This window comes from Mya arenaria, chromosome 5 (assembly GCF_026914265.1).
Source record: "Mya arenaria isolate MELC-2E11 chromosome 5, ASM2691426v1".
Taxonomy (NCBI): Eukaryota; Metazoa; Mollusca; class Bivalvia; order Myida; family Myidae; genus Mya; species Mya arenaria.
In genome coordinates, this window is record NC_069126.1 from 60,981,266 (window position 1) to 61,053,354 (window position 72,089).

The window sequence follows — 72,089 nt, forward strand, 5'->3', positions numbered from 1 at the left end:
TGTATGAGTGGGGCATCCTCAAAAAAAATAGTACGTTAAATTTTTCGATTAATTATCCTTAGTCGTTATGAGACAGTTACTTGAAACAAATAGTCAATCTGAAATATTTTTAAAACTAGGCTTTTTTTATTTTTCAAACTAGTATCTTCGATTTATGAGTTTTCCCTTTGTATTGAAATATGGAGGTTAAAGTATTCTCCTCTACAAAAAAAAAAAATCCAAATTGAATAAAAAGGTTTCTGCAGAAACATAATGTGGTCGTTTACCTCTTTTTCTTCATTATACAAACAAACTTAAAACAATATGGATGTAATGTTGTTGTTTTATTGACAATGTCAAATCACCTCTTAACTAAGTATCATTATGATTTGAGGGCTGCTCAAGAAGTCCGTAGACTTCGTATTTTCAGTATACAATTCTTGCTTGTCTTTTTGCACTCTTATGTGCAAGACTTGTTTTGTAAATTTATGCAATTGTTTTTTTTACATGCAGAATATTGTTATTGTTCAAGCTGCTAGGGTATGTATCATACACTGGATGGGTTATTTCAGGGCAAAAGGTCGACTAGGACTTTTTTTCTAATATAACTGTGTGAATTTGAAGATGACAAACTGCGGTTGTGTCAGCTTACAGTTTGTCATCGTTAAATTTACAACTCCATGTTGTGTAAGCTTATTTTTACTCGCACTCGGGCCTTGCCCATTCGGCGAGTGCTCCCTTAAGAGTGTTAGTCATTTTACGTATGAGGTCATCCGTGGTCTAGTGGTAACACACCTGACTGTCAATACAGGGGTCGCAGGTTCGATTCCCCACCACACCACTTAGAAGAATGCTAATCGTCTTCTGGAGGGACGTTAAATGGGGGTCCCTGTTTACACTTGTGCACGTTAAATAACCAGGATAGCTCTAATTTTAAATGACAATCAATCTTATCGGAGCACTCGATGAAAGGGCCTTGTCCACACCCAACGCTTGATGCAAATGGAAAAGGAACCAAATGCTGGAAACAACGAGTTTATCTGTCATTATTCCATATGCCAAGAAACAGAACTTTCCAGAACCACAACATATTGAAGCACTAATATCTGTTTCAAAGAAGATTAAAGCTGCACTCTCACAGATTGGCCATTTTAACAACTTTTTTATTTTTTGTCTTGGAAAGAGCAAATTTTTGCGTAAATATCTGCAAACCAATGATATAAGATTGCTGACAAAAAATCAGATCGTAGATTTTAATATTTCCGTTCGAAAATTAATGTTTTATAGCTTAAACCGTTACTAACGGTTTAAGAAAAATGCATAAAACATCAATTTTTGAACTTAAATATAAAAATATGCGATCTGATTTTTTGTCAGCAGTCTAATATAACTGGTTTACATGCTTTTTCACAAAAATTGGCTCGTTCCAAGACAAAAAATAAAAAAAAGTTGTCAAAACGTTCAATCTGTGAGAGTGCAGCTTTAAGAGAGGAGCAAAATGTTTTAAAAAATAAAAATAAATATTGCAGACTTCATTTCAATTGTATTAAAGCGGGACAATATAGAGATACACTTGGTGTAAAAAATAATCGCATTGATTTAATGCATTATCATGTTTAAGTCATTTGACTTTCACGATAAAAATGTGTGTACAGATAAAAAAGATATAAGCCTTTATACATGGGGTTTTCAATTGATATAGCTATGAGTCCTATAGGTTTTTTGATATCCTATAATGATGATCAAGATACAGCCCGGACAAATTTAGTCCGGACGAACGGACGCACTTACGCATACACACACGCACGCGTGCATTCACGCACATACACAGAACCGCCATTGTGATAACTATGTCTCACTCACCGGATAGCAGGCTCAACAATACATTTCCTACTGAATCACATGTAAAATACAAGGCATATGTGATTAGTTTACCTTAAACTATCCACTGGTGGTTTTGCATACGGCACTCCCAAAAAAGCGTTGACGTCATCTGAAACCGTTCCTCTCACGCGCCCATTTGTCGTCTGCACAACTACATATTCATCTGCCGTTGTGGTTCGCAAAACAAAACTCACACAACAACAAAACAAAAACCTCATTATTGTCGTTTAGTGGCTATTCTATTGTTGATTGTTGATTTGCATTCACATAAGTATGTATGGTCTACATGTTGATATACTATCTGTTTACATTGACAGATAAACAGATATCGAGTAGATATGATACAATTTGATTTGTATGTCATAAGATAACCCTGAGTTTATTTTGATTTTACATTTGACCTATTATGAGCACATGAGGTAAAATCGTCTTCTAGTTTTTATACCAATTAAAAGAAGCAATAACAACAATACCTGCAGACTTTTCTGTTAACCTTCTATTAGTTTTATCGCACACTTTACCAACTATGCGTTAATCTGTTGACCATATCCTGCCATTTAAATCATCAGTTACTGTATCAAAAGAAGCATTATTAATTGGGATGTTTACGAGTTTTACAACGACGAAAATTTCTAGTAGCTTCTGTCTAGTATGTTACCGTTTTTTTATACGAATTTATTTTGTAACGGTGAACTCACAGGCCGATTGATACAATGCAGCACACCAACTATTCTATTTCAAAGATTTCCCTATATACATCTGTAGGAATCTTGTGTACCCCAGGTCGTGGGCAGTTTTGTCCCCAGGGGCATAATTTACACAAACTTGGTGGGGGACCACTGTATGATGCCACATACAAAATTTCAAGGGTATAGGCCTAGCGGTTTCAGACAAGGAGATTTTCAAAGTGTGTTCTTCAATTAGTCAATAGGAAACTTGAGACTCCCAGGCAGGGCCAGTTTTGACCTCAAAGGCACGACTTGAACAAACTCGTTAGTGGACCACTTTATGATGATACATACGAACCATCAAGGGTCTGTGCCTAGAAGTTTTATACAAATATTTAATTAATGTCCTATATAAGTCTATAAGAAACTTGTGAACACTAGAGCGTGGCCAGTTTTGACCCCAGTGGCATAATTTGAACAAACTGGGTTGAAGACCACTGTATGGTAACATACTATCAAGGGGGTAGGCTTAATGGTTTCAGACAAGATTTTCTTATTTACGCCTGTAGGAAACTTGTGGTCCCAGACAGGGCCAGTTTTGACCCCAGGGGCATTTTAACATACAGTGATAGTTGGTCAAGGTCTACTATTAATCATAATGCTACATACAAAATATCAAGGGTCTGGGCCTAGCAGTTTCATAAAGGAATATTCCTCTATATAAGTATGTAAGAAACTTGTAACCCACAGTCTTAAACCCAAAGGCATACTTTGAACAAGCTTGGTAGAGGACCACTAGACAATGAAACACACCAAATAAACTGTCTCATGTTTTTGTGAAAAAGATTTGTTGATTTTCTTTCTGTTGCAACTTGAAAGGGCAGCCAGTTATCAGCATGTAATTCATTAATTTGAACAGTTGTCAAAAGGGCTCCAACCAAGGAACATCCCAATGAAGTTTCATCTAAATTGGCCAGGCTATATGAGGGGAGATTTCGTTCGAAGCAATTGTTGACAGACTCCGGACACTGGCTGGTGTGATGGGAAAAGCTCACACTGAACACTACATTGCTGTATTTTCAATATTGGGTAAACTAATTAATTATTAACTGCCTCTTAAATTGAATGGCTATGTGATCCATATACACTGAGAGGAACTATTTCATAACATGAGTACAGCTTTTACCCTCGAGCGTGACGAAATTAGCATATATAAATGAAATACTCCCAACTTTCTTATTTGTGGCAGATCCGTGGTCTAGTGGTAACACACTTGACTATCAATCCAGGGGTTTCAGGTTTCAATATTCCTCTTCACATCACAAAAAAAACTAATTGTCTTCCGGGAGAGACGTTAAATGGGGGTACCGTGTGACAGTGCTTTACACTGTGTATTAAAGAACCTGGGTAGCTCTAACCAGGGTAACATTCTGCATTTACGCTATGCTCCAAAAAAAACTAAAATGACTAACAATATATGAAGCACTCACCGAATGGGTAAGGCCCGAGTGCGAGTATAAATAAGCTTACACACCACCACCACTTTGGTGCTTAATCGGTCAATATTTGATGTTATTGTGTACAGCATTTAAGGTAGAATGTCATGAACAATGAAGAACAAAGTGCGTTTTTTATCAAATGAGTTTATGAATAAAACAGGGGTGGTAGATAAAAAATAACTATACATATACAAACATAACAAAAACAGATTCAGGCTTTGAAAAACAGTTGTGCCTGTCATTTTTATATTGGATCACAATCTGCACAATCTATCATCTATGTGTCTTAAAGGTATCAGAAACATGATTAATTTAGTAATCTCACCAATCATTGTATATCATCGTCGGATACCCCCGATACACAGTATGCTATGCTTCGTTGTTTACCGTGGGCAATTTGGCTAGGAAAGTCTCATAATCATTAATAATTAATGAGGCAGTTTCATTGGTTCCTCAAAGTACCAGGCCCCAATTTCTCGAAACTTCTTAAGCTCAACAGGCTTAAGTCGCTTATTTCAATTAGCCAAAATGCATTCTGAAAATGGGTTTTGATCAATGAAAAATGGTTTATTCTGATAATCATACAGATTATTCCTACATAATTTCTAAAAATTCTTGAAGAAGTTAATATAACACATTTTAAAGAACAACAAAAATGGTGAGATTAGCTTAATCCTGTTATTAGGGACTTAAGAAGTTTCGAGAAATTGGGGCCAGATGCTTTAAGGTTGAAGAATATTCTGCCGATTGACGGAGATGAACCGGGTCCGCCTTCTCAGTACAATAATATTAGGCAGTAGTCAAGACCACACAGCCACGGAGGACACTGTAAAGCTATTGAACAATATTTGAGTGTTACATGCGTATTCATTGGAAGAAGAGTTTTCTCTCCTGCCTCATGTATATTCATTAAAACGAGATTTCGTCAGTCAATTGTCCCAAGGTATGTATGGAGTGTAACGGAAGAAAGTATCGTGGTTGCCGACGATGATTGGATCTATGACTGGTGGCTCATATAACATTGGTATCATGAAGTTTGATATCATTAAGTGTGGTATCATTTGGTCTGGTAACATAATAACTTTGGTTCCATCTAGCTGGTTATTAATATGTAATATAAGACTAAAATAAAATTGAAATAAGGTCATCACAGTTTATATTTTTGTTCTTTATTTACACTTTAACCGAACATAAAATGGCCTATTATGCAATCTTTCAAGGCCAAATAAGCTTATTTGTAAAAAAAATATTCAATTGTATTATGCCATTTGTTTGCCATAAAACTCTTTCAAATGATAACAAAGTCTTATGTGGCCACCAGGCATACAAATTCACATGTCTGTGTATACATCTGATACCTGACAAAAACATAATTATAAATAGAAATATTAATTGTACAACAGTTTTAAAGTTAATGTTCATCGAAAAAATCTCTTTTGTAGAGGTGTTTTTAGCAATATGTGGTATTTTAATTATGTTATAAAAATTAATATACATTATTTTTTCGGAATATCAATACTATCGAACTAATAGACTAAGTGATGATTCGGTTGTTAACTTTGCCCCATAATTTTTTGACACATGTACAATTAATTTACCACTTAAAAGGACTAGACACCATTATGGTCCAAAACTCTGCAAATACAGTATTTCCTCAAAACAAGCCTGGATATGTCAATGCGAGCTATTACGAGACTGATAATACATCATTTTACATAATTAAAAAAATAAACACTGTCTCAGCTGAGTTTTCGCATTTTAAAATAGCGCACAATGGTTTCCCAGTTTATAAAGTGCAGAATGTTTTTCCCAAACACCTTGCAAATCATATGATCGATTCATACACTAAACAGTCAATAAGAGTCTTAGCTACCTGCTGTCATTTTCAACAAGTTGAACCTCTTTCAAAAGTTTCAATTGAACAATTTCATCTACGCTGTTGATCTGCCGTGCTCTGTGTCTTCCTTATTTCGCAGCAGTATTTTGCTTCCGTGCAAAGTTTGTTCTTACGGGAAGCCATAAGTATGTATATTTAGCATGTGAAAGTCTATTGATGAGTACAGATAAATATACCAACGCTATTGTTAAACACTGGGATTTAGGTGGTAGACAAACCCAGTAAAATTTGCATTGGACAAAAAGCACAAAAACTGCAAAAGACGTATGTGTTGTACGTGATGTGATACATCAATATGTAAGATTCAAAGCTTTAAACACAATATCAATTTCATGTAAATTTCTGACAATTTTCTTTCTTTCTTGAAATTGAACCATCTGGCGTCTAGTTCCTTTAAGGACCTAGAGTGCTTAAATAAAAATGCTGTGAAAAATAGATTTTTAAACTATAAATTCACTACACAATTTCTTAGACTTATATAAGGATAAAAGTACCCATAAGCCTTGAAAATTAATAACTGGTGTAAAATCAATCAAAAAACACATTGCAACAAAAATGTAATATAAAACAAAATAAACAAGCACGAACAAAACATCATAATAAACAAACAATACAAAAGTACACATTGTTGAAACAAAAACAAACAATAAAATAATCTACCTGAAATAGAATGCCATAAAAATGACAATATATTCAAAAAGAAGATATATTTATTCATATTTGCACAGAAAATCAAATGCACCAAACTCTTAGCACTTAAGCAATATAATTCAAGAAATATAAAAAAAACACCAACCAATGTGTTCATAATGGTGATGCTGTTTAATTTTTTTTCAAATTTTGAATATGCATAACACATCCGACATAAAAAAGACACACACAGATATATTTCGTTCTACTACTTTTGTATGTAAATTATTGTGATTTTTTTTTTAAATCTATACTATATAACACATTACTGGTACACATAATCAAAAACACATTTCCTACTGTTGTATGTTTTCTGCAAAAGCTTCTTAACCAAACCATCTATTGAGAATGCTGGTCCTTATCAATTTTCATGAAAACCATTTAGTATTTACTATATACACTCTTACGTTTCCACACAATGGGATCCCCAGATGGTCTGTGATTTAATAGTTTAAAAAGTCTCTTACAAAAACCATCCATAGGCATTAAGAATTAAGATATGTTATAACTGACTCAGATAATACTTCAGCAGACCGGGAAACCAAGTATGATGGGGTACCAAAGTCTGCTAAGAGGTGAAAAAGAAATTGTTAATGATTCTGCACAGTTCTTATTGAAGGCTGATTTTATCAGCAGAAATGTTTGGTTTATAATCTAAGAATCAATGTATTTGTAGTTGCCTTAAAAATAGCAAAGCTAATACTACACAGTTTCAACTATGGCATTAATATTACATCACATTTGTTACAAGAGTGCCATGGTCAAAGTCTGTCTGTCATTTTCAGTCAAACAAGGGGCATAACTCAACAATTTATTAAAACCAGAAAAATAGTTATGCAGAGTTGAGTGCCTTGCTAGACTAATATTGTTTTGGGCAATATGGGAACAAAGTTTCATTTTCAGTCTTCGAATTCCGACAATAATGCTGAAAATGATACAGAGGGAATCATTATACCTCAACTATGTTTCTTTGAAACCCATACATGCTTATAAAACACCCAATGTTAAAAAATGAACCTCTAAATTTCAGTGGATTAAGCCACATATATTAGTTTAATGTTTCAGAAAAATGGTCTGATCAATACTGAATGTCTATAATTAATCATGGACTATTCTGATAATGAAATAAACCATAAACTTATAATTTACATATCTGTTCAAACCATATAAAATTTTCTAGTGCACATAAACTACACAAAAAGACATTACCAGTAATTCCCATTTAAAGACATGTAAAATCATAAATAGTTACTACATGTATAATAGTATATAATAGTTATAAATTTATAATATGCACAAAGTAATACAGAGATTCTTAATAGAACATACAAAAAAAACAACGAAAAAGTAAGTTATTCGGCCATAAATAGGGAATATCTATGCAAATTTATTATTATTTGAATTAAAAATCCAACCATGGAATAGGTACTATATAAAAATATTCTACGAGCAGAGAAAATATATGTAAAACTTAAGACCAAAATATTTTTACAAATATGGCTTTTTTTAAATCTGGATTTTTTGATGGGTTTTGCCATTGTGATCTCTCTCGTTAATCGAGGCAGCATGAAAAGACGAGAGAGAGTTAAGTCCTTTAATACATTAAAGCATTGTCTACAACATATTTTGGTCATTGAATTCACACATTCTCAACCAGTAAACAGAACCAACAAAACGATACCACCATATTAAAATGATAAACATGTACATAAAAGTTAAAAAAAATGTAAAATTTCAAAATTTACAAATCTGGCTTCTTTTTTAAGCATTGTTTAATGCGATAACAATTATTTTAACTCTTAAAGCCCTTTGATGACTATCAGTATTATTTTTATCTTCTTAAGAAAAAAACATCAACAAAAAATTAACAAAACCATGAAATTACTTTAACATGTCTAAGAAGACGTACAAATTATTAAGATGTTATGTTGTACCATGCAATACATTTTCCTTGCTTCTATGTACAAAAAAAGGTCAATATTATGATATTCAGTTTTACATCCATAATCAAATAATTATCTTATCTAGTATATGTAGATATTGTATTATATCTATAACCTTCAAAACTTGTGGAAGTTCGATATTATAATAACATGTACTTTCCAAAAAATCTTAAATTCTAAGAACATAATTAATAAGAAACATAAGAAACATACCCGGAACTTAATAAATGCGACAATCTTTGTTGGGGAAAATTCCTTAGTCAAAATGTCTTGTCAAAAATCCAAAACAAAACACTTTGAATTTTTCAACAAATGGCACAAAACACAAACACTACATGACAAACAAACAATAATCCTCTAGGGTAGTCCTCTATAAATGTTCGGGATGGTGTCGTAGACAGTTAATGAAATCCTTGGGATCCATTTCTCGTACACAGATTCTGTAAATTGCCGTAAACAATGGGAACCTGAAATAAAAAATAACAAGAGATGTTTGTCAAACATTATGCCCCCTGAGCGCCAAGTTGCCAGAAATATTTGGACAATTGAATGAAATATGCATGGACTGAAATGACAGCTGATTTGTCATTGGATGCATATGAGGCAGGTCATCTACTGGTCATACCTAATCTTCATGTCAAGTTTGATGACCATAGGTCCGGGAATTGTTGAGTTATCACTCGGACAAGCTTTGGTCTTCCAACAGACCGACCGACATGTGCAAAGCAATTATATAACCCCTCTGCTTCGAAGGGGGGCATAATTAAACTAGATGTTCACTGAAAACTGATACTTAAACTCATGCATTTAGTGACATATAAATTTCTACTGTCTACTATATAAGAAAATAAAATATGGACAATCAGAAAACCTTTTTTCAGCTTACAGTCACACTGACCTTGACCTTTGACCCACTGACCTCAAAATCAATAGGGTTCATCTGCTGGTCATGACCATGTTATTGATCGGAAACCGTTTTTCATGTTAAGGTCACACTGACCTTGACCTTTGACCTCAAAATCAATAGGGTTCATCTGCTGGTCATGACCAATACACCTACCAAGTATGAGGTTCCTGGGTCAAAGCGTTCTCAAGTTATTGATCGGAAACCGTTTTTCATGTAAAGGTCACACTGACCTTGACCTTTGACCCACTGACCTCAAAATCAATAGGGTTCATCTGCTGGTCATGACCAATAAGCCTACCTAGTATGAGGTCCCTGGGTCAAAGCGTTCTCAAGTTATTGATCGGAAACCGTTTTTCATGTTAAGGTCACACTGACCTTGACCTTTGACCCACTGACCTCAAAATCAATAGGGTTCATCTGCTGGTCATGACCAATACACCTACCAAGTATGAGGTTCCTGGGTCAAAGCGTTCTCAAGTTATTGATCGGAAACCGTTTTTCATGTAAAGGTCACACTGACCTTGACCTTTGACCCACTGACCTCAAAATCAATAGGGTTCATCTGCTGGTGATGACCAATACACATACCAAGTATGAGGTCCCTCGGTCAAAGCGTTCTCAAGTTATTGATCGGAAACCATTTGGTATTCCGACCGACCGACCGACAGACAGACAGACCGACCGACCGACCGACCGACCGACATGTGCAAAACAATATACCCCACTTTTTTCAAAAGAGGGCATAAAAATATTTGTTAAAAATTCAGATATTTGGAGATGTCGAGGCTTGCTACACGAATGTATACTTTTCATCTTTTTTTAATGCATTAACGTAGTACATGCTGTTGTAATAAAGAGTATAAACATAGCTATGGTTCTGCTAGAAATCGCGTGATGATCCTATATAACAGAAAAATTAGCAATGGGCACCCAACATAAGCAATAATCGATTCATCAATTTTAATTGACTTTCACCAAACCTTCTCGAATACTCTTTTAAACCCTTTATCTGTGGGCTATTATAAATTCAACAACAATAAACTAGTTTTCATAGCAGAACTTTTTCAATTGATTGTTTTATTATATTTTCAGAATTTCTGATTGAGAAATTTTATTCAACAATTGGGGAAAAAACATTCCTTTTGGCTTGTGGACGTTATTAGTTACGGGATTAGTAGCTGACAAGATATGAGATATACGGGGCAAAGGAAACCATATCGGGTGAGAGTGCAGTTTGAACCCGAATATGGTTTCCTACATCCCGTATTTCCCATATTGGGTCACCTACTAACCCTGTAACGTATTTTTATCATATCGACAAACTGTTTACATGTTTAAATGTTTGATTTATACATCAGAATATTCATTGAAATCAGGAAATAGAAGTGATTTTGGTACGATATAAATTTGGTGACCCAATATGAAAAAATTTGGGGTCACCGCGAGACCAGTTCTGAACCAATGGCGTTGCATCATTTATGTTGGAGGCGTGATATAGCCGAATATCTGCCATCAAAATGGCTAAAAAACCCATGCACCTTATTAATTAAAGAAAGATAACATTGTTCTAACCTTTCTAGCATGTTTTTCTGGCTAAGCACTTTAAATATGTCCTTGGCAACGAGGGGCCCCTGGAAACTCTGACCCCGCAATATCTCCTTCTCTAGCTGTCGTATAGTCTGAAAAGATAAAATAATTGCTTGTAATTTGCAGCCATTTTTATCACATACTGTATACCCTGGTAATGTGTTTTGATCTTTTCCACTTAATTATTGACTAGCCATGATGACATAGCGTGTATAAATTGCTATTCAGTATGTTTTTCACATATTATTTTGACAGTTTTGTGCTTTTCATTTGAGGGAATTGGAGTATTGCTGGAAGTGATGGATGCTCCCCAAACGCACATTTTGGCAGAAATGGCAGAAATTGTAATACAATGTGAAAGTATAAGGTGAATGGTTGTAGCATTTTTATGAAGATGTCAATATCATAACGTATAACAATATGGGCAGGTTTGAGAATTAAATTTTAAGCAATGAAATTAAAAAAGCACAACTGAGTAAGAAGTAAGCTAAGTTAGTAGCACTTAAAGCTTATAGTACTGTAAATGTACTTACTTTGCAAGAATATATCAAAGGAAATCTATTTTCGCCATATACATTATGAATATACATCTATTCATTTAAATAATGGTACAGATAAAACAGTAGATGATAAAGTATGCTATAACAGTATGTCATTTATATACCTCTGGCCCAATTTCTCGAAACATCTTGCCCCAATTTCTCGAAATACTTATTAAGCTTATAAGGCTTAAGTAGCTTATTTCAATGAGTAAAAATACCTTATTAGATTCTGATAAATTAAAAGTTAATTGTGATTATCATAAAGATAAATTAAATCCTATTTAAAATGTAAAAACTTTTAAAGAAGTAAATATTAAGCAAATTATAGAAAAGTAAAAATAGTGAGCTTAGCTTAATCCTGTTTTAAGGGACTTTAGAAGTTTCGAGATTTTGGGGCCTTAAGTCCCTTATAACAGGATTAAGCTAAGCTCACTATTTCTGTTTTGGTATAATTTGTGCAATGTTTACATTCTTTAAGTTAACGGTTCTTGAACTTCAATCTTTATGCTAAGCAACATAAGCTATGTTTTATTTAGTAAAAACCTGATTAAGTAAGAAAATTGGCTTAATAAAATAAGCTACTTTAAAAGCTTGTTACTCTTAAGTAGTTTCGAGAAATTGGGGCCTGGAGATCATTTCAATAATGATCTTAGACGATCTTATACTCTAGTCATAAATATAAACATTGTCATATTTTCATTACTTTGCCATAGATTTGTGTGAACTGAACTTAATTAAGACAGCATTAAAGATAAACACAAAGAAGAGAATTGAAACAAATCATATCTCGGCCGTTCCTACAGATGTAAGATTTTTGAAATTACGATTACAATCCTTTACCAAAATAGGCTCCTGGGCTTATCATAAGACTTGACCTCTATGATGAGGAATAACATTGCCTTTCTGTTACTTTGAGTTGGAAAAAATTATCATACAGAAACTCTATAAATTAAAGCTCAACATTTCAATGAATCAAAATGAACAGAAAACTATTTTATTTCAGTTGGCAGTTTTTGACATCCAAATATGTTGAATACTCTACAAAACTTCCAATTATTGATGTTACATTTGAAATGTTCATGCAAGTGGCAGATCTAACGAATTAAAAGATTTAAAGACACCACTTAAAATCAGGAGTTCGTTAAGTGACATCACTTAAAATCATGAATCAGGAGTATGACATCACTGAAAATCATGAGTTAGATATGTGACATTACTTAAAATTATGAGTTAGATATGTGACATCACTTAAAATCATGAGTTAGATATGTGACATCACTTAAAATCATGAGTTAGATATGTGACATTACTTAAAATCATGAGTTAGATATGTGACATTACTTAAAATCATGAGTTAGATATGTGACATTACTTAAAATCATGAGTTAGCTATGTGACATCACTTAAAATCATGAGTTAGAACTGTGAAATCACTTAAAATCATAGTTAGTTATGTGACATTACTTAAAATCATGAGTTAGTTATGTTACATCACTTAAAATCATGAGTTAGTTATGTGACATCACTCAAAATCATGAGTTAGTTATGTGACATCACTTAAAATCATGAGTTAGTTATGTGACATCACTTAAAATCATGAGTTAGTTCTGTGACATCACTTAAAATCATGAGTTAGTTATGCGACATCATTTAAAATCATAACTTTACTCACAGTCAATGAAAGTTCATTGTAATATGTATCAACATATACCAAGTGAAAATTGTGTGTTTAGTGCACCTGAATGTCAAATCTATCATGGCAGTAGCAAATCATAACAAGAGGCCCAAAAGGGCCTATGCTCTACTGGCATGGCTTTTGTGGTCATATCAATCCAGAGCATGTATGTATGGGTAAAAGGCAACAGACATATAGTTTATGTTTTGTGTTTGGGTTACCTGAAAACGTAGCACGTTCAACATCTGAGCCCAGAAAGTATTGTAAGCAGATTAGATGCATGAACTATTTTAATATGTGCCAAGTAAAAGTCATCTGACAAAAAAAAAGCTTTCAGAACTGTACTCATAGTAAAAATTTCTGTAGTTTTAAAAGTTAAAAAAAGTTGGTCAAAAGGTCAAAGTCAGGGGCATCCTAGGACAACATTGATCAATTTGAACAAACATTCACAATCAATTGTGCTGAGATGGATGCACAAACACACAAAAAGATCTTCAAACCTTTCCAGATTTATGTTTACCAAACCTGTGAACCCTGGGTGTGGCCAGTTATGACACCAGGTGCATAACTTAAACATTCACAACCAGAAACTCTATAAATTAAAGCTCAACATTTCAATGAATCAAAATGAACAGAAAACTATTTTATTTCAATTGGTAGTTTTTGACATCCAAATATGTTGAATACTCTACAAAACTTCCAATTATTGATGTTACATTTGAAATGTTCATGCAAGTGGCAGATCTAACGAATTAAAAGATTTAAAGACACCACTTAAAATCAGGAGTTAGTTAAGTGACATCACTTAAAATCATGAATCAGGAGTATGACATCACTGAAAATCATGAGTTAGATATGTGACATTACTTAAAATCATGAGTTAGATATGTGACATCACTTAAAATCATGAGTTAGATATGTGACATCACTTAAAATCATGAGTTAGATATGTGACATTACTTAAAATCATGAGTTAGAACTGTGAAATCACTTAAAATCATGAGTTAGCTATGTGACATCACTTAAAATCATGAGTTAGTTATGTGACATCACTTAAAATCATGAGTTAGCTATGTGACATCACTTAAAATCATGAGTTAGATATGTGACATTACTTAAAATCATGAGTTAGAACTGTGAAATCACTTAAAATCATGAGTTAGCTATGTGAAATCACTTAAAATCATGAGTTAGAACTGTGAAATCACTTAAAATCATAGTTAGTTATGTGACATCACTTAAAATCATGAGTTAGTTATGTGACATCACTTAAAATCATGAGTTAGTTATGTGACATCACTTAAAATCATGAGTTAGTTATGTGACATCACTTAAAATCATGAGTTAGTTCTGTGACATTACTTAAAATCATGAGTTAGTTATGCGACATCATTTAAAATCATAACTTTACTCACAGTCAATGAAAGTTCATTGTAATATGTATCAACATATACCAAGTGAAAATTGTGTGTTTAGTGCACCTGAATGTCAAATCTATCATGGCAGTAGCAAATCATAACAAGAGGCCCAAAAGGGCCTATGCTCTACTGGCATGGCTTTTGTGGTCATATCAATCCAGAGCATGTATGTATGGGTAAAAGGCAACAGACATATAGTTTATGTTTTGTGTTTGGGTTACCTGAAAACGTAGCACGTTCAACATCTGAGCCCAGAAAGTATTGTAAGCAGATTAGATGCATGAACTATTTTAATATGTGCCAAGTAAAAGTCATCTGACAAAAAAAAAAAGCTTTCAGAACTGTACTCATAGTAAAAATTTCTGTAGTTTTAAAAGTTAAAAAAAGTTGGTCAAAAGGTCAAAGTCAGGGGCATCCTAGGACAACATTGATCAATTTGAACAAACATTCACAATCAATTGTGCTGAGATGGATGCACAAACACACAAAAAGATCTTCAAACCTTTCCAGATTTATGTTTACCAAACCTGTGAACCCTGGGTGTGGCCAGTTATGACACCAGGTGCATAACTTAAACATTCACAACCAATTTTGTTAAGATGAATGCTCAAACTACAGAACTTAAAGCTAAACAAGAGGCACATCAGTGCCTGTGCTCCACTGGCCAAAAGGTTCAAGCAAAGACCACCTAACGAACATTTTCGTCAAGTTTCATAGAAATACAATCATCAATTTTTGAGGAGAAGTTATTTAAAAAAAAATTTTACTTTAATAGCTCTGGCTGCCATGTTGTGCAGTGGATCGAAATGATTTGGGCAATTTGAGTAAAGGAGTAAGGTTTTTAAATTGATCTTTTTGTGAGAACTTTATGCTTATATGTTTACTCATAAATTATTATTGTTTAAAAATTATTTTATTATTGTTTAAAAATTATTTAAAGATGCTATACGTGAAAAATTAAGACATTTTTTTTTTCTATTAAAGGGAGGTAATTCAGTAGTAAAATGTAATCAAAGCTATTAAAGCATGGCATTTCTTTTCTAACCATGTTGATATTATTACAGTCTATTCAAGCAAGATGCCTTTTGTTTTTACATAGTACCCATAGGTTCTGAAAAACAAGGAGCACTATTCCCAACAGAAGGATGTCACTCCCTATCACTGCATGAGCATCATAATAAAGAAATGTTTACTCAAACTGCAAGCTGCTCAATTGAAATAGGTATTTACCTCAAGCATACAGTTTTATAATGTGGCAAAATAGTCGGACTACTAGATTGTCATTCGGACTAGTAAAATATGCCATTATGCTAGTCCAACTGGCTAGTAGGTTAAAATGTTTTTCGTGAAGACTGCGGACGAGAAGTCCTTAAAGGTTTTTCTACTTTTAACTCTCGCAGCCATATTGTGCAGCGGACCGGAACCATTTGGGCAATTTTGGTTAAAGGGCATCCCAATGAACATTTATGTAAAGTTTCATCAAAATCTGATAATCGGTTTCTGAGAAGATGTAGTTTAACGTTTTTTTCTATTCTTAGCTCTGGTGCCCATGTTGTGCAGCAGACCAGAACTGTTTGGGCTATTTTGGTTAAGGACTACCCAAGTAACATTTCTGTCAAGTTTCATTGCAATACGATCATCGGTTTCTGAGGAGAAGTCGTTTAAAGGTTTTTCTATTTTTACCTCTGGGGGCCATCTTGTGCAGTGGACCGAAACCATTGAAGCAAATTTGATAAAGGACCATCCAAGGAACATTTCTGTTAAGTTTCATCAAAATCTGATCATCGGTTTCTGAGAAGATGTTCTTTAAAGGTTTTTCTATTTTTTTGCCCTGGCAGCCATGTTGTGCAGCGGACCAGAACCATTTGAGCAATTTTGGTTAAGGACCACCCAAGGAACAATTCTGTCAAGTTTCATCAAAATCTGCCTATCCGTTTCAGAGGAGATGTCGTTTAAAGATTTTGCTATTTTTAGCTGTAGCGGCCATATTGTGCAATGGACCAGAACCATTTGAGCAATTTTAATAAAGGACCACCCAAGGAACATTACTGTCAAGTTTCATCAAAATCTGCCGAACCGTTTCAGAGGAGATGTCGTTTAAAGATTTTGCTCTTTTTAGCTCTGGCGGCCATATTGTGCAATGGACCGGAACCATTTGAGCAATTTTGGTAAAGGACCACCAAAGGAACATTCCTGTGAAGTTTTGTCAAAATCCGCTTATCAGTTTCAGAGGAGATGTCGTTTAAAGTAAAAGTTTACGCACGCACGCACGCACGCACGCACTCACGACGGACAATCTGTGACATCATAAGCTCCATGGCCTTCGGCCAGTGGAGCTAAAAATGGCCTTTGGGCTTTCAACAAGAACAAGGCAGAGTAATTCACAAAATCAACTGCAGAAGCAAAAAGCAACAAGAGCTGTCACAGTATGTGACGAATACCCCCGAATGTGACATTGACCTACGAACAAGGTCAGTACATGAAAAGTTTATCTTGCCTTTACGTGTCAAATACATATGGCAAGTTATTTTAAATTGCCTCTGAACATAAAAAAATACCACCCATACTTGACAACCTACACTGTTATGTCCTTATATTCAGAATTCCCTTGTGAATAAACACTTAGTGTATCTTTCACCTTAGAGGTAGGGACATGGGTCTTGCACACGACACGTCGTCTTCGTATGTGGAAAACATGTAGCAAGTGATTTTAAAATCTGTCCATACAAGGGAAAGTAACAGCCCTGACACGACAACCTATACTCTATGTCCTTATATGCAGCACTCCATTGTGAATAAACACTAAGTGTGACCTTGACCTTTGAGGTAGGGACACGGGTCTTGCACGCGACACGTCGTCTTGGTATGTTGAACACATGTGGCAAGTTATTTTAAAATCTGTCCATACAAGGGAAAGTTACAGCCCAGACACGACAACCTATACTCTATGTCCTTATATGCAGCACTCCATTGTGAATAAACACTAAGTGTGACCTTGACCTTTGAGGTAGGGACACGCGTCTTGCAGGCGACACGTCATCTTGGTATGTGGAACACATGTGGCAAGTTATTTTAAAATCTGTCCATACAAGGGAAAGTTACAGCCCAGACACGACAACCTATACTCTATGTCCTTATATGCAGCACTCCATTGTAAATAAACACTAAGTGTGACCTTGACCTTTGAGGTAGGGACACGGGTCTTGCACGTGACATGTCGTCTTAGTATGTGGAACACATGTGGCAAGTTATTTTAAAATCTGTCCATACAAGAGAAACTTACAGCTCGGACACGACAACCTATACTCTATGTCCTTATATGCAGCACTCCATTGTGAATAAACACTAAGTGTGACCTTGACCTGTGAGGTAGGGACACGGGTCTTGCACGCGACACGTCGTCTTGGTACGTGGAACACATGTGGCAAGTTATTTTAAAATCTGTCCTTACAAGAGAAAGTTACAGCCCGGACACGACAACCTATACTCTATGTCCTTATATGCAGCACTCCATTGTGAATAAACACTAAGTGTGACCTTGACATTTGAGGTAGGGACATGGGTCTTGCAGGCGACACGTCGTCTTGGTATGTGGAACACATGTGGCAAGTTATTTTCAAATCTGTCCATACAAGAGAAAGATACAGCCCAGACACGACAACCTATACTCTATGTCCTTATATGCAGCACTCTATTGTGAATAAACACTAAGTGTGACCTTGACCTTTGAGGTAGGGACACGGGTCTTGCACGCGACACGTCGTCTTGGTATGTGGTACACATGTGGCAAGTTATTTTAAAATCTGTCCTTACAAGAGAAAGTTACAGCCCGGACACGACAACCTATACTCTATGTCCTTATATGCAGCACTCCATTGTGAATAAACACTAAGTGTGAACTTGACCTTTGAGGTAGGGACACAAGTCTTGCACGCCACACGTCGTCTTGGTATGTGGAACACATGTGGCAAGTTATTTTAAAATCTGTCCATACAAGGGACGGACAGACGGACAGACGGTGCGATTTTAATATGCCCACCTTCGGGGGCATAAAAATCCTAGACTTGCAAATTGTCTCCCTTAACTTTAGACTTGAATTTACATGTACATGTAAACTTGGCTAAAAATAGAATTCGCTCATGCAGACCTGGCTAAAAATAGAAAGCATTTCTTTAAAACTTTCATGGCCCATAATCTAGGCATTCATGGGCGGATCTTGCTGGTTTTCGAAAGGAACCGAGCTCTAATGGATATCTAGATACTGTACAAGTTTCAATGAGATACAATCAAAACTGAAGACTGTATCGTGTTCACAACCAATTGTTTACACAATAGCATTTTTTTATACTATCAAGGGCCATAATCTAGGCATGCATGGGCGAATCTGGCTGGTTTTCGAAAGGAACCCAGCTCCAATGGATATCTAGATACTGTACAAGTTTCATCGAGATACAATCAAAACTGAAGACTGTATCGTGTTCGCAAGCAATTGTTTACAGATGCACGAACGCACGGATGCACATACTACATACACATTACCATCGCATAAGATCTTCTGGCCTTTGGCCAGTAGAGCTAAAAATCAGGGATCTGGCATATCATGTTTGAATAATCTAAAAGCATTTATAATTTGGTATAAGCATAAACGTCCCATAAACTTCATTTCTTGTAAAAGAAACAATAAACGATGACTCTTCTTTTCGGCGAATGGGTTTAGTTGTTAAAGACAATAAACAAGCATAAAACACTACATAATGAACAAATATTTTCATTTTCGGTAAGTGGTGCATTTCAATTGTCTGAAAGTGGTGCATTTCCATTGTCTGTAAGTGTCATGTTTTAATTGTCTGTAAGTGGTGCATTTCCATTGTCTGTAGTGTTGAGAATCGGTTGCAATTTTACTATCGATGATCGGTTCCACTCAAGTAACCGATTATCGATAGTACAATCGGTTTTTAAAATACTAGATAGTACCTGAGTTGTAGTTTTATTCATGTACAGTATTAAACTCTTAATTTTTATATGCATATACCTTATGTCTATGATTGAAGTTATTAAGTGTTGTTGTATAAAAAATAGTTCATCAGCCATTTTGTTAAAGATAACATCTGAACACTTACTAAATATTTTTGATTTTTTTTTTTTTTTTTTTTCGATAATCGATTATAACTTAATTCTATCGATTGTCGCCAATTTCAGGCCCAACCAATCGATTTTCGATTATAATCGATCATCGGAACATCACTAATTGTCTCTAAGTGGTGCATTTCTATTGTCTGTAAGTGGTGCATTTCAATTGTCTGTAAGTGGCATGTTTTCATTGTATGTAAGTGGCACATTTTCATTGTCTGTAAGTGGTGCATTTCCATTGTCTGTAAGTGGTGCATTTCCATTGTCTGTAAGTGGCATGTTTTCATTGTCTGTAAGTGGCATGTTTTCATTGTCTGTAAGTGGTGCATTTGTCAATATACATTCTACTCAGCTCCACTGATGTCAAATGCATTTAATAGAGTGCACAGAAAGAAAGCAGGTATGTGAGTTATTAGGAGGGAAAGAAAACGCACAGCAAGCAAGCAAGTTTCTGAGGTATTAGGAAGAAGAAAATGCAAAACAAAAGCTGTTCTTACCACTGCCTTCAATCGAACATGAAAATACAACGTACATTTTAAGCTGCAACATGCTCCTAAAAAATAATAGATTATGTAAATATAACCAAAGTGCATTTGCAAAAGCCAAAGCTGGTGATAATACTTCAATTAAAAGAATTAAGCTAAGGAAGTTTTTTTTATTGAAAGGCAAGCTCACTCTTTCTCATGATTTATAAAAATATTTTCTACAAACAAAAAATATGTTTTCATTTTGTACAACTTGTGGCATATATTGTTATTTTTGTTATTTCAGTACATATATTTGTTCACTCATATCAATTCAATCTTTGCAGGATGTTTTAATAATGCATACTATTGACAATTATCATTTATCATTCCCTATTCCAATCGTTGGGCATTTTAATATTGCTAGCAATTGGCAACTATCAATTATCACAGCCTGATACAATCCTTGCTATGTTTTAATTTTTGATATCAGAAAAATATTGACAGCTATGACCGAGTCATCCTTACATTGTTAATCTTTCATTGCTCAAACTGTAAAAATAACTACATACAAGCATCATCCAGCAAAAATGACCTTGCTGACATGCCAAATGATTTCACGATCATAACATCAAAGTAATGTTGTCTGCAAGTCTGTTTTTGCACAATACTATCAACAATATATAATAATATGAATATCCAATGTGGGAGAGCAAGAAATATGAGAACACCACATGTGGGTACAACCATTGGAAACTTGACACAATAAAAGGTATGTTTTTGTTATTTTCTTTTGAAAGACAAATTGAAAACAAAGACATTGCTGACTGTACGCCACTTTATTTCGGCTGTCAAGCGATGTATTTGTCTACCATTCTTGGTGTGGCCAGTGTTTTATTCCACTTTTACGGGTATTGTGGCGGGGAAAATAAGCGTTGTTTCGGCAAAAGGGGAAAATACTAACATTGTTTTTAAACCTTTTATGCAACAAACCAATCAACATATTCATGAATGCTATATTTTAAATTTGCTAAATGTTATGAGGGCAGTGTTTATTAAAAACATACTTTATTTTTTCAGGAGCAGCAAGGGTCGAAAATAACAACTAGTTGCACTGTTTGAGAATATTCAAAAGCAAAATTGGAATTTCAATGCAGACAACCATACATTTTGTACAACTAACAAGCAGACTCCTCAGTGAGACAAACTTGTGAAATGCATTCTTTGAATCTCATATAAAAATCGACAAAACATTGCATACCTTATCCGACTTGACCACAGTTTCCCCTAGGAGCCTGTTCCGTCCACCGTGACACGTGGCCACCAAGTCAGCAACTCCACAGCTCTCAAAAAATGTCTCCTCCTTACAACCTGATGTGAATTATAATTTCATTGAATAAACATGTAACTTTTAACAAATTATCTGTATATTTCTTTTAATAATTGTACTTAAGTTACCGTAACTTTTAACCTGATGTTAATGATAATTGTACTGAAAATACATGTGACTTTTTACAAATTATCTGTTGGTTTTTTTTTTAATAATTGTACTTAAGTTACACTTTTAACCAATTTTTGTGTAAAGATTTCCATAATGTAAAGATTTCCACAATTTTCCTGTATTTCAACAAATTTACTGTTACTTTCATGCTTTTCAGTGTAATATGTAATTTAATCAGTGAAATAATTCTAAAACTCATTTAAATCCCATGTTAGTTCACGTTTGTTTTGGAAACACTTCCGACCTTTTAAACAGTCATACAGTTAATGGCAAGCAGTGGTGGTGGTGGTGGTGGTGGTGGTGGTGGTGGTGGTGGTGGTAGTAGTAGTAGTAGTAGTAGTAGTAGTAGTAGTAGTAGTTCACAGTTATTACAACGAAACATTTCAGTGAAATAACTTATTTGCCATTTTTAACATTTATTAAACAACTTGTTAAATAACATCAAATGTCATTTTCAAAGGGTTTTATTCTCAAAAACAAAACCTTTCACTTTCTGAACTTCTTAGACATTTATTGAACAACATGATTAACCTTTAGCATGCTGAATACTGTTGGCCTCTGTGAACACTGTAGACAAGAATCAGCTGGCATGATCAGGGTCTAGGCTATTTGTATTTGCTACTTGGAAACTTAAAGGCTTATCTACTATCTGTGCATAGAACAGTGTGGACCCTGATCAGCCAGCATGTCTTGGTGCCGGTTGATCTCCGTATACAATACCAATTTTCGTAATTGGTGGATAAATGCATGCTTAAGGTAAATATAATCAAATATCACATTAAAAAAAGTTTTACTCTCTGAACAAAAACTTACTTTCTGAACATTTTTTAAAGCTACACTCTCATAGATACTATTTTAACAACTTAGTTCATTTTTTGTCTGAGAACAGAGATAGATCAACTTTTGACGTAAATATCTGCAAACCAACGATAAAAGATTGTCAACAAAAGATCAGATGGCTGATTTTTATATTTATGTTCGAAAATTTATGTTTTATGGTTTATTAACGGTTAAATAGAAATGCATAAAACCCCAATTTTTGATCTTAAATATAAATATATGTGAACTATCTTTTTGCCAGCAGTCTTAAATAATTGGTTTTCATGGATTTTTGCCAAAATTGGCCCGTTCCAAGACAAAAGTAAAAAAGTTGTCGAATTGTTCAATCCGTGAGAGGGAGGCTTTAAACATTTATTGAACAACTTGAACTCATAACATTCAGTGCCATTTTAAGAGTTTAACTCTCTTTAAAAAAATCTACTTGCATCAGTGAGCATGCAATTCAGCTATGTCTGAACAATCTTCATCAATCCATGGGTGAAAACGCGAAATAAGTGACTTTTTTTGCACAAGTTTAAAACTATTATGATGTCTACTGGCCAAAGAACTGTGGTCTTCTAAATGTCTATAAAAACGAGCAAGGTCAGTCTAAAGGCATGATCATTCATAGATTCACACTTGAATAGCAAATATTTGTCAGGCTGTGTAGCACTTCGCAGACTAGTAAGATCATTGCAATAAACATTCATGTATGTTATTGACAGCGTATCTCACGTTTATTTTAATGAACTAGGGCCAATTTCACGTATTAAAATATATTTCGATGAATGCAGGGATCGCTAATTATCCATGATCATTACCATACTGTAGATTAAAAATATCGTTGTATATAGCACCCATGATTCTTACTGACAGCGTATATAAAGCGAATCCCGACAAACTGCGGCCAATTTCTCGTTTAAAATAACTTTTAAATGCAGACGGCAGTGCAGACACAGCTATATGACAAATAAACGCTTGCATGTGGTAACGGAAACCTTCTTAGCCTCGATCAGTCAGCCGCTCTGATCAGAGTCAATTCAATACAGAACAGTGTCAGATGCAAGCGTCTAGATTATCGAGAGTACTTACTTTTACTAGTTTCGTACCCAAAACAGTTAGAACTTTAAATATTACTTTTCCCGGCTTTTTCCCGATTTTAACCTATAATCGCAAAATTCAAGGCATTTTCACGACCGGGAACAGACCTTTCGATATTCCTGACTTTTTCCTGTTTTCCCGGTAGCGTGGGACTTCCAAATAGTAATTTACATAAAATTTCATGTACTTTTAAACATTACTTAATATTTTGTGTACTTTTATAGCAACTTTTCATAACATAAAAAATTATTTGCCAGAAACCTTCGGTGTGGTAAAAAAATAGTCAGGTTGAAGTCATTGTCTCTATGGTTGTAAATTATTACCTACGTACAGAGATCAAACAGCGAAACAAAAAAATAAATGCTGCGTTGCAAAATGTAAGATCATTGCCTTAATACTAGTGTTGGGAATCGGTTCCAATTTTACAATCGATAATCGGTTCCACTCAAGTAATTAAGTAAATGTTAATTCCATCATTGTTTACTTTCAAATCTTTATTACAAGTTCCATGGGTACACTTAATCTGCACGTCATCTACAGTATTGACAACAAGCATTGAGACAGGAGTTCACCTGAACTTGTTTTATTTAAATATATGAGCATATCATCAACTTTTTCATGTACAGAAGTCAACAAAGATGACATTAATCACTATGTTAACTTTAAAAAGTTCTGAACAACGGGCCAAGCGTGGTATTCAATATTTAACTTAAGTAAATCTTATGGTCATACATCATTGACTTCATTCACTCTATTGGTCAGTTATTAATAACTAGTTATCCGATTAGCTACGTCAATCTTAGATCCATTTAAGACATACAGTTGGACACCGTTAATCCGAAATCGTAGGGACCCAACAAATTACTTCAGAATAGCGGTGTTTCGGATTAACAATTTTCAGCAAATGACAGCGTTCGCGAATTGTAGATGACGTAAAATACTAAGTCGTGAAGATTGCAATGTCGGTTACACTCTACCAATACGAAACAATCGGTTTGAGTAATCTTTCGTATACAAAAATATTTATTGATTTAGTGTTTAATAATTGACAAATAATTTGTTATTATACTTCTTTATTAAAACAACAAAAAACATTTGAAACAAAATGACAGCACATGTATGTAATCGGAACATATTCTTCCCTTTTATTACCGATACAGATATCCTCCCGGGTTGGTCACCGGGCCCTTCTCCGGATTGTTCAGTAGCGCGTCGTGTGACCAATGCGGTGATCAAATCAGATGAGATAGACATTTTCGAATGATATTCAGATTGTGTTAACAACCATTTATATACACACTACATCACCCAAATGAATCGCTCATTTTCTGACATCGATGTTTGTAACAAACACATGCTCAATGTCCTTCTTTAACAAGCGGGCTCAATGTCCTTCTTTAACAAGCGCTAATTTTGCTCCATTGTCACCTCAAGCTGATGCCCGAGTGCATTCGCAGTATGGTGTGAAAAACTATGACACAATCAAGTTCGAATTAAGAATTGATAAATAGGTGTGAAAACCAAATCGGGACCGTAATTTTTACTTCGGAATAGCGATTATTACGGAATAGCGATTTCCGATTAAAGACCAAAAAATTAGTTAAACAAAGAAGGAGTAAAATCAAGACCAAAAATAATTTCGAAATAGCGATAATTTCGGATTAACGGTGTTCAGAATAGCGGTGTTCAACTGTATATTGAATATGAGCCCAGATCTGATTTAATTTCTCTCAGTCCTTAACCTTGTGCCAATGAACAGGCTTTTAGTTAGATTTTTTGTCTACTGGGCTTGACAATGTAGTTTGCACCTTAACATTACCATCTATGAAATGTTCTCCAAATGCCACCATTTCCATGAGCCCAAGTCTCAATACAGCGGCCTTGGTGTTGTGTCCAAGTCCCATACCATCCACAATTCCCGCACCGATAGCTACCACATTCTAGGGAAATAGAAACATATGTAATCATCCACGATACCCGCTCCATGATACCCGTGCCGATAGCTACCACATTCTGGGGAAATAGAAACATATGTTATCATCCGAGAAACCCGCTCCATGATACCCGCGCCGATAGCTACCACATTCTAGGGAAATAGAAACATATGTTATCATCCGAGATACCCGCTCCATGATACCCGTGCCGATAGCTACCACATTCTGGGGAAATAGAAACATATGTAATCATCCAAGAAACCCGCTCCATGATACCCGCGCCGATAGCTACCACATTCTAGGGAAATAGAAACATATGTAATCATCCGAGAAACCCGCTCCATGATACCCGCGCCGATAGCTACCACATTCTAGGGAAATAGAAACATATGTAATCATCCGAGATACCCGCTCCATGATACCCGTGCCGATAGCTACCACATCCTGGGGAAATAGAAACATATGTTATCATCCAAGATACCCGCTCCATGATACCCGCGCCGATAGCTACCACATCCTGGGGAAATAGAAACATATGTTATCATCCGAGATACACGCTCCATGATACCCGTGCCGATAGCTACCACATTCTGGGGAAATAGAAACATATGTAATCATCCGAGATACCCGCTCCATGATACCCGCGCCGATAGCTACCACATTCTGGGGAAATAGAAACCTATGTAATCATCCGAGATACCCGCTCCATGATACCCGTGCCGATAGCTACCACATTCCAGGGAAATAGAAACATATGTAATCATCCGAGATACCCGCTCCATGATACCCGTGCCGATAGCTACCACATCCTGGGGAAATAGAAACATATGTTATCATCCAAGATACCCGCTCCATGATACCCGCTCCGATAGCTACCACATCCTGGGGAAATAGAAACATATGTTATCATCCGAGATACACGCTCCATGATACCCGCGGCGATAGCTACCACATTCTAGGGAAATAGAAACATATGTAATCATCCGAGATACCCGCTCCATGATACCCGTGCCGATAGCTACCACATTCCAGGGAAATAGAAACCTATGTAATCATCCGAGATACCCGCTCCATGATACCCGTGCCGATAGCTACCACATTCCAGGGAAATAGAAACATATGTAACCATCCGAGATACCCGCTCCATGATACCCGTGCTGATAGCTACCACATCCTGGGGAAATAGAAACATATGTAATCATTCGAGATACCCGCTCCATGATACCCGTGCCGATAGCTACCACATTCTAGGGAAATAGAAACACATGTTATCATCCGAGATACCCGCTCCATGAAACCCGCGCCGATAGCTACCACATTCTAGGGAAATAGAAACCTATGCGACTGTTGTTAACCACATTTCATTGGAAACTTGGGTTGTTTTGTGAACTTGTTTCTCACAATGCAAGGCTTCCTGGGTTTGGTTCCTGGCTTGGGGAAATAAAAGTTAGATCTGTCACCAATGTGAACATATTATTCTTATATTCTGCATGAGAGGACATCCAATATGGAATTTTTTATGTTATGTATCAAAAATATATAATGACATTATTTCACGATTTATTTCACGATAGTGATGCTATTTATGATATTAGTATTGTATACCAGAAACCTACCTATATATAAGCCATCACATGGCCTTTTTACCAGTTATGGGGAAGACACCCTAGTCCTTTTTGTGAGGAAATAAAGCTCTTTTTTTCAGTTTTAGGGAAAATTTCTCAGAGTACTTTTTCAAACAATTTGGATAATTTTGTTTTACAAATGGAATAAAATATCAATAACCAAATAAATATATCACTAATAAACAGCATTTTATGAATCATGAGATTCTTATTTATATTCAGAGGCTATTTTGGGGGGAAAAAAAACAGGGTCTGGCCCTTTGGGAAGTAGCCGGGTATCTGCTACAGCAAAGAAGGGTAAAAAGACCCTGCATCATTATTCCATTATATTTATGTCCCTTGCTAACCTTTAATGCTCCACACATCTCAATGGTCGGTATGTCCATAACGACAGAACAACGGAAATATGGCTTCTCAAACAGCGACTTCAGTAACTCTCCTTGCTCCTCTGTTTTACACCCTATAATTAAACACACATAAATGATTTGCTTTGTTATCAAACTGCTACAAGCAGATATAGGTCTTCTTTCAAAGTTGACATTATTGGGAAATATTGAGTCTGTGTTTCCTGTGACAAAAAATAAAATGGTGGCATCCATTGTGTGAAATGTTTTTAAGATCATTTAATGCAGTTAACAATTCTTCTTTTTTAAATAATTATATTTGTCGTGATATTTAAACAAGAGGCCCACAAGGGCCTTTTTTTACTAGCATGACTTTTTTAGTGTTTCTTTAAATGGAACCATGTGCATACTAGTAAGGTAATATACTGAATCCACATTCATTCCCATGCCATCAAAAAGTTCTTCAGAACTAAATAAAAATAACAGTAAAACCAATTTCTGATCTAGGGCTGTATTTATTAAGCTTCTTAGTGGAAATTTTCAGCTAGGTTAGTGAAATTACTTGAATTGTTAATAAGGAATATTTTAAATACTCACTATTTCTCATCAAATTTATTCACATGCATTAATTTAATTATTTTGACCTTTTTCTTGCTGTTTTTCATATTTTTGATGTATTAACATAGCTGGTTTTTCAAATTATGCATGTTTTAATTAAGATGAAATTTTCAATTAGATTTTTTATGAATACAATAAATATTTAACAGAACAAGAGCACCAAGCATCCTATGCATAGTATAATACAGTATTCCTGTTCGCCAAGACTTTTTCTTGGCATCCGACTATAATCATATAGCATCGTATTTACTTGTTAATCAATGGAAAGCTTCTTAAGTCAAACACCAAGGTCTTCGATTATTTCCCACATGCTTCCCGAAAATCATCTGCCAATTACGGAAACCATTATCTATTTTTAACTGAGTTGACCGAATCGAATTCGCCGAATTTGACGAAATGGGTTACCAATTCTCTTTTTTATTTCATAACGCTTCCCTTTTAAAATAATTGTGTATTCTGCCTTCTCTTAACATGTTTGTTACTTTTAATTGTAACTGTAACTCTGAGTGGCTGTACTGACTTTAAGCTTCATCATGCAGTACCCTATAATTATATTAAAAGTGAGAAGACTATAGCAGCATAAGGATGGAACTGTGACAGTGGGCCTTAAGTTGATTATTTATGTAAAGCTTATCAAAATCCCCACCTCAGTTGAACTGAATGACCCTTTACAGGCTGGGTAAGACCAGGGGCCATTTCAAAATCTCCACATAAATTGAACTCGATGACCCTTTACAGGCTGGATAATACTGGGGACCATTTCAAAATCCCCAGCTTAGTTGAAGTGAATGAACCTTTACAGGCTGGGTAAGACCAGGGGTTGTTTCAAAATCTCCACATAAATTGAACTCGATGACCCTTTACAGGCTGAATAAGACTTGGGGCCATTTCAAAATCCCCAGCTTAGTTGAAGTGAATGACCCTTTACAGGCTGGGTAAGACCAGGGGTTGTTTCAAAATTCCCACTGGAGTTGAATCGCATGACCCTTTACAGGTTGGATGTGACTATGCCATTTTACATTCCCCACCACAACTAAACTGCATGACCCTTTACAGGCTGGATAAGACTGGGGGCCGTATCAAAATCCTGATTGAATTGCATGACGACCCAGCTTAATAAGACTGGGGGCTGTTTCAAAATCCCCACCTCTTTTGAACTGAAAGAAAAAGATGACTCAAAGTTTCAACAATCTGCAGAAGGACATGCCTTATTCAGTTCTTATCTAACAGCTCATGTAGCTTCATCACAACAGTTGTACACATGTAATGAACTTTTATATACATCTAACCTATGGTGGTTTCACAGAACTGTTCCTCAGCCACTTCAGGTGCAAGGTTTGCTCCCATCAACACGCAGCAATCGATCGATAATATGTCTTCGATCATCTTCGATATCATCAGGAAACTGCCATCTGCAGCCGTGTCAAATCCCTGAATAATAAGCAGACATGAGACATGCACAGATCATTGTTCTGATCTATCAATAACTAATATTATTAGGGGAAAGTTTTCTAGGGGTAAGACTGCTTTTAAGTTTCTCAAAAATCACCAACCAGAATTCCTGTTTACTTAGTGTCAAGACTAGCTTAAAGACTTATTCAATTCATTATATCAATGCATGTTGTTGTCTTTGTGTCGCTGAAAAAATCTATTACCAAGGCTTAAACATGACATAAAACAAATGCTTTTATTACAATCCAACCATATGTGTTTCTAATAAAAGGCCTGAGTCAAATTGCATTGTCTCGGATAAGGTGCAAAGAACATAAATAACCTTAAAGTACACTAGGTAATGTTTCTGACCGGTGCGTTACCTTTTTTCCTGTGATAAAAAAAATCAACCATAAGTCATAAATTTCCTTAACCTTTGGCTTATTCCCTGTAAACAAATATAGTCACCGCACAAATTTTATTTTTTTTTTATCAACAGTTTTGTGCTAGTTTTACCAAACTGTCAAAATATGGAAAAAATTTTTACCTGAAGTCTTACAATTTGCTAACACTAAAGAAAAGGTGACTCCTTAATACAGCAAAAATGTCCTGTGTTCTGTAGCCATTATGATTTAATCAATAAAAAAAAACAAAAAAAAACTCAGGATCTAAGTATGAATATATAGCCCAATATGCCATATCAATTAAAACTCCTTGATGTGTTATGTTTTCCTTAATAAGGGAGATGGCGAGAGCGGAGTCCTTGATGTGTTCTGTATTTTCCTTAATAAGGGAGACAAGGACAGCAGATTTCTTGACGTGTTCTGCATTTACCCTAATATGGGAGACGGAAAAAGCAGAGACCTTGATGTGTTATGTATTTGCATTAATAAGAGAGACGGCGCGAGCCGAGTCCTTGATGTGTTCTGTATATGCCTTATGATTCTGTTTTTTACGAGGATTACCTTAAGGCTTTTGACAATTGTATACACTCTAGGATCTGGCAATGCTTATCAAAAAACAATGTCAACAGTCGTTTATTTAACATCTTTCAATCCATGTATAGCCAAATGAAAGCGTGTTAAAAAGTTAAAAATGGCCTTACTGATTTTTTTTCAGTGTAAAATCGGCACCAAGCAGGGATGTTTGTCGTCACCGATAATTTTTGCACTTTTCATGAATGACCTTGTGAATTTTTTAAAATGAAAAGCAGAAAATGGTATATCTATATCACAAGAAATGGACAAGTTGTTTGTTTTGATGTACTCTGACGATGTTTCGGGATTGGCTGATACAGCGGTACGCCTACAGGGGTTGATAAATAACATTGAGTCTTTTTGTGATAATGTTGGCGTGAAAATGAATCTTGAAAAATCTAAAATTATGGTTTTTAGAAATGGCGGGCCTTTAAGGCAGTATGAACATTGGACATACAAAGGTGATAAAATAGAAGTGGTCTCCTTTTACAAATACCTTGGGGCATATTTTACACCAAAGTTATCGTGGTCGATGACAAAGGACACGCTGGCAAAGCAGGCAACAAAAGCTTTAATGAGCATCTTTTCATGACAAAAGCACTTAAGATTTTTTATGCCAAAACAGGCATTTAAGCTCTTTGATAGCATGATATTGCCAATTTTGTGTTATTCTGCAGAAATTTGAGGGGTCCAATACGCAGAGAACATGTTCATTTTAAATTTTGTAAAAATATATGTGGACTCAATAAAAATGTGTCAAAACTTCTTTGCACTGGGCGAAAGTGGGTGATTAATCATTTCAATTACTTATAACCTTAGATGCATATCGTATTGGGAAAAACTTGTTCAAATGCCTCCAAACAGACATCCAAGACAAATATACCTTCTGTTACAAAGTCAAGACTCGAACGGCAGAACAAATTGGGCCTCCCACGTAAAAAGACTGTTGTTTAAAAATGGATTTGGATATGCATGGCTGGCAAATGACATTGGGGATACAAAATTGTTCTTACAAACATTCAAAACCAAGATTAAAGAATGTGCGTCACACAAATTTCAAGCACAAATAAACAATTCGCCAAAGGCATTTTACTACTGTGAATTTAGAACGCTTTTAAATGTTGAACGTTATTTGTTTGTTGATATGCCAAGTATGTATAAATGATGTTTCTCTCATTTTCGCTGTTCTGGGCATCAACTTATGATTGAAAAGGGGCGTCATATGGATATTAGCCGTGAATATAGATATTGTCAATTTTGCATTAACATGCGGCATGTTTATTCAGGCCTAAAAAAAAATATGTCTGTTTCGTGTAACCCAACCCTACCTATAAAATTGCACCGACCCTAACTATTTTTTTTCCGTTTCTGAGCAAAAAAATATTCGTTAGCGAAAAGAGAGTTACGAAGGGCAGATAAATGCGAATTGGACGATCAGAATTATTGTTTATATGATAAAACAAAGTCAGGCAATGACAGTAATGTAGGAAAGACTGCCATGTGCAAGGAAACACTCTGAACATACGACAGATTTTGAAAAACAAAAAAAAACAAACAAAAAATCCCTACCTACCCTACCTAAAAATTTTGGGAAGGTTACCCCAATGTGTACACACCGGTCTCAAAAATAGACCTGTGTCTTACGACGCATTACTCACCCCCATTTGGGGTAAAAAAGACTCCGACATAAAGTAGTCCGCGTAGGGATGGCGATTTTTTAATAAAAGACATTATATCTTTTTCAAGTGATTAAAAATGGTCTACTTATTCTTCAGTGGTCTTAAAATTCAAGATACCATTAAAAGTTTGACCGTGTTACTATTATTTTATTCAGATATTTAAAACTATGTACTTTCACTTTCGGTTTTTAACTAACAATGGACAAAATAATAACACGCGTGTCTAAGGAAATTGGGTTTGTAAAACCACTGAAAGACTGTCAGAGGGAATGTTTGATGCATGTTTTAAGTAAACATGATGTGATGGCTATTTTGCCAACCGGATATGGGAAAAGTTTGATATTTCAAGTGGCCCCATTTGTGTTAAAAGCAAAGTATGACCTTGTTTCTTCTGTTTGCTTAATATTGACACCGTTAAACAGCATCATGATGGATCAAATAAATTCAATGAGCAAACAAGGAATTAATGCGTGCTGGTTGGACTATAATTGTCAAAGTGGTCAGACCGCAGCCAATGACGACAATTCTGATGATGAAGACACTGTTCAACAGGGACAAAGTATTGTTAATGTGCCTCTAGATGACATTATTAAAGGGAAATACACATATACGCACATCCAGAAGCACTACTTAGCAATGATAATGGAACCCGTCTATTGAGTGCAATGGAAAGAGAGGGAATTATTTCCTGCATAGCTATTGATGAAGCACACATGATACTTGAATGGTAATTTCTGTAGATAAAATGTTTCATTTGTCAGTGTATGCTTAGCAGGTCCCCTTATGGACAATTACTTAATAAATTACATAACTTTTTAATTATATCCTGAATTTTACCCCTGGGTCTAAACCAGAAGTATATGTATATAAAAGGCTCATTCTGTATTTGTATAAGGCCAAAAAAAAATATTTGTTTGTTTAGGGTAACCTTCCCAAAATTTCTAGGTAGGGTAGGTAGGGATTCTTTTTTTTTTTTCAAAATTTGTCGTAAGTTCAGAGTGTTTTCTTGCACATAGCAGTCTTTGTTTTATCATATAAACAATAATTCTGATTAAAATCTGCATTTATCCGCCCTTCGTAACTCTCTATTCGCTTATTATCAATATCTGCAGTAGATCACACAAACGGCGTTTAAATTGAATCATTTTTCACTTTACAATTTTATAATTTTGACACTTCCGTGTTTAAGCCGCCATCTTGAAAAAGTAGTGCGTTCCCATCATGCTTAGAGTGCTTTCACACAGGTCAGTAAGACCGGTGTGTACCCAACGAAGGTTACCCTAAACAAACAATTTTGTTTTTTTTGGCCTCAGTAGAAGATGAGTTCCACATGGTTTTGATATGTCCTTTGTATGATACAATAAGACGAAATATGTTTCCTCCTTATTGGCTTAATCATTTAGAAACTGTAAATTTATTCACCAGAATTATGGCTGTTGAAAATGATAGAGAGATTTTCATTGTAGCAAAATTTGTATATGAATGCAGCAAAGTACAGGAAGAGTTCGTGAAGAGATTGATTTCCTAAAATTGTACTTCCAATTTGTGTTCTATTACTATTGTATATACCATAAGATTAATTTAATATCATATGTTTTGTGTCCCATTTGCCATTGTATTATATATACCACTTTTCACATATGTTTGACCAATTATTGTTAATGCCATGTAAAATAATAATCTCATGATAATGGTTTAAACGCTTCTATAATTTCATATATTTTACTCTTGAAATTACAATTTAAGTGTTGAAATTTTCTTTGTGATATGATCTGTTATTATCATGGATAAACATGTTGTTATTTTGTATTTATAACACAAATCTGTCTGTATTTTGGGCTGGCGGCCTTTCATTACAAATAAACATTCATATTCGTATTCATATTCTTAATAAGGGAGAAGGTAAGAGCAGATACCTTGATGTGTTCTGTATTTGCCTTAATAAGGGAGATGGTAAGAGCAGATACCTTGATGTGTTCTGTATTTGCCTTAATAAGGGAGATGGCAAGAGCAGATACCTTGATGTGTTCTGTATTTGCCTTAATAAGGGAGATGGCAAGAGCAGATACCTTGATATGTTCTGTATTTACCTTAATAAGGGAGATGGCAAGAGCAGATACCTTGATATGTTCTGTATTTACCTTAATAAGGGAGATGGCAAGAGCAGATACCTTGATATGTTCTGTATTTACCTTAATAAGGGAGATGGCAAGAGCAGATACCTTGATATGTTCTGTATTTACCTTAATAAGGGAGATGGCAAGAGCAGATACCTTGATATGTTCTGTATTTACCTTAATAAGGGAGATGGCAAGAGCAGATACCTTGATATGTTCTGTATTTACCTTAATAAGGGGGATGGTAAGAGCAGATACCTTGATATGTTCTGTATTTACCTTAATAAGGGGGATGGTAAGAGCAGATACCTTGATATGTTCTGTATTTACCTTAATAAGGGAGACAGCAAGAGCGGAGTCCTTGATGTGTTCTTGCATTGTCTTGCAGGTTCCCCGAACAAACTGATGAGGCATGACAAATATCAGAAGGTCGGCATTCTTGCTCGCCTCTACGAGATCTGGGATAGCAACCTGTTAAATGAGAAACAACATTAGTTTTCAATTTCACTGCCATTAATAATAGGGCTGCTATTAGCCAGTGGTTATTTATTTTTGTTTAAGTAGACCTCTGTCTGACATTGAAACACTTAAAACTATCGCCACCATCTATACAAACTGAAGATATACACATCTTCATGGTACAGGAAACTATCAAAAACCATGCTCACCTCTATAACATCTACCAAAAGGATATTCCAAAAAGGAGAAAAAAAAATTAATAATACATAAATGCTAAGATGACAAGAACTGTCACACTTTAAAGTCAGTAAGTGACAAATGCTCCCAGCGTGCCATCCATGTCAATAGATTATGCAATTTCTAATATGCCTACATTCAGGAAGAGATATAATCAACTATATCAAGCATATGCCAGCCCTCGTGATGGTTAAAGAAATAATGCAGTAAGAGGTAGGGACGTGAGTATTGGTTGCCAGTCCACATGTTATATTTATATCACTAACTCCATGACGTAGTTACAGCCTGGACGCGGAAAAACGAACGGACAGACGGATGGATGGTGAGATTTTAATATGGCCACCTTTGGGGGCATATAAATTGCCTGTTGCAACTAGAAATTAGGGTCAGGTTAAAATATTGGACCAGCCAAGAGATCAGAAATAAACAAAACATTTTTGATACATCTAAGCAGATCACACTTTGTTTTAACTTAAGTCATTAACAGTTAATCACTTTATCATAGTTAATGTTAAAATACTTAATAATATTTGTGATTTCCCATACATACATACACAATGATAAAAAAAGAAGCAGCATTCATTGATAAAAGGCCAAAAATAAATGTTTTCAAAATTTTGGCTAAAAATCAAGAACAAAATAGAGTTATCTATGCATAACCTGCTGCCATCAATTGTCATTTGAAGTATCGATTTTATGGCACCTAAATAGTTATGAACCCAAAATGTTCAGTATTTCTTCGATCAGAGAGGAATTTCAAATTTCGCAGTTTCATTTACTGTTATCATTTTTTTGTGTTCTTTCAGGCCACACACTTTATCAAACACATATTCAATTTGCAATGTATCTACAGAAAATGTTTAAAAGCAGCAAAAAGTTATAACGGTTGCCAACAGGCTACAAACCACATTCTCCGGCAGTTTTATGCCTGGCAGATATTTGACATTTTCATGCTCTCTGTTGACCACTTCCGTGAGTTTCTGTCCTTCAAATGTTTCCTCGTACATGTACATGTTGACTCGCGACTCAAACATCTCTGAGTGCTGTGTGACATTTTCACCTATGATCTTGGCGATGGCAGATCCCCTGAAAATAGAGACAATCTGTTGACAGCATTGATTTCATACTTTGATTATCAAAAAATTAAATCTCAATTGAATGAATGAAGTATAATATTTAAAATAGAGGAAGGGAGGAACACAGAATTGGATTTTTTTCACTGTTTTGAAATATTAGCCCACTCTCACATCCAAATTATTCGCAGTGACCACAGGGCTGTTACACAATTTCAACGACGTCATTTGCAAACTGACATAATCACATTAACATTTTATTTGGCATGTTTTTCTCAAAAAAAAACACAATGAACACCCTTTTTATACTCTTTAAGGCATATAATCAAAAGGAAAAATCGATTAATTCCACCAAGTGAGCATCAAAACCTATAGTTTACAAGTAACAAGTTGCAAATGAAGTATTATTTTCAGAGTTCATTACTATCTTTGTATGCAATACAATAATTTATGAATGATTTTGAAATCACTTCAGCTTCAGAAGATTAAAAGAGGTTGAAGAGCACTGTCAGTGTGCACTCATATATAGCAATTAGAAAGAGCCTTGAATCTTCTTTTGTTTTAAGGAAACCTAGCCTTCAATAAACCATTTTTTTTAAATGTTATCAAAGAGAGACAACTTTGGTATATCATCTAGAAGTAGTGAGTTCAATTACCCCTACTAGACAAATCATGATTGAAGAAAATGTAACTTCAGGTTATTTATAAGTTTGCTTTATAATTATTAAGGATGTAGCAATTTTGATGGCTTACATGTACATTCAATTATAATTAGGATAAAAGAACTGCTCATTTTCTAACTTTTAGTCCCTCAAACAACGAATACATGTTATTGGGAAAAATTCATGTTGGTTGAAAATTGGTTTAATTCATATCGACAAAAACATGTAAACATCAAATATGTTTAACTTTACTTCTTGAAACTTTCAAGGGTATATTATAAAACTATATATACTTTATGTATGACTCTGGAATCATTAGGCAGTGAGACCCATAAACTAGGCCAATCCCATATAACTTGGCCAAGTACATTCCACACCACAAATGGGGTCACAGGGACTGTGGGGGCAGTGAACTCCACTCTATTTTCTCATAACACTATGTATTGAAAGAAATCCTATATTTATTTTTCCATATATTCCTTTTTAGTCAACAGACATTCGTGTCTGGCAGATTCATCCTTTTTTATCAGATGGCTCCCCAGCTACATTTTAAGACAAGTTGTGGTGATTGGTCATGGTTGAGAGATAAATTGGGCAATATTGTGGAATTGACTCTTGTTGTACAGGTATCTGTACATTTAAGCTGGGAGTAGGATTGCTTTTGTTCCCAGATTTAAGGATGAAGGGGTAAATAGGGAAAGGGGGGGACATGGACTATAAAAAGGATGTCATGTCAACGCAATTTTGGATTGAAGCTGACATTGCATAAATGTCAGGTTATTAAACAGTCACACTGATTCGTAAAAGGACTGAAAAATAACAGAAAAATGGTCATTTCTTATAGTATTCTTTCATACTCTAGTCAAAGTCAGTTAGTGTAAGTTAACCACAACTAAGTTCAAGGACGATTATAAATAAATCGCAGAGGACAATCGCCAATTACAACCAACCAATAAGTCAGTCAACATATAAACAAATGAGACCAACCAATTTCCCGATCCGACAATGCACACCGACTTCTTTGACATTGTGAATGTTGTTTTTTGCTCGAGTTTTATTTCTTTTAGTACTTCCACTTCCTACTTTGGTACCCCGCTTTAGGACTTCTGGTTAGTTTCCTAAAGGCTATGCCGAAGAGTATAGGTTACCAGCCACTATATTTCTCTTCATCGCCCAATCGGAGCACCTCGGCCATTATCAAACAGAATTGGCTCTCGAAGCAAGCCGTAGCCTGGGTTACCTGCTGGGAACCAGATTAAGCAAGCCGGAGATGACCGAGTTGAAACGATTGCGCCACACCCGGTACCGTTTCCCGCACATTTTTAGGACTCAAATGGAGCAGAGCGTACTAGTTAGTGTACGTACTGAGGAATGGTTGAATCATGATGGTTGTGTGCACTATAATAATATACGTCATTTGAAACAGTCTTTGGTACTATCAGGTTTATAAAACCAGTATTTCTGGCATACATAGATCTACTGTATAAATCAAATCGTAAATTCCGTATTGTCGTTTACTGGATGAATAAATCCGAACAATATTTTTTACCTATATCTCAGTGTGTGTATTTTGTACCACGCGATAAATTACATCATATATGCTACGTCGGAAGGCAACATTATACTTAAAATCTGGGAGTTAGATTGTATTATTGGTCCCAGTTAAAATGAAGACCTAAATCAAAGATAAATTAATTTTCTTTTACAACTCCTTTGTAAATAAAACAAAGGATCGACAGTCTAAAAAGCTTAAACCGCCCAGCATTTGTTTTATTACCCAAATTTGATAAGGTGATTAGTTTCAACAAACACTTCGACAGACCTGTTTACAAAATAATGTTTTGACAGTGCTCCGTCAGAAAAAGTATCGTGAAAAGGTTTGTCGAGGTGTTTTAAGAATCTAAACTCTCAATCAAACTCTGGTAAAAGACCGAAGGCAGGGCTCCGTTAGCGGCGTAGACTGCGCTATGTTTCATTTAAAATGGCGAAGAAATAGTGAAGTTATCTAGCTTTGTTTAAAGTCTTTTTTTCAAATCAAAATATTGCCTTCCGATGTAGCATTTCTGACGCAATTTATCACGTGGTATACACACACTGTATCTTTCAGAGTCTTGGTTGTAGTAATTAACTTTAAAAATTGCATTAGACATGTTTAGTGTATTCGTGGTATAGAACTCAACCAGTAAACAACTCTCCGTATGTATCCCCTTGTGTTTGGTTTGCATTCGGGATGGGAACCGTAAATTGTTTTGGCGTTGTCTGTCCGTCCATCTGTAACATTTTTACCGCCCTTAACCATTTCTACGTAGGGATTGGTCAAATAATGTTCTGAGTTCAAACTTGGTCAGAATGAATGTTGCCCGTGATGAAATCTCGACCGCGTGTAAAAGTGGGTCACATGCTGTCAAAAACTAGTTCACTAGGTCAAATTTTAATAAAAATCTGAACGCACTTAAGCTCTATCAGAATGTTTCCATTGATAAACTCTTGGTTCCATTTGAAACTATGTCAAGTCATACCAAAATCGTTTCTGTTCAGTGTCCACGGACGGATATGTATGGGACTTACTGATAAAAAAACCATCTTCCCTCTGGTTCCGAAATACATTTGTTGGTAGGGTCAAAATCTCGTTTCTCCGATGTTTTCTGAGAATGCTGTCATACTTTTTAAATGTTCGGTTTCATATTTGAAGAAGTCGAGCAATTATTTGCTTTCCATTTGGTTTTCCGCAGAATATAATGACCTTTACAACTATGTCCTAGCTTGACCTTATATGATGTTTAATGTATCTTGTGTGTTGATGTGTATATACTGTTATTTTTATACAGAACAGTTGATGAACACAACAATGCTAGAAACTAGGACAAAGGTGTGAAATCTGATGAATCACCTGCTCGATTTTACTTTGAAAGCAAAAATCTTAATTGGCCAATATACATGTCTAGCAAAAACCTTAACTGGCCAATATACATGTCTAGCAAAAACCTTAACTGGCCTGTCTGGCAAAAACCTTGGCTAATATACATGTTTAGCAAAAACCTTAACTGGCCAATATACATGTCTAGCAAAAACCTTAATTGGCCAATATACATTTTTATCAAGTAATGGCTAAAGTTAAAAATTTTGGCCCGGACGCCATGACAATAACTCGAAACAATTTTCTCTTTAAAACAACGGAATAAAAAATTTTAATTATCAAGTAATTTTGTAATTTTTTTTATTAACGAAAACATTTCCAGCAAATTTGAAATCTTGTGCCTGGTCACCTCATGTCATCCTGGAGATCTGAAATGGAGCAGTTTCAAATAAGAACTCAAAATGGCAAACACATAATAAGTAGTATCATTATTTTAAGTGTTATTCTTAGATGCACAAATTTATGTTACAACTTCAGAACTTTCATGATAGCAGGATTCCATGCATCTTTCGTATAAAAATAAATACCCTGAGAATGATTTCATTTAATAACTTGCCACCCTTGGAACTCTTTTCACTTCATAGAAGTTGGTACCCTTAGGCGGTTTAGCTTTATGGAACCATTTCACATTATAGAACTGTTTCACAGAACTTCCATTAATGCAATAGGTTGTCCGTACATACTTAATAAGAAATGTCAAAAACTTCCCTCCGGAGTGAAATGTTAATTTGTTTGATGTACTTTGATCAATTACAATTTATATCTATGGAACACTTTATCCTTGATAAATATTTTGTGAGCAATTAAGATGGATTTGATCTTCATCACTTTGTATCATCTTACCAAAACAACAGCAAAGAAGCATATCTCTCCAGATGCCAGTTTTTCTTGGCCGATAGATCCACTCTGGACATTGCTAGGATGGACAGCACGAGTGTTGAAAGACAAATAGCTTTCTTTCCGTTGCTAAACCCGAAGTAAGCAGAAGTGTTCCAGCCTCTTCAGAAACCTTAAGTTTACAAATGCAAATTAATCAAGTCAAGGTTACGAGAACTTCAAATTATGATGGGCTACTTTAAGAATGTTTACTGATATGCTGTTATATAATAATATACAAATATTCCTGTTCTGTATTTTTATGAGCATAGGCGATTATAAATTAATTGCTAGATTTTTATCCCACCCCCTTTTTTCCGCAGCCCGTAACACCTTATACTCAAAATATTTGAGCTGGGGTCTGTATTTCGACACCAGTCTGGGAACCACGTTAATTCATACCAGCCCGTATAGATGTATACATTCACATGTAAAATATGAGATATGTTATGGCGGTTTGTGGTACGTCCAAAAACACATGTATTATATGGTCCCTCATGCTATTACGTAGAGCAAAAGCAAATTCATCAGCAAGAAAAAAGTAGATAAAAATCTAGCAATCAATTTATATTGGCCCCAGTTCTGGAAATGTATGCAAAGCCAGCTTCCCTTTAAATTTAAGAGTAGAAGAAGTGAGTTAGATACAAATGTTAATTGGCCAATAGACTGAATGGAAACACTTAGGCAGTGTGTTGCAATGAAATTTCATTGCATCTCCATTTAAATCAGAAATAAAAACATTATTTTTGCCAAGTCAACAGTAAAGTATTAAACAATAAAAATATTGACAGGCTTTTAAAGACTATTAATAACCACTGAATAACTTGTGAATGTGCATACTTGTCAAGACTTTCCCAGTCCTGGCATTACTCATGAATGTGCCTACTTTTCAAGACTTTCCAGTCCTGGCAGCAGTAATCTGTTGGCCCTTCGACTTGGGAGCCACAGCAAGACTGTACAACTTCAGTACCTGCAATACATGGCTATGTTTTCACAAGGAAAGTTGTTGGCAATGCCAAAGAAAATTTCAACTATTTTATGGAATGTAAAATTTTATAATTTTAGAAAATTAAGGCTAAAGATCACTTGTCCCGATTACATTTTTATTTTTTAGAAAATTCACACTTCTTTGCTTATTTATGTTCAACTCGATTAAAGGCATGAATTTTTAATCTTCGGAAGACAATTGTAAATGTGAGGCAGAAGATAGAAATTAGTCATAAAATCTATACCTATTGGCCTACCTGCCTAACTTTATGGCTTGTTTAATATGAATGCTGACAATATATCCTATCCTAGCCTGTCTTCGGTGTCTTGATGGGAAAGGTTACCTATCTTGGATAAACTACGATAAACCCATCTTTGGAATAAAATAAAATGGGCAAATGCCCCAATGCAGAACAGAATACTTTTCATAACATGATTTCAGAGTCAACACGAATTTGTGGTTAGTGTACAAGGAATAGAATGCAACACTGTTAATTTCCATTGCTCCTTTTATATATTCTTTCAATAACTTTTCACCGACTTCATTGTAAGAAATCACCACCATATTTTCACCAAATACAAACATCACAAGAAGTTGAAAACTCTCAAAACGATTTTCTTTCACATTTCCCTTAAATAAAGCTCTCTTAAATTGGCTGTTAACACTATTTAACCACATTCAAAGCTAAATTATAGTATTTACATGCATGTTGCTCAAATCTGTTAAAATTGAAATGGACACCATTTTCTTTCCATGGTGATGCCATTTTCATGCATTCAGATTCAATATTCATTTAATGTACCGGTAAAACCTTTGAATTGATTCCTGAACTGGCAATCAAATATCTGTATATAGTATTCTTTTCACAGTTAAAATGTGATGAAATGCACTATACATCTGAATATAACCTACACAAGGAAATGTTTTGTATTTGAATTTTATTTACAATAATTCTGACATAACAAAATGACATGTTTTTGTTCACATGATTCACAAATACATAGAAAACAAAATATCCACAAGATATTAACCAAGGATCACGATAAAAATTTCTATATCTTCACATGTAAGATATTATGGCGCATATAAAAATGAAGAGATTTGTTTCTGGCAATAGCAAACAAGCTTTAAACTTGTTTTTTGTCTATAATATATTGTTTACATGCACACAATAGGTAAATTCACCACACTTTTGGTATCAAAAATTGATGCACAGCCAAGAAGCACTACATATGTGTCTTTTCTACATGAATGTAAATAGCCACATTATAAATCCTGTTGATAATCAATTCCCTAGCCCTCCACTATGGAGACAAACTAACGATAGGATTGAATGAATGCATGGTAATGATGCTGACAAATGTCAGCCATGTAAATCCCTGCCTAGCAGATGTCTGATGAAAGTCCTGAATAGATGGTGTTCATTTCTCTTTGTGGCCTATCAGCAAAATGCGGGTATGGATGGGTATAGATCCCTAACTCATGTGGGTAAATCCAGTGTCTAACCCTAGATAAGGCCTAACCCCTGCCTATCTGAGTTTATTCATAGCTTCTGCCTTTCTTCCTAGCCTATCACAGTATCGCCTGTTTTACAATTGCCTGTATTAATTAAAAGATAAGGATTTGCATTTTAAGACAACTAAATATCATGAAGCAATATTTCATTATTGTTTTTTTTTTCAATCAATAAAACTGTATGAATTGAATTCAATATGTGTTCTTATCAACATGAAAAATTAAATGCATTTAACAGACTAGATAAAACAACTCCTAAATTTTTAGAAAATAACTCAGAATAATGAAACGTGAAAAGAAACTTTCATTGAACTTGAAACTGTATTCTAATGGTGTCATGGTGTATGCATATACATACCAGAAACAAGGGTGAGAGGATGAGAGATTCTGTTGAACGGTTTACCACCGTGCACCTCCGCCACCACCACCACCTCCTCGGCCATAACCTGCAACAGATTTGAAGATCATTACAAACATTTAAAATCAGAATACTTTCCTAAAATAAAGACAATGATAAACAAATTTGGCAACAAAAGAATGGCGATTCAAATGAGACAAATTATTTTTGGTTGAATGATATTAATTCAGTTTCCATAAACTATGCAAGAGAAATAGAAATAGTAATATAGTATGAACTTGCTTTGGGACTAAGCAGAACAGAGTAAGCATAACTGCACTATGGTTAAACCTAACAAGCATGCAAGCTCTTAACAGGTATATGCCTTCCAGCTATGTCAAATTTTAGATTTTTTTTAGCAGAGGTAGTTATTTTTGTTAATGCCTAGCGTGGAAGTCATTTAAAACTTAATTGCGATGACGAAAATATTGGAGTTGCAACAAATAATCGATCAAAAGGAGAACTCTGAGCCCAGTCTCATAGCAGAGGAAATGTTAGAATTTTATATTGGTTAGTAATAATGCACAAAAATAGTAACACTAACTCTCCGCACCTTGTCCATATGGTCCTGATGACCCGCGCTGCGAGTAACCACTGCCCTGTCCTCTCATTGGTCCACCTCCATAACCACCCTGGTCACCGTAACCTGCAAGTACAAAGTTAAGAACTGTTGGCACATGTGAACTCTGGTTACTGATGTAATACTAGACTGCATCTGGTAAATAATAGGGTGTAAAAGAAGGGAGAAAATCACTTACATTATCAAGTTTAATGAATTAAATGTTTACTAATTATATGATGCAAGCTCTTAGAAATAAACAGTTGACAAAGCTTAACTTTTTTTCAACATTTGCATTTGAATTACAAGGCAGGCTTAGGCAGCAATTAATTTACTAAATGAACAGGCATTTTTTCATGATTCTAGCTTTCACCCTATTAATTGTTATCTTTGGACCAGTTATCTTTATGTTAAAACAGCAATATATAACTAGCGATATACAAAGAAACGATTAATAGTGTAACTAAACAAGAACTATTTCAGTGAAAACTGGTATTCTGAAAAGAACTTTGAATTCATTAAAAATTGTATTTCTCCCTTCACCCAAAAAACAAAGAAAGAAAAAATCTGCAAGGTAAACATTAGAACAGGCTATTGCTGTAATAAAAGGCAAGGATAAGGAGAGCAAGGTTTGTTAACACAGCACTTCATCAATGTGAGACTGCTTACCTTGACCAAAACCACCTCCGTATCCACCGCCGCCTCCATACCCTGTAAACAAGGCACACACCTCATGTAGCTGTGATACACAGCAGTCTCACAAGACATAGTCATTCAAGATAATCATGTGATGTACATATCTTATGATATTGTTTTGCAAGGAACTACATGTCATATCCATACTTCATTTAAAGGCCAAGACAAACAGGCAACAGTACTGCTATCTTGAAATGCAGGAGTTCCAAGATGCTTCAGTCAAGTAATATTGATATTCAACACCTGCCTGAGCCACTCGCCAAATTACATAAACTTAAGTGCGTCTGGTATTTCTTTGCCAAATTCAAAATAAAATTTATGAGTTCATTTTAGCAAAACTTCAATCTTTTAGGAATGTATATTATATGTACACCTCTTAATGAAAGTTGAGTAATGTTGCAGCACAAAATAAATTCCTCGCAAAACAATATTGTCTAACACTAAAGGCACAACTGGATAAAACTTGTATTTCAATTTTGATTTACATACTAGAAAAAAGTTAAACCAACGCTGTATAATATCCAAAGACTATTTTCATAACAAACATAAGTCAAAATAAATATTTATTTACGTTTTAAACTATCAAAGAAACAGTGTATTCCTTGTTTATGTTTGCTTGATATTTGCACAAGATAGAACAAAGATGACAAGACCTTGCATTGCTAGGCAATATTTGACCTTCTCATTCACATAAACCATGCTCGCGAATTGTATCTTTATAGCTTACACAGACTTACTTGACAGTTTTTTACTTGGATGCAAGACAACAAATGAAACATCAAAATACAAAGTTCATTCAATTTTCACAAGTGCCAATAAATATATAATCCACTTATGCAACAGCAAATGGAGGTCCCACTGCATTGCATCGCTAAAAACCTAAAATCTCTAACACTACATTGAAACCAGTCTTACCTCCACGGCCACCTCCAAACCCACCGCGACCACCTCCTCGACCACCTGTACAGAAAAACCAAAAAAATTCTACATTCTTGTTATACTCGCTATATTTTTTTTAAAAATTGGCAGTCATTACAATTACCATTTTATGACCATCTCTAAATCATTAGAGATGATCCAATACATTGAGAGCCAATTATAAATTAAAACTTAATTATTTTTTTTATTTCATTTTTTTTTTCAAACAGAAATCAAATCATTTATTCAGAAATGAAACATGCCGTTATTCTTTTGGAACCAAGTCAATTTACTCTCATAATCATTGGTTTAAATGTGTAATCAATTCAATTGGAACACTTCAAAAAAAGTCTAACTTATGTTTTTGTTTCACAACTGGGAAAGTAAACGAGTCAACAAGAACACGGAAGCCAAAGGAGAAGCAACTTATTGTAATCTAACTACACATACCTCGGCCACCGCCCTGCTTGTCCTTCTCTTCAGCTTTCTTTACTTGCACGTAGTGACCGTTGATTTCAAACTCGTGTTTTACTGTTCAAAAGAAGAAGAAAAATCTTAATACTAGAACAAAATTTAACGTCAACAGTTAACACAAGTTCAAGTTTCAAGGACCAAAACTCCTCATTATCATTGATTAATTTCAAGAGGCAAGATCTTTCATTTCCATTCTTTAAAGTATGCAACTGTAACACAAGGATGGCTAAAATACTTGCTTATTTAAAGCCAAAACTGAGGGAGGGGCTGCTGTAAAAGAAACAAAAACTTTAGAAGCCAACTTACATATACATTTGTCTGTAACATCTGTGTCTTCGAAGGTGATAAAGCAGAATGGCTTCTGTTTCCCAGTCTCCTTGTCGTTGACCATGTTTACTTTAAGTACAACGCCCTGCTCACTGAACAGGTTTATGAAGTCTTCTTCAGTGTCCTCTTCCTTAACTCCGCCAACAAACATTTTATTTGTTGGCTTGGATGACTCGGAGGTTCCGTCAGCCTGTTTAACATAATATGGTGAAGATAACGTAACACATCAAAATGGATATTTAAAGACACACACATCAAAGTTCAAAATCCTGCATGCTAAGCTTAAGTTAAGTCTGCCATCTAAATCAGTATGTGAAATTCCAAATTGTTAAAAATTTCAGTCAGAAAGGCTTCAAAAATACTTCTCTTATGAAATGCAAGATGCTTTGCTTTGGTAAGAAACAATCGCCTCAGTGTCAGTACTTAAGTTTACTGTGCATTTAATTTAAATGTTTTAAAAGAATGAGAGTTATTCTCTCTCCCATAACAATTCAATAATATTTGGATTTTCCATGATAACTTACATTTCTTGGCATAGCTCTCTTGGACTCCACTTCTCTGCCATCAATGTTGTGTGGTCGGTTCTGCTGGGCATCTTCTACACTCTGTGCCATTTTGTAAGTGATAAACCCAAAACCACGAGATCTGAAACACAAAACAAAATTGATGCATATAAGCCTTACACATTCCTTAGCTACCTATTGTGGCAAGATACTACATTCAACATTCATATGAACCTAGCATGATCAACTATAATACACCTCTGTTATAATAAGTATTGTGCAAAAACAAATTTTATTAGAATATAAAACTGCGAACAAAACAAGGCCAGACCATTAACAAAGGCATGCAATATTGTCCGCTGTTATTTGAAATGAGGACAGAATGAAAAGCTTTCTTGCTTTGTCTAGTGGAATGTATCCTAGGTCAATTTCCACAACAAATACTTTTACGTGTTTTCCAATAAAACTATTCTGAACTATTTTATTGACATCCTGTTATACCTCTTAGTCTGTGGATCTTTCATAACAACAACATCCACAATCTCTCCCCACTGCCCAAAGTGTTCCTTTAAGCTCTCGTCTGTTGTTTCGTAGCTGAGACCCCCAATAAAGAGCTTCCTGAAGGGCTCAGATTCAGTGTCCTTCCAGTATTCTGAGTCTGTTCCATTTCGGCCACCACCACGACCTCCTCCACGGCCACCACCACGACCTCCTCCACGGCCACCTCGACCTCGGCCACCACCTAGAACATACACATGATAAAAAATGTTAGTGACAATTTTAACACCAGGAACAACATTAAACTTTTGATGTGTTGTTTTTCTTCTTATTTTCTTTTAATTGAACAGTTCATGATGAAAACGCAGTCCGACGATTCTACCAAAAATGAGGACAATCAAGAGATTCATAGAAATCATGAATGCCGTTGCAGTCAACATTTCATCACAAAGGAGCTAAAACGAAATACTACTTAATGCAATAAACGAGTTGACGACTCACCGAAGCCACCACCTCCGCCGTATCCCCCTCCGCCGTATCCGCCACCGCCGCCTCCGTATCCCTGATCGTAGCCACCGCCATAGCCGCCACCACCACCGCCACCACTGTATCCGTCATCGTAACCAGCTCCGTAACCGTTTCCGTAACCCTGAGAAATGATTAATCAATGATATTTTAAGCTTCAACACTCGGCCACGCGCGCGGCGCCATTTTGTTTGCACAAATCTCTTGTTGATATTTCATTCAAATTCTGATCGAATTGACTGAAGATCATGAGATCGAACCTTACAGATACAACAAACATGTATTTCTCTAACTGATAACACAAAAAATGTAAGATAAAAGTAATGTAAATGCACCAAAAAATGTAAATAAACTTACTCCGTATCCGTCCATGTTCAATGCTGCTTTGTGCCGGTAAGGAAAGAAAGACACGTGACTAAAGCACGCGCTAAATTAGACCAATGCCGAACTAGAGGAAAGATAATTATCTCCGATAAAAAGCGGACTTACATTTCATTGGTCGATATCCTTTCCGGTATTATTCGGTCTTTGTCCGCTTACTCCGCCATGTGCTACGGAATTTAATTATCTAAAAAGCGCCCTCTAAAATTCAAGGGACACGACTGAGACAAATTCTTTAAGTGCGCTTGCTTCCCATTGATAATACTAGTATCTAGGACTAGGGTATTGCTGACATCAATTTTTTACCTAGCCCTGCTTATAAAATTCAGAATTTGAGCAAGCACGGAAGACATTTTACCAGTGCAGGGCTTGCAGGCTTGTGCTAATTTCGACCACTTTGTATATATATGTTACAGGAACTAGTCAATATACATATCAGGGGCTGTTCCTGGAATTGACGTAAGAGGGGGCGTAACTTAATTTTGGCATTCGCCCCTCCGTCAGAACCGAAATCTAAATATGTTTAATTGTTGGCAGTTCAAGTCCGTTGGGTATTATTATTTTTCTATCAGATAGTGACACATAAAAGAAAACTTGGACGACTATAGGGTCCCCCCCCCCCGAACCGCATATATATATAATATTATATATATGCATTTAAATGATCATCATCTCATTATCTATAGACTAGCTGTTGCTGGGGCAATCTGCAGTAACAAAACAACGTTTATTTTACGAAATTTATCCATCGGCGTCGGATCTAGGCAGCCAGAGTATTACTCGTGTTAGGTGCTGGCCAAAGTGTATAGGCATGGTGTTACCCCAGATTCTGGTTCTTTGTCCCGCGCTATATTCTCATTCATCGGAGGTCCGATAGTGATAAATCTGTGGTACGCTCTGGTGAACGAGAATGGTGCACCATTGTTTACCACTGTCACACGTACGGGACCCTGTCGGTAGACGGCCCTGCAGGCATTACTTCATAATCTTTAAAACAACAACAAAAAGGAACAATCTCCGGTCTTACAGCTTGTTCGACAAACATCAGTGACTGCTTAATTGCTTTACAAGGCAAATCATGGCTCGTGGTGATATGTGTCTTTGTTCGGTTAAAATTTGCAAATTTATCGCCATTCTTCAATCGATATCTTGTAACAACATCTGCTGTAAAATTGTGGTATTCTGATAAAGATGCGATTTCACATTTGCGATTTTCGGAACACCCCGCCATTTTGGTATAGCAAACAAAACCCACCACACTGTATAAAATAATATGACATTCAACTAAATATTGTCTTGCCATTTTCGACGGTATTTAACGTTCATGTTTACCATATAACATACTCGACAAAAAGTGATGTTACAATGAATATAAATATCGATATTCAATCAAATAAGTTGTCGGTTACATGATGTGTTATACAATTTTGGAAAATGTAAACTCGGCCTATCCTTATAATTTATATGTAAGTGAAATGATATTCATGTATCATTAACAGCGTCAAAAGCACACTTGCCATGATATTGGTTTATGAGGGTTCGGCGTCACGAGTAACACAATTTACACTTTTTCCATGATTAAAAAAAGCCAAATTCCAAGATATGGCCATGATTGTGAGGTTCTTTAGAGATTTTATTTCATTTCACATTTTTTGTCCGAAGTAAAAGGTTTGATAAACTAGTTAGTGGTTGCATTTATTTGTGAGCCAATGACAATGTTTAAAATGTTTGTTCATTAGTTTTACGTACATACACCAAAGAAAAAAACAAATAATTTAAAGTCCAATTTTGACCATCTACAGAAAATAGAGCTATCTCGGCCTGCAGCCATTTTCAGATCGGACACAAACGTTGGCGTCATGCGTCGATGTCAATCATGCATGTAAGCATATTTTTCAGTGCTATAACATGTAGAATACGTACGTTGTATAATTTTTATTGTAAGTCATTACTCAACGTTTCTCCTCTTTAAAGCACAGTGGGATTTTTGTGCGCCTATGCAAAAAGGGCAGGATGAGCTTGTCCTACACAAATCATGGTTGGAAATGATTTTATTTTAAGTGTTATTCTATGCGCTGGCAGGTGTATTTGTGTGTACTTTTTGACACACTTAAACCTCGTACCATATGGGGAAAAATGTCGGCAGTGTATAGATATTATAAACGATAGGGGTGAGTGAGGCAGGGATATATTGTTATTGTACATCTATGAGTGGCCGCCGCCCCCTCCCCTACCAAACCGAGGTATTGAACATGCGTGGTTGTTTAAAGTGGCACTCTTATTAAAAATCAATACATACACAGGTATAACAAACATCAATTTTGACTGATAAACCTTTAACCTCTTACTAAATAATGCATTTATAGAAAATTTGAATTACTGATAACAAGATTGTAACTGTGTTAACAGCAGAAAGCGCGAAGATATTAATAAATGATCGGTGATGCTAAAAGATTTACAGTGGTCTACTGTAGTCTCATAAGGTAGAAATACCGTGTTTTATGCACATTTCCTTCAAATTAAACTCGACATTCTCCATAAGAACCATTGTTTTTCGACATTTATTCATCCTTTTGGAATATTAAAACAACATTATTAAATGTGTTAAATCTTATTTGGGAGCAAGAGTGCATTTTTAATAGTTCCTCGCCTTTATTGCACTCTGGTGCTCTCATCGATCAGATCTCAGATCAATGAATAATTTTAAGACCAATGAAAACTAGTCTGTCATGTAAAAGTAAAACCGATGCAGTGTTTGGACACAATCATAATTGGCATTTAGCACTGAAATACGCAGCAAATATAGATTCCTACTGTGACCTTGTTCCATGCATCAATATATCTGGGATTTAAAATAATTCTTTCTACTCCAAAACCATAGAGGTTATAATTTCTGTAAGCCAGCCGTTTATTTTATGACTTCAGTTGTAACAAGTGTGACGAATATCACTGTTATTAAAAACAAACCTGTGATAACATTATTTTAGACAACAGCTACCTCCAGCCGGCCAATCATAGGCCTGCAAAAGTGTTTGATAAATCTCACACACAACTGTTTTTCTGTCGGATATTTCAACTGGTAAATCTCGTGCAAATCGTGCACCTACTTATGTTACAAGGACGTTCTTAATACTACAGAAATGTTTGTTTCCTGACATTTTTCTCAAACAAAGCAATATACTTTCTGTTGTTTAAGTCGGATAGATCACGAGTAGCGGTTTGATATGGAATTATCAACTCGCTACGCTCGCTCGGCTACTCGTGATCTATCCTATACGTATCACTGGTTAAAGCTGCTCTCTCACAAATTGACTGTATTGACAACTTTTTTATTTTTCAGTTTTTCTTTTGTCTTCTAATGAATCAATCTTTGCGTAGATATCTATAAATTTTCGGCTTCAAACATCAACATTCGAACGTAAATATGAACAACTGCGATCTGATCCTTCATCATCGGTCTTTTATCACTGGTTCTCAGACATTTACGCAAAATTGTTTCATTCTTAGACAAAAAAAGTTGTCAAAACGGTCCATCTATGAGAGTTTTTAAATGTTATATATATGTGGCACAAGTCGGAGGAACAAGCTTTTAGAGGCCAAACCAAGTCCTATTTACGATTTCATTTTGTCGTAACTCCTTTCCTTAACAAATACTTGATATAAGAACACAATATAATTATGCTGTCCAAAATATAAGCATCAAACATATTGTATAATAACGCTAACGGTTGCTTGACGGTGGTAAAACCATCTACGAGCTCAGACAAATTCCAAGTGTCAATAAAATACATTCCAAAAAGTCAGCTCCCTTGTGCATACGTAATATTTCAACCCAGAACATACCTCAAAATGGCTGACAATTCAGTGCAAACTTGTTAGTTTGGATTTCAAATAATTCTCTATCAAAACAAATATCAGGTTGCTAAAATAGATACAAAGACACTATAAAAACAGTAAGCTTAAGTCAATATGGCTTCGACTGACATGTCCTTTGATGCACAGGCATCTGATTCATTGTTTGTCACTAAAATGTTGTTTAAAACCATTTTGGGTACATACACTGAGATAAACAACACATCTGAAGATATGTGTTGTTTATCTCATTGTATGTACCCAAAATGGTTTTAAACAGCATTTTAGTGACAAACAATGATTCAGATGCCTGTGCTTTGATGGACTATTGTCAACATCTTAATTCGTTTGGCTATTATCATCATCTTAAAAACACAGTTGCATATTTCAAATAGCAGATGTAAACACACACCATATACCTACGGTGGCATATAACTGCCGTAAGATAACCTGTTAACGTTCGCGATTTGTTTCGAGTTAACTATATTTTTTTCGCGATAATTATCTTAAAAAGCTATCTAGTTGATATTTGCGAAACATTTTCGTTAAGATAACTATCATAAGACTAAAATTTGGTTTGAACGTGCCCAGAAGTGCCACCTGAACATTAATTAGCTGTACAACATTAACAGGTTAACTAGTTATGGTTTGCGAATTCCACTTAATAAGTAACGTACTTTACGGTTAACTAGGTAAGATTCGTGTTACCATGCATTTATCTATAAATGCAGCTTTTGCCGTTTAGCAGTAACTGGTTATCTAGTAATGATTTGTGAATTCCTCTTAGCAAGTAACTTACTTACTGGTTTACTAGATAAGATTCGTGTTACCAGGTAACTAACCCTCCTAAATATTGGGGTATTTCCCAAGGTTGTTTATCTCTCCAAATCTTTATAATCCTCTGTTGACTATTATCATCGATATGATCTCTTATCATTTAATATTGATCAGTCAAAGCATTGTCAGTGCAGTCCTTTTTCTATGAACACAGATATTATAGCCGAGTAACAAAACACAGCAAACTTGGCACCCAGCTGTGACACCAGGGGACATGATTAGCAACAGCCTCAAGTCCAAGTGTAGTCTCAGAAAAGCACTCTTATCAAATTACAAAGAATCATCTTTATTCCATTATATTTACAAAAAAAATGTGAATAATTGTGAGATTTAAAATAGTAATAAAATACAGCAAATCATCATCAAAACTTGACTAGAAAGAAAATTACAATGAAATGAAGATTTACAGTTTTGCCACTTGAGTCAGAGCTCAGACTTGAGACCGTTTGTAATCATGTAGGCACTGGGCAATATACAGAGGATGCATCACCAAGCAAAATATTCCTTAAAGGCCTAGTTTAAGGAATGTTTGGCATGATAATTCCATGCTGTGCATTGAGGGCAATTTAGGGTCCATTTCTATAATAAAACCTTCAAAACTGCACAGCAGGATACTCAGATCGGAGATCTGATAAGAGGGATCAAGGCAAGTAGATTAAGATCAATAAACAAAGGTTGTGTACACCTGATTGGTTACCGTGCTGATATGGGAGTTACATTCGGAACTTCTAGGTCATTTCACATCGAAAACAACCTCGGATGTATCAGTAGAAGTAGTTCGTAAAGCAATAAATAAAAGTATCAATTAATTGAAGTGTTTTAACGTATATTTATTACATCTAGGTTTATAGTGTATAATTGCATAAATGACTAAAGTTCCCAAGAGCAAAGTGGTAAAGTTTAACTGCTAAATTATAATAACTACGCAATCTACTTAAAGCGTAGTTAAATGTAAAAAATTCTGACATTGTAAACCGTCCATGTACATCCGAGTGTTTTCGAAAAATGGCCGAGGAGTTCCGAATGATAGGAGTTAATGTTTATGAACAAAACAAAGAAGACATCCTTATATATGGTACAACCTGTTTATTATTTGTCCTAGGTACAAAAAATACATAGTTGTATCATTGACACAATATTCAATGTGATATAAACAAAGCTCTTACTTCGTTAATTTATTAACTACTGGGCATTTTAAACACTCAGCATCTCAATTTAGCAAACACTAGTTCATTTCATGTAGAAATGCAAATATGTCTTGTTCACATCACCAAAGACAAGCGAATTTTAAATAAATGAAACAAATCATTTGTGTATCATTTAATAAAAAGTACAACGTACTATAGTGCCTACATTTGGTTTGACTATGATTAAATACTAGAAATGAATAGTCACTAAATGAGTATCACCTTTGTCATAAACATAACATATAATCATGATTTATTAAGTGTAAAACAACATAGTTTTTAATCATCGATGTACTATGCTCATGTAATACGAAAATCAAGGAATTGACAATCTTTTTCAGCTTAACACATGTTTACAAACCGAAACACACGGCACATGCACAAAAATATTAACTATATAAGATTGAAATTTTCAATACAACAATCTGTATACAATAAACAGAAACAAACATATCCATTTTCAAGTTGTTAGTGTAACATTTGTATTAAAACCCCTCGTCTTATAACAGAAGAACACAAAGTACGTTGAGGAAACTATGTGTGGCAGATCTTTGCACTATGCTCCAAACACCTTACATGCATGCCTAACAATCTTATCGGGACACTCGACGAATTGGCCTTGCCACAATGGGTCAATTGTTTAACATGACCTAGTTTCTAACGTATGCATGTCTAGTATTCATGTTATCAGTAGTTCCTTCTAAAGAAATAATGCAATCCGTATCTACTTCTCACATATATTGAGAACTGTGATTTTGTTCTTATTTCCAACAAGAAGACTGGATGTGCGTTTACTAAAGTATACGGACATTGGTCCATCTAGGCCATCTCTTTCCCCGGCTACAGCTGCAAGAATTTTGTTCCCATCTTCGTTCACCTGCAGCACTGTATCAGAGTTACATACACAAATAAAAACATGACCACTGCTACTGACGCAAATTCCTGTTAGTAGATTTTCCCCAAAACTATCAAAGGCAGATATTAGTTCACCATTCTTATTATGAGTGATCAACATAGTCCCATTCTCATGTGTTGAATATAATCTTTCTCCATCAGGACTTATATCACATTTGCTAGTACTTTCTTGTCTCCGATGAAGAAGACAATGTGAGTTATATCTTGACATAGACGTATCCACTGGTCGGCGTTCGTTGACCATTTTCACAAATTGACCATTCATTTTGTATTGACACAAGCTTGTCTCACATCCTAGGTACAGACTGTTGTAGTGATAGACAATGGAGGAACATTCGTGATCTATGCAGAACATTCTCAACGCCTGCAGTTTTCCTTTTGTCACTTCAAGGAAATGGACTTTACAGGTGCCGAATATAACAACAGCTACCGCTACTTCATTTCCAACTGTGTGGCAAACATCCTGTGCGAAACCAAGCACATTAACACAAGAAGTGATCTGGTATTGGCTGTTCAGTAGCTTTACTTTACAATTCTTCTTGTCTACAATCACAATATCTCCATTAGACAACTCACATATACCTACAATTTCGCATGTGTGTTCATCGTTTACTGTAACATCAAACTGCTTGCTGGAATGTGTTTCGTACAGACAATCTATTGCTGTGGAAGAGCGTTCAACATTTTTGTCAACACTTGGCAAATGAGTGATGTTATTGCACTGCCTGTAAAGATATATATCACATTGATTTTATTTTGAACAGAATATTAACATAACAAACGAGGATAAAACAAAGCCAGGAAAGTAAGGAACACTATCATGATAAATCTCAATTTTAAACAGAGTTCAAACATGGTTATGAACAGTGTGTGTATACCACGTGATAAATAACGTCATATATGATACGTCGGATTCGGCAACATTTTGCTTAAAATGAAGACTTAAAACAAATATAACTTTTGCTTTACTACACCATTTGAAATGCAACAAAGGGCAGTCTACGCCGCTTAAAGAGCCCCCCCTTCGTTTTATTAACGGAGTTTGATAAGGTGATTAGTTTCATCAAACACCTCGACAAACCTGTTTCCAAAATAATGTTATGACAGTGGTCCGTCAGACGGCCGTATTGTGAAAAGGTTTGTCGAAGTATTTTAAGAAACTAACCTTTCAATTAAATTCTGGTAAAATGGCGAAGAAGTAGTGAAGTTATCTTTGTTAAAAGTCTTCATTCGAAGCAAAATGTTGCCTTCCGACGTATCATGTGGTATACACACACTGATGAAGGCGTTACAAAACATTAAAGCCTGGACTGAAAGTTTATAAACTATAGCAGTCAATCTTTGAAATTCAAAATCATATCGACTTGTTATAAGTTCTTCCAATAAAGCAAGTTTTGTTTTGAATCACTTTAAATGTAGTTACCTGTGGTTAAAAACTTTAACACAGACACTGCAGCACACTTCCGGATGGTCATCACATTGGACCTCCAGCTTGTTTCCATGAAGACCCCATTTCTCTGTCGAAGTACCAACCCACTTCTGAATGTCTCTACGCCCGTACACCAAATGCTTCTTATGAAAACCACCATGCAACTGTTCACACGTGTTACAGAAGTATTGTTCACATGCTATGCAAAAGTGTTGAGCTTTAGTGGTTAGGTTATCTTCCTCGCACTTGGAACAACTATAGTCATATAACAAGTATGATGTATCTTTAACAGATAACCCCACATGAGTCATGCTGTTAACTTATAAATTTATTCCAAAAATTTCGCTTTCAATAATTTTTGATTGTCGAAGAATGTTACCTAGATCCATCGTCTACTGGCAAAAATACTCAATTGCCACATCCATTCCACGACAAGGAAGACAATTCCGTTAGACTGATAAAGAAAGTAAATACAACTGCCAGACTTTTAAAAAAAAACAAGAGTGGGTTCTGACTTCTGACATTTAAAAGGGTATCATAAAGATTTGGTACAAATAAATTATGGTTTTCGATTGCACTTTAAATAACCATTGAAATGCTCTACCCAACTTTTGCCATATTCACGTATGTACCACCTGTGTTTATTTTGGAAAGAAAATACTACCGTTTCAGCGTTTGCAAACGTGCTCTTCAATCAGTTAAATAAAACACGATCACAATATCATTTTGCACCAAAGAGACATGTAATTTGTTCACCTTTACGGCGGCTTCAGGCAGTCAAAATATTTCATTTGTTCCTGTGTGGTTCTAACAAGCATTATTTACAGCCACCATTTGATTGGCCGGTGATGATGTGAGACCAATGCAAAGTGTACAAGTACGGAAGCATTGTGAGGTTGAACAGTAAAAGAAGTATTTAATGCCAGTAATTTAATAGTGAAATGACACAGAAATAAAGCCAATCAATGTAGATCTAAGGCATATCATACATATTTAAAAGGACATATGTTGAAGCATAATTTGGGCAAGATGTTGAGAAAATCCTGCAGAATGGCTGAAAACAAACTTGATAAATGTTTATCAACAATGTTTGCTTGTGGTTTTGATTTTATTTTTGTGTTCATTGAATGTGTCCTGTGAGCATTCTGAGGTTCTGCATTTGTATGTTCATTATCATTCCTCTACTTCTATTCACTCTTGTGCAGTGCTCAGAAATTGGCTCAATGAGAGCAATATTTAATAAGTATATAGAGAGATGAATTTTCTACCTTCTGTACCCTGTGCGTAGGAGTGTATTGGGGTTTATGTTGGTCTGCCCGCGCTCATGTGGCTGCATTATTGGCTTAACCGTTCATAGCTCACTGTGTGACTTAAAGTTGAATTTCTATGACAAAAAGGGGCATGACCTCGCTGGTTGATGTGGTGTAAACCAAATAAGTAAGTTAGAAGCCAAATGCTCTTTAAGCTGAAATTAATGAAATCTTGATCATCCATGGCGTCGACATTTGAAAAGAAGTATTCATGCAGCTTTCTTTTGAGCAACCCCACTGGTTTTTGTTGAGAGTTCACCGGCTGCAGACACAAATATGTATGTCTTCATTCCAGAGAGTCCCGCGAACAAGGGGCATAACTCAACAATTATTTAAGGCTAAGTAATGGTAGCTGTACATTTGACTATATTATATTTGGCAACATGCATACCAAAATTCAGTTGAATATCTTTAACAATTTTTGAGTTGTGGCCATGATCCAGGTTCTTGCGCAATGACGCTGACATCGACAAAAACAATACCCTGGTAAAAACAATACCCTGGTATTTTTCTTTGACAAATAGTGATCATTATAACTAAGTCACTAATCCTTCTCTAGTTATTAATTGTACCAGACCTCCGGCGCCTAGTCTAATATAACTGATTTCCATGCATTTTCGCAGAAATTTGGCCAAGATTTAAAAAAAAGAGTTCAATCTGTGAAAGTGCAGCTTTAAGCTACCAAGATGGCACATACTAGATCGCACATGTAATAAATATCATTTCTTTTTGTAAGAACTATTATACTCATATGAACTATGAATTGCATTTACCATGTCATTAAGTAATAGTTAGATGCCATGAATTAAAATCTTAATGATTAAGAATGGGCGGATCAAGCGTAGGTCATCTTACTGATTTTCAATACAATCTCATTGGCCGACACATTTTCAACGCAAAATCTTTTAACTCGCTCAACAAAATTGCATACACAAACATGACTGTTGCAACATATTTTATTCTCAAAAACAAGATAAAATCATCAATACCGGAGGCTATTGTTTAGTCATGCTTTTCTTAGCCACTGTTTTTGTTTTTCTTTGTGTTATAAAACTCATCTTTTAAATACTGCACCTACATATATTAATATTGATGACATATATTATTCCCTAACACCAATGTATATTTATGATGGAATTGATCCATTTCTGTCAGTAAATGAATGAAATTATATGAAATAAATTGTTATGTCATAATGAAAAATACAGTTTTGTAAACCTTACAGTCTTACTTATATGCATGTAATGTTATTGGGCAAATGTTCTTAATTAATGTTGATATGTTTCTGTTAATAGAAGGCCACATTGTAAATATGATGTTTTTATAGTTTTATAATGATGTCAAAGAATAAAGATGTAATTATTATTATTATTATTATTATTATTATTATTATTATGTCGATGAAAATGTTTCTTATATTGTCAGCGCAGAGGCGCTAAATACAAAACCCACTTAATATAACCAACTAATGACTTAATGAAAAATTGGCAGCGTTTTTATCAGCTTTCCACATAACTAAATTAGTATGTAATGCGCTAATTACAACGTCATATATCATTTGGAAATGATGTCACACTAATCCATCCAATCAGAGTGAAATATTGAATAGACAATGACATCATAACCTCTTCTGGGGTATATGATATGAAGTATTCTCTATTCAAAAGGCTAGGCGAATGTAAATATGTAATATCATAGACTAGTCTTATATATTTATTTTCAAAAAATATTCTGGTCCACAACCCGAATTAAGGGTTTAAACTTAAATGCTGTTGTATACATGTATCAACTCCATAAAACAAACATTATTTCACATTAAAATGACATTTTTTGAATTTCAAATTGTCAAAGACAAACCACATGCCGATTGTTGTTTATCATAATAGGGTATTAACACTAAACATGATCTAGGTTTTTCAAGTTTGAAACAATACTGTTACATATATATGGAATTACTAAAGCTAAATACTTTGATTATCGTTGAATTTGAATTACACAGCAGCTCGGCCAATTCATTTGTTCAGCTAGCAAATTCACAGACAATAGAACATTACCTTAAAAACCCTTGTTGAAAACCATTTGATAATTTAAAGCTGTACTCTCACAGATTCTATTTTTACAATTTTTTTTATTTTTTGTCTTGGAAAGTGCAAATTTTTGTGTAAATATCTGCCAACCAATGATACAAGATTGCTTACAAAAATTCAGATTGCAGATTTTCATATTTCTGTTCGAAAATTAATGATTTATGGCTTAAACCATTACTAACAGCTTAAGAAAAATGCATAAAACATCAAATTTTAACATAAATATAATAATCTGCGATCTAATTTTTTGTCAGCTGTCTTATATAACTGATTTCCATGGATTTTCGCAAAAATTGGCTCATTCCAAGACAAAACATAAAAAAATTGTACAAGAGGGCCATGATGGCCCTGTATCGCTCACCTGTAGCTTTGCTAAATAAAGTGAACATTCTGACCTATTATCATAAAGATCCAATGAAAAGTATGGCCCCTAGAGGCCACTCTTTTATTTGTCCCACTGACCTAGTTTTTTACCCCACATGACCCTATCAGTAGGCAATGCTTCAAACCAAATATTTAAGACCTAGTCCTTGTGGCTTCAGACAAGAAAATTTTAAAGTTTTTTCCTATATAAGCCTATGTAAAACTTGTGACACCCAGGGTGAGGCCTCTTTTCACCACAGGTGCACAAATTGAACAATCTTGGTAGCGGGCCACTAGGTTATGCCACATATAAAATGCCAATGTCTTGTTGGTTTAGACAAGAAGTTTTTTGTTCTATATAAGCCTATGCAAAACTTGTGACTCCCCCCAGGATAGGGCCTCTTCTCCCCAGGGGCATAAATTGAACAATCTTGGTAGAGGACCACTTGGTTATGATACATACCAAATATTGAATGCGTAGGCCTTGCATTTTCAGACAAGAAGATTTTTAAACACTTTCCTTATATAAGCCTATGTAAAACTTGTGACCCCCTAGGTGGGGCCTCTTATCACTTCAGGGGCATAATTTGAATAATCTCGGTAGAGAACCACAAGGTAAAGCTACATACCATATATCAAATGCCTAGGCCTTGTGGTTTTAGACAAGATTTTAAGTTTTCACTAAATAAGCCTATGTAAAACTTGCGACCCCCGGGCAGGGCCTCTTATCACTCCAGAGGCATAATTAGAACAATCTTGGTAGATGTCCATAAAGTAATTATACATGCCAAATATCAAAGCCCTAGGACTTCTAGTTTTGGAGAAGATTTGTGACCTCTATTGTGTTCACAAGGTTTTTCTACTAATTTACCTAGTGACCTAGTTTTTGACCTGGGTTGACCCAATATGGAACTTGACCTAGCTTATGTTAAGATGATCATTCTGACCAAGTTTCATTAAGATTAGGCTAAAATTGTGACCTCTATTGTGTTCACAAGGTTTTTTTACTATCTGACCTAGTGACCTAGTTATTGACCACGGATGACCCAATGTGGAACTTGACCTAGATTTTATAAAGATGATCAGTCTGACCAAGTTTCATAAAGATTAGGCTAAAATTGTGACCTCTATTGCGTTCATAAGGTTTTTCTAATATCTGACCTAGTGACCTAGTTATTGACTGCGGATGACCCAATATCGAACATGACCCAGATTTTATAGAGATGATCATTCTGACCAAGTTGCATTAACATTAGGCTAAAATAGTGACCTCTATTGTGTTCACAAGGTTTCTCTACTAATTGACCAATTGACCTAGTTATTGACGGTAAATGACCCAATATCGAACTTGACCTAGATTTTATAGAGATGATCATTCTGACCAAGTTACATTTAGATTAGGCTTAAGTTGTGACTTCTATTGTGTTCACAAGGTTTTTATACTAATTGACCTAGTGACCTAGTTATTGACCGCGAATGACCCAATATCGAACTTGACCTATATTTTTCTAGAGATGATCATTCTGACCAAGTTGAATTGAGTTAAGCCTAAAATTGTGACCTCTATTGTGTTCACAAGGTTTTTCTACTAATTTACCTAGTGACCTAGTTTTTGACCTGGGTTGACCCAATATGGAACTTGACCTAGCTTATGTTAAGATGATCATTCTGACCAAGTTTCATTAAGATAAGGCTAAAATTGTGACCTCTATTTTGTTCACAAGGTTTTTCTAATAATTGACCTAGTGACCTAGTTATTGACTGCGTATGACCCAATATCGAACTTGACCCAGATTTTATAGAGATGATCATTCTGACCAAGTTGCATTAAGATTAGCCTAAAATTGTGACCTCTATTGTGTTCACAAGGTTTTTGTACTAATTGACCTAGTGACCTAGTTATTGACCGCAGATGACCCAATATCGAACTTGACCTACATTTTATAGAGATGATCATTCTGACCAAGTTGCATTGAGATTAGGCTAAAATTGTGACCTCTATTGTGTTCACAAGGTTTTTGTACTAATTGACCTAGTGACCTAGTTATTGACCGTGAATGACCCAATATCAAACTTGACCTACATTTTATAGCGATGATCATTCTGACCAAGTTGCATTGAGATTAGGCTAAAATTGTGACCTCTATTGTGTTCACAAGGTTTTTCTACTAATTGACCTAGTGACCTAGTTATTGACCGCGGATGACCCAATATCGAACTTGACCTAAATTTTATAGAGATGATCATTCTGACCAAGTTGCATTGAGATTAGGCTAAAATTGTGACCTCTAATGTGTTCACAAGGTATTTCTACTAATTGACCTACTGACCTAGTTTTTGACCCCAGATGACCCAATATCGAACTTGACCTAGATTTCATAGAGATGATCAGTCTGACCAAGTTTCATAAAGATTAGGTCAAAATTGTGACCTCTGTTGTGTTCACAAGGTTTTTCTAATAATTGACCTAGTGACCTAGTTATTGACTGCGGATGACCCAATATCGAACTTGACCTAGATTTTATAGAGATGATTATTCTGACCAACTTGCATTGAGATTAGGCTAAAATTGTGACCTCTATTGTGTTCACAAGGTTTTTGTACTAATTGACCTAGTGACCTAGTTGTTGACCGCGGATGACCCAATATCGAACTTGACCTACATTTTATAGAGATGATCATTCTGACCAATTTGCATTGAGATTAGGCTAAAATTGTGACCTCTTTTGTGTTCACAAGGTTTTTCTACTAATTGACCTAGTGACCTAGTTTTTGACCTGGGTTGACCCAATATGGAACTTGACCTAGCTTATGTTAAGATGATCATTCTGACCAAGTTTCATTAAGATAAGGCTAAAATTGTGACCTCTATTTTGTTCACAAGGTTTTTCTAATAATTGACCTAGTGACCTAGTTATTGACTGCGTATGACCCAATATCGAACTTGACCCAGATTTTATAGAGATGATCATTCTGACCAAGTTGCATTAAGATTAGCCTAAAATTGTGACCTCTATTGTGTTCACAAGGTTTTTGTACTAATTGACCTAGTGACCTAGTTATTGACCGCGGATGACCCAATATCGAACATGACCTAGATTTTATAGAGATGATCATTCTGACCAAGTTGCATTGAGATTAGGCTAAAATTGTGACCTCTATTGTGTTCACAAGGTTTTTGTACTAATTGACCTAGTGACCTAGTTGTTGACCGTGGATGACCCAATATCGAACTTGCCCTACATTTTATAGAGATGATCATTCTGACCAAGTTGCATTGAGATTAGGCTAAAATTGTGACCTCTATTGTGTTCACAAGGTTTTTCTACTAATTGACCTAGTGACCTAATTATTGACCGCGGATGACCCAATATCGAACTTGACCTAGATTTTATAGAGATGACCATTCTGACCAAGTTGCATTGAGATTAGGCTAAAATTGTGACCTCTATTGTGTTCACAAGGTTTTTCTACTAATTGACCTAGTGACCTAGTTTTTAACCCCAGATGACCCAATATCGAACTTGACCTAGATTTTATAGAGATGATCAGTCTGACCAAGTTTCATAAAGATTAGGTCAAAATTGTGACCTCTATTGTGTTCACAAGCAATTGTGAACGGACGGACGGACGGACGGACGGACGGACGGACGGACGGACGGACGGACGACAGACGAAGAGTGATCACAAAAGCTCACCTTGTCACTACGTGACAGGTGAGCTAAAAAATGGTATATCTGTGAGAGTGCAGATTCTGGCCCAAATTTCTTGAAATGTCATAAGCCAGACAGGTAATTAAGTATAAAATTTTACTGAACCAATTTACTTACTTAAACTTGATTTTATAAACCAAAACATTGTTTATTATGATTATCTTATCAATAATTTTGTTTAAGCCTCAAAACTCTTTAAAAGGAGAATATTACATAATTTATACCAAAATAAAAATACTGAGCTTATATATAGCTTTATTGACTTTAGATTGTTTGAGATATAAGGGCTAGGTCATAAATGTACAATTACATTCACAAATCATACAATAAATAGAACATCAAATAAAATATCTAACAAAATAAGATCTAAACTCCAAACAATCATCATCTCGACTCATTTTTCACATTTTTAACGTTTTTAATATCTTTCTTCTCTTTTCCATAAGCACTATCAAGTCCGAGTCCCATAAACACGAGGACTGTGCCCGCCCACTGTCTTGAGTTTATGGGGTTTTGGAAAATGATGACAGATCCGAGAATGGTGAAGAATTTTCTGGTCGTTGTGATAATGGAGCAGGGGAGAGGACCGAATGACGTCACAGTGATGAATATAAACACCTGCAAAACAAAGAATTAGAGATAAATCACAATATATACATATAGGATCTTAAACAAGATGCAATTTAATCAGTCATCGAAATTAGACTTTTGGAAAAAACAAGCCCAAATTCTTATACTACTGCTTGGCATCAAATTTTTAAACAAACCCTGCTAAATAAAGTGAAGAATTTGAGCAAGCCCGGAAAACATTTTAGCCATGCAGGGCTTGCGGGCTTGTGTTTATTCCGACCAATGTTTAATATAAACATTTATGGAACAAGTTTAATAAAAGTTATCAAGCAAGAACTTTTACCAGATTTATAGTGGAAAACTTCATTGTATTAAGATTTGATTCAGACTAGATGGATTTTGGTATTTAACATAAAAAATTGTTAATTTTGGCTATAAGATGAAATTCTGAATTTAAAATCTGATTTTTCAGAAATAAAAAACAAACAAAATATACTGAAGAAAAGTGATAATCTCACTGGAGTAAATCCCCGATCTTACCTGTCCGATGGCACTGGCAATACCGAACGTGACCATCTTGATGAGAATGGAGGGGAACCGCTCCATGAATCCCAGGAATGCTAGACCCTCACCAGTCACCACCAGACCTGTAACAGGTACATTACACGTGCGTACAATATTTCAACAACAGTAAAGGTAAGTAAACCATGAACAGCAATTTCATAATTTCTGCTCTTCCCTTGATCAGAAACAAAATCTCATCCAATATAGGCTACGCACTTCAGTGAGGCGCCATTCATAAGAGGACCAGGATGAGTAAGAGATTAATTATTTTTTTTATTTCGGATGGTTTATAGAACAATTGGAGGTTTATAGAAAAAGGTTTTTTATTCAACTTGGCAGTTCAAAAAAATTGTGGTTTATAGAATGGCCTCAGTCGAATCAAGACGGTGCGAGTTTTGTACATTCAATGACAATTAAATCATTTCCAAGTCGAGGTCTCAACTGTATCAGAAAAGGAAATAGCACATGAATACCTTGACCTCAAGAATGACCTTGACAGTTTGAGCTTGGAACTGAGCTATGAAGAATGCAGGGAGCAATGTTATACATAGTATAGATTTCCAACAGTCTTAGGACATTGCTAATAGGAATCTAGGTATGAAACGACATCAGAGTCTGGCACAAGACATGTTGGCCTTATACGGTGAAAGGTTAATTTTGCACTCTGTTACTCTACACAGCCTAATTATACATAGATTATGTGCATCAAAACACGGGAGCTCGGGTCGATTGAAGGCACCAAGGGAAGATAACAAACTTCCAATCCTTTTCTCTTACCTATAGCGAGCCAGAGAACGGACCACAAGTTGACAAAGAACATCATATGGTAGGCTCCGGTTTTATGTTCTGACCTCATGCGGTCTTGAGAGGCTCCAGTCAGACCATCCAGCGTCAAGGACACAAGCTGCAAAATAGGTATTCATGTGTTGTGACAAATTGGTGATTGTTATGGCTCTACGGTATTTATGTGCTGTGTCAAAATTGGTGATTATTATGCCTCTACAGTTTTCATATGCAGTGACAATTTGGTGACTGTTTGGCCTTTCCGATTTTTTGTCAGGAGCAATTTATTAGAAATACTGCCAAAATAAATAAAATTTCTCAATGTACACTTTACTCTGTTTGTCTGCAGATTCAATTGAATATATAATTATTTTAACGAAATAAAATTCCATGAATCAAATGTGTCGCCTGTCGTATGCGCCCATCAATTTAACAATAAAGGGTCATAACTCTACATAGACAATAGATATCTGACTGGCAATTGAATGTGGTAGATATATTATGCCAATAAGCAAGTTTAAATTTATTTTTTTAGAGGAAATGTCAAAGTTAAAGAGTGAAAATGAAAGTGTGATGCCACTTATGTAAAGGCTCCGGAATAACAAGGCAATGACTCTGCCATGCTACCAGGCATTACAAAACAACAATGTTGGGCAGGTGAAAATGGAATGAATATGAAAGATGCCAGTAACTCAAAGTAGTATTTAAACTTTATACAAGCCTATCGTTATACAAAATTCATGATGATATAATTAAGGTACATCAAAATCATTCTGAATTTATAATCATACCAGTAGCACTTCGCCAAATCCAAACCCGTGACTTTCATCAGCAACCGCAGGTTTGTCCTTGAACATGAATAACGCCACACCCATACAAATCATGAGAATGAAGAGGAATTTGGCCGCGGGGTAACGCTTCTTGGCCAGTAGAATGCCCAGGATCATGACAGGAATGGGCTTCACAGACTTGCCTAGGACCTGGAATAGATTGAGATGCAAATGGAAAAAAAAGAACAAGAGCCCAATAAGCACATGTCATCCCTTGTCTGTTATATATCATGATGTATATACCCCTACATTTTCTTGAGTTTCATTGCTAGCAGAATGTCAAGTGTTACAAAAGGGAAGAGCTATTATAAACTTATAGAATATGCGAGCCAAAATAATGCATGACGTCAAATGTGGAGGAGTGATGAAGTAAGAGATAGGGACGTGCATAACAAAGTTAGAACCCGGAAAAAAACACGCTATACTCTAGCAATGTGCATATATGCAGCATTCTGAAATGATTAAGGTCTAAGTGTGACCATGAACTTAGGATCATGGGTCTTGCATGCAACACGTTGCCTTTATGTACCAATAAGTGTTAAATCCTTCTGTGCAAAACAAAGTTTTACAGCCCTAACGGCGATACTGTAAGTGCATATACAGGTATGCAGCATTCCATTATGATTAAACTCTACGTGTGACCTTGAACTTTGAGGCAGGGTCATGGATCTTAGTTGGACACCTTCATGTATCGAACACTTGTGCCAATATATTTTAAAGTCCCACCGTACATGACAAAGTTACATCCTGTACACAGAGAACCAGATAGATAGACGTGTGTTTTTAATATATGCCCACCTATGGGGGTATGCTGATTGACAGAATGTTACAAAAGAATGCATTTTTGTGTTGTAAGGGACACTAGCATATCCCAAAGAAAGCCACTTGTTTCCCACCAACCTGTCACAGAATACCAGGCATGCTATCAAACTCAGGAATTCTTGGTAAGGAGTGAGTATGCAAACCACATACTTGGCCAGGCAACCATTGGAAATTTGAAAATATGGGCATTTTCAGAATCTTATTGAAGTTTAAACAGCGTGATAAATGGCATTGATGTCAATTTATAAAGATGAACTCATTTGTGTCCATAAAACTTTCAAATCATTAAAAATTACCGTAGTAAAAGCTGACAACAATGGTTGTAGACTTTAACAAAATTCTGAACAATCAGCGAATTGTTTTTACCTGTGTCGGGTAGCTGATGTATTGTAGGGACTGATTACTGGCCAACATGGCTCCAAGATACGTCATCGAGCACGCTGAGAACATTTTCTGGGGTGTCGAGTCCTTTTCACGGGAGAATAGGGACATTGCTGAAACAGTACATATACATGAACATTATATATTGGTGGTCAGAGCTATACGCGGAAGACTTCAAAGTCTATTACTATTTCAACTATTGTCTTTTATAATACTGCATACTGTTGTGCAAATGCATGACAGAGTCAATGCACTCTGTAATAAGTATGTTGGCCATATAAAAAAGAATTAAAGAAGTGAACTTCGCACCATGGAAAGATGTTGAAAATCTTGCCTATAAAATCGCTGTTTCATCAAGATTTGTAGCAGCAATGTTCACACTGGAGATATGTTTAAAATCTTTTCTAAGCACAAAATTGTTATGTTTTTTAAAGAAACCGTTTATCTACGTTCCTACCGTGAGATGTTTAAAACCTTTACTAGGCATAAAATTGCTCTGTTCCATCAGGAATTGTAGAAGGGAGGTACGCACCACAGAGAGATTTTGAAAATCTTTACGCGGCAAAAAATCAGTATAGTTTATCGAGAATTGTAGAGGCAAAGTTTGTACTGCGGAGAGATGTTTAAAATCTTAACTAAGCACAAAATCGCACTGTTTCGTCAAGAATTGTAGAAGCGATTTTTCTACCGGGGAGAGATGTTTGAATCTTTACTAGGCATAAAAATGCTCTGTTTATATCAAGAATTGTAGAAGCGATTTTTCTACCGGGGAGAGATGTTTGAATCTTTACTAGGCATAAAAATGCTCTGTTTATATCAAGAATTGTAGAAGCGATGTTCCTATCAAAGAGAGATGATTTAAATCTTTATGAGGGACAAAATTGCTCTGTTTCATCCAGAGCCCTTTAAGTGATGTTTGCACCGCAGAAAGATGTTTAAAACCTTTACAGGCAAAAAATCAGTATATTTTATCGAGAATTGTAGAAGCAAGTTTGTACTGCGGAGAGATGTTAAAAAAAAACTTGAATGAACACAATATGATTATATTGCTCCTTTTCATAGAGAATTTTAGAGCTGTGTTCTTACTGCGGAGAGATGTTTAAAATCTTTAGAACCCTAGAAGCAGCGTTTGCACCGCAGATAGATTATTGATGAAACATCCCCCTAGGTGAAAAAAACCTACCAAGCTTTGCTGAGGCTGCATTGATAATACACTGGATGAACACAAGCGCCAGGGTGTATGTGAACTTCTCTTTCTTTCCATCTTTAACATACTCCCCCTTTGTTCTGCAAAGGAAAATATGGATCATTAATTCACAAGTTATATAGGAAGATTCGGGCCCCACAAGACGATGCCAACTCTCAGCAATTTCTCTCGTCACTCAACAGGCCTTACAAATATTAAGCTTGAGTTATGGGACTTGTGACACATGTGTCTTTTGTCAAGGCACACATTTGTACCAACTTTCACGTCAATATTTTAACAATTTTACAACTGTAAAATTGCTTTTTCACGACTTCTACAATGACAAAACTTATTGTAGGCAAAACATAAGCCAAAAATGTATGCCCTAAGCTTTACCGAGTGTTTTTTTTTCTCTCAATATAACTTCTATTTCCAGAAATCAGAAATATCGTTGCCTTATTCTTCAAATGTTCAATTTGACATTTTTACACTTTTGCACAAATCGATCCTGAAGTTTCCATTTTCAATGCAATTGAAGTGTAGCAGACAGAACATTAAGTTCCTGGGAATTGTGAAAACTAAAGTGTTTGAAGACGTTTTGAAACAAACAAGAGACAAAGCTGTTTAAAATTTCTACAAGAACAGTGAAATAAAAATCTAACTTTTTCATAAAATTGCAGATAGGATATATGAGAATGAAGTGGTAACAAAATATTGCGATCATTATTTTTCTACAATATAAAAAATACCCAATTGACGTTTTTCAATTGTCATTTAGTTTCAATTTGTTTTGAATATTGCATCTTAATCTATAGTTTATTTCAAAACAAGGCAATGTTAAGGCCCATAAAATGGAATATACATGCACTACCATCACACATTTACTAATAAAAGTTTGCTTTTTCCCCAAATGATAAAAGAGATTGGGTAAGCTGCTTTTTGAGATTCGGAAAAAAACAAACACATCGAAAATTTATGCTTTCAATTAATTGTTTGCTAAATGATTGCTCAAAGCAAGAAACAGTTTTATTCATGCATGTTAGAAGAATTCAACAAAGGTTTTGAGCACCCAGTTACAGTTTACAGTTTTGTAAGCCGTTGGGAGGCAGCTGCAAAAAAAGAACAGGTGCACCTCGTTCATCAAGTCCGTTTATTAACTAAAAACACTTCCATTTAATACCACAATCACTTTATTGGAAACAGCTAGTATGTTAACATCTTTACACATGGGGTGTTTCATTTGTAATGTTATTAGACACTAAGGAAATGCAGATTACTGATAAAATTATCATTTCTTTGTTAACATAAGTTTACATGTTTAATAATGAGCCTATTGTTCAGAAATTTGTTTAAGTTAACAATATTGTTAACATCATTGTTGTTTACTTTCATATCTTTACCACTCTGGAAGTTCCATGGATACACTTTTGATCTGCAGTATTGCAAATAAAATATGAGACAAATGATTCAGCTGTACTTTTAACTGATTTATTTAAATAAATGAGCACATTATCAAGTATTTTGCTTTTAAAAGATCTTGTAAATAACGTTAACTAAAAATACAAACTTCTGAACAATCAGCCCATCATTACTTTAAAATTACTACCCAAAGTTTCAGTCCTTTTTTATTGTTAGGTTTACATTATTAGTTTTTAAACTCACATTTAGGTAAGCCCAAGATTCAACGTAAATTACATATCGAGTGTTCATCGTAGCAAAACAAAGCAGCTGGTTGATTAACCCGATGGTTATCATGTCACTATCATCAGGGCATTTTTGGGGGGTGTGAATGACAAACCAAGTTTCTATTGGTACCAGGTAAGTAACAGTGCGGCATCTTCTCAGATTTTGGTATTTCCATTTATCATTTGGGGAATAAAACTAACTTTTTGCCATTGGATACATTGTCTGATTAATTGACTATAAAAATGGCGTAACAAACAATGTACATTATCCGACTAATTGACTATAAAAATGGTGAACAAACAATGTGAAGTACTCAACACTGGGCACAATAACTAAAAGGTCAAAGCCCTAGGCAGCTCTGTTACAAAATGCAGAAACTCAATAATTACAACATTGTATGGGAAAGGTTGATGCTGTTTGCTCATTGTCACAGCTGTAGGGTTGTTGTTTGGCCAATTAAAATAATTGTTCATGGAAAGCCACTTCTTTCTTATTATTAACATACATTATTGGAGTAATTATTGATTTCATTAATGTGAATTTCATGATAGCGATATATATTTTGATAAAATGAAAACAAGATATTATCAGTCTTAAAAGGGGTTTATAGAAAGTTTCACAGAGGGAGAACAGTCATCGAAATTAGGCTAGTGGATGAACATTAGCCCGAATTCTTATTCTATTGCTTGGCATCAAATTTTTGAACAAGGCTTGTGTTAATTTCGACCACTGGATCGAGAATATGCCCTTCAACACCTGCAATGTCTGTATATACATACAAATACATCTTCAGCTACACCCTGATTAAGCCAAGCATCTATAACATCTTTTGGGACATCAGAACATTCAGTTAAGTTGCTCTTCTTAAAGACTTTTAAAATAGCCAATGGAATGATTATTGCAAACTCAATATCAATTATCATTCTATTTGCTTGTTATCCAAAGTCACAATATCATTATTGTCATGATACAATCAATATATTGAGAATTGAAAAACGTTGACCCGCATCCAGTTTGAGAAGACAATGTATAGTGAATTTACGGAATTTATTGTGAACACAGTTGCATACAATATATCAAGGTCTTTTAATAAAACCTAAAAATGTCAAATCATATTGCATTTGACCAAAATATTTACTT

At 35.3% G+C, this 72,089-nt stretch overlaps 4 protein-coding genes across 13 annotated transcripts in view; all 4 read right to left on the reverse strand.

Moving 5' to 3' along the window:
* LOC128233997 (cAMP-regulated D2 protein-like) overlaps window positions 1-2,266 on the reverse strand; it is a 21,996-nt gene extending 19,730 nt beyond the window's left edge. The window contains exon 1 of the mRNA XM_052947913.1: window positions 1,915-2,266. Coding sequence (XP_052803873.1) covers window positions 1,915-2,081 — 167 coding nt within the window. The 5' untranslated portion in view covers window positions 2,082-2,266. The remainder of the gene's footprint in view (window positions 1-1,914) is intronic.
* Window positions 2,267-4,154: 1,888 nt separating this feature from the next.
* Window positions 4,155-37,980, reverse strand: LOC128233998 (glycerol-3-phosphate dehydrogenase [NAD(+)], cytoplasmic-like). Its single transcript, XM_052947914.1, has 9 exons — window positions 37,848-37,980; window positions 36,031-36,211; window positions 34,760-34,900; window positions 29,515-29,656; window positions 27,611-27,723; window positions 25,524-25,644; window positions 21,545-21,654; window positions 11,040-11,146; window positions 4,155-9,027 (listed from the first exon to the last, which is right to left on the reverse strand). The coding sequence occupies exons 1-9, from the start codon at window positions 37,886-37,888 to the stop codon at window positions 8,931-8,933; spliced, it is 1,053 nt and encodes a 350-aa protein (XP_052803874.1). The 5' UTR covers window positions 37,889-37,980; the 3' UTR covers window positions 4,155-8,930.
* A 2,080-nt stretch (window positions 37,981-40,060) lies between these two features.
* Window positions 40,061-48,512, reverse strand: LOC128234561 (heterogeneous nuclear ribonucleoprotein A1-like). 9 transcript variants are annotated; one of them, XR_008260972.1, is made up of 13 exons: window positions 48,411-48,512; window positions 48,030-48,177; window positions 47,532-47,772; window positions 47,052-47,172; window positions 46,507-46,717; window positions 46,177-46,257; window positions 45,724-45,768; window positions 44,782-44,823; window positions 44,107-44,199; window positions 43,515-43,602; window positions 41,494-41,623; window positions 40,621-40,786; window positions 40,061-40,145 (listed from the first exon to the last, which is right to left on the reverse strand). XR_008260972.1 is itself a non-coding variant. In XM_052948843.1 (11 exons), exons 1-10 carry the CDS (start codon window positions 48,423-48,425, stop codon window positions 43,556-43,558), a joined length of 1,044 nt encoding a protein of 347 aa, XP_052804803.1. In that variant the 5' UTR covers window positions 48,426-48,512; the 3' UTR covers window positions 42,561-43,240; window positions 43,515-43,555. The 9 variants fall into 9 exon arrangements, 6 of the variants coding, with proteins under 6 accessions (XP_052804803.1, XP_052804802.1, XP_052804805.1 ...); XR_008260971.1 differs by having other exon boundaries at window positions 41,540-41,623; window positions 44,098-44,199; XR_008260970.1 differs by having other exon boundaries at window positions 44,098-44,199.
* Window positions 48,513-64,209: 15,697 nt separating this feature from the next.
* The window catches only part of LOC128234796 (solute carrier family 35 member B1-like), a 15,351-nt gene continuing 7,471 nt past the window's right edge, over window positions 64,210-72,089 (reverse strand). For both annotated transcript variants that reach the window (XM_052949315.1, XM_052949316.1), the window contains exons 2-7: window positions 69,261-69,364; window positions 68,063-68,190; window positions 66,836-67,024; window positions 66,039-66,165; window positions 65,238-65,344; window positions 64,210-64,745 (exon numbers count right to left, since the gene is read on the reverse strand). In XM_052949315.1, coding sequence (XP_052805275.1) covers window positions 64,512-64,745; window positions 65,238-65,344; window positions 66,039-66,165; window positions 66,836-67,024; window positions 68,063-68,190; window positions 69,261-69,364 — 889 coding nt within the window. In that variant the 3' untranslated portion in view covers window positions 64,210-64,511. The remainder of the gene's footprint in view (window positions 64,746-65,237; window positions 65,345-66,038; window positions 66,166-66,835; window positions 67,025-68,062; window positions 68,191-69,260; window positions 69,365-72,089) is intronic.

Bases quoted from the DNA above. Each gene is read 5' to 3' on its own strand.
- LOC128233998 (XM_052947914.1), bottom strand. From the start codon at position 37,888: ATGTCAAAGAAGTCGGTGTGCATTGTCGGATCGGGAAATTG. The intron at 36,212-37,847 runs GTTGGTCTCATT...CTCTATTTTCAG, and splicing joins ATTGTCGGATCGGGAAATTG to GGGATCTGCCATCGCCAAGA. The intron at 21,655-25,523 runs GTAATGTTAAGG...AATTCACATCAG, and splicing joins TGGAGAACATTTCATAGATG to GTTGTAAGGAGGAGACATTT.
- LOC128234561 (XM_052948842.1), bottom strand. The intron at 45,769-46,176 runs GTATGTGTAGTT...TTTTCTGTACAG, and splicing joins CAAGCAGGGCGGTGGCCGAG to GTGGTCGAGGAGGTGGTCGC. The intron at 44,200-44,781 runs GTAAGCAGTCTC...TTGTACTTGCAG, and splicing joins CGGAGGTGGTTTTGGTCAAG to GTTACGGTGACCAGGGTGGT.